The sequence below is a fragment of the Bubalus bubalis genome, chromosome 4 (assembly GCF_019923935.1).
Source record: "Bubalus bubalis isolate 160015118507 breed Murrah chromosome 4, NDDB_SH_1, whole genome shotgun sequence".
Taxonomy (NCBI): Eukaryota; Metazoa; Chordata; class Mammalia; order Artiodactyla; family Bovidae; genus Bubalus; species Bubalus bubalis.
In genome coordinates, this window is record NC_059160.1 from 65,804,312 (window position 1) to 65,876,400 (window position 72,089).

The following is a 72,089-nucleotide window of genomic DNA, read 5'->3' on the forward strand; positions in this document are numbered from 1 at the left end:
TTGCACTGGTCAGAATGGCTATCATCACAAAATCTACAAATAACAAATGCTGGAGCGGGTGTGGAGAAAAGGGAACCCTCTTGCACTGTTGGTGGGTATGTCTATTGGTACAGCTACTATGGAAAATAATATGGAGATTTCTTAAAAAACTAGGAATAAAACTACCATATGGCCCAGCACTGATTTTTAAGGAGTGGGTCAAGAGAGAAGATTCAGTGAAAGAGACCAAGAAAAACTGATCAGCAAAACACATGTAGAACTAGAAGAATGTAGTGATTCAGAAAGGAAGAAGCATACAACAATACATTGGTCTGGTCAATAAGGACTGTAAAGAAGATATCAAATTTGGAAGTTGGGGTATTGGTGATCTCGGCAAAGGCAAATTCAATTAAAGATAAGCAAATTCCTATCTCCCAAGTCAAACAGGAATTCTGATTTTGAGAAGTTTGAGGGAAAATAGGAGAGAGGACTACCTAGAGGTGAGGTTAAGAAAGATGAATATTGTTTTATAATAGGACTCATGTAACTATAGGTTGAGAATGAACAGATCAAGTTGGTAGCCCTTTTCAGCTACCTCTCATTAGGCCCCCACATAAATCACATTCTCTTTAACATGAGGCCTCGCACTGGTCCCTGAATAACCTTATACCTTCACCTCTTTTTGATATTGGTTAGTTTCCAGAGCCTTGAATTTCCTTCCCTCTTTTGCCAGTTCTAACCTACTCCATTTATTCTTGCCTGGAAAATTCCATGGTCAGAGGAGCAGAGTGGGCTCAAGTCCACAGGATCGCAAACATCTGGACATGACTGAACACATACACACACCTACCCCTCTAGACTCAGCTCAAATATGCCCTCCTCTGGTAAACTTCTGACCTCTCATAAGGGAAAAAAAAAAATCCTCCTTCTATTGTATCCATTAAGTTGGTAAAAAGGGTCCATTTTTCTATAGCAATGTAAGATATTGTTTATAGATGGGATAGGAAACATCCTATCTATTATGTTTATGTGTCATTTCTAGATATGCTTCAAACCATGGATTTCCCACCTTATAATGAGTCATATTTTCCTGCTTCTTTGTATGCCTGGTAAGATTTTATTGTATATCAAATAGCATGAATTTGACCATGTTCAGTGCTGGATATATTTCTGAATTCCTGTAAATATTCTTGAGCTTTGTTTTAAAATACACAAAAGTTCCTTGGAAATAGGTTGATCCTTTCAAGGCTTGCTCTTGAAGCATTTTTAGGTTGAACAAGAGCAGTCTTCAGCCTAGGGTTAATTGGGTCCCACTCCTGATGCAATGTCCTTAGTACTCAACTTGCTGCCCATTGAACCATGAGATTTTCCACTCTGGTCAGTGGGAACAACTACTGCCCCTGTGGGAGCTTCAATTGTTTCTTTTAATCCTTTCAGATGGTTCTTCTTTCCCTGGTAATAGGTGGTTGCCTCACATACAGATTCTGATTGGAATTCAACCAAATACTCAAGGGAGACCCTCCACAGACCTCTGGGATTGCCTATCTGTGCAGTTCTCTCTTTTGTCGTGCCGTAGTGGCCCTGGTCTTCTCAGACTCCAGCTCTGCCTCCTTGACTCAAGATAGTTTTTTCCTCTTCCCTGTGCTACACCCTGGTACATGGGGTTCACCTGGTATCAAGGGCTCATCTCATTTGTTTCCCTTTTCTTGGGTATCACTGCCCTGTGATGCCTGATGTATAAAATCTGAAAACAATTGTTTCAGCTGTTTTAATAATTACATTTTAATGAGGAATATCAGTGGAGGTCTAGGAGTTGTTTTCAGATAATAAAAAATGTCAATTATAAAGTAAAGTTATAAATATATAAAGTTTAAATATTATGGAGAAAATTCTAACTTTCGATCACAAGGAGATTTTGCAGATTAATGGTTTTTCTTTTCCTATACTGCTGTTACTACAATCAGAGTCGAGTTTCTTAGATATTAGTATCCATGAAATACATGTGAATTATAAGGCTACTTAAAGGAACTATGCTGTGTGGGCAACAGCACTTTTAATTTTTACTGTTTTTGGGTATTGATCAGTTGTGTCATAAGAAAGGCAAATCACAATCACTAATTGTTGTTTAGTTGCTAAGTGGTGTCAGACTCTGCAACATCCACTAATAAACTGATTATATCAGTATCTTTATTATATTCATATCTGGCTCTAATACTTTGGCCACCTGATGTGAAGGCCTGACTCACTGGAAAAGACCCTAATGTTGGGAAAGCTTGGCAAAAGGAGAAGAGGGTGACAGAGGATGAGATGGTTGGATGGTATCACTGACTCAATGGACATGAATTTGAACAAACTCCAGGAGATAGTGAAGGACAGAGGGAAGCCTGATATGCTGCAGTCCATGGGATCGCAAAAAGTAGCACATGACTTAGTGACTGAACAACAACATCATCTTTTATTGTGAAAATACAGCTGTTCAGTAGACCTTTAGTAGATTGAATGTAAGTTGATTTTCCTGCTGAGTGATAGACCAAAATACCTGGTGATTTTTTTTGAAAAATATCCACTGATCTTTCCTTTCTTCCTAGAAAATGTCCTATTGACAGACAAGTTAGCTGTTCTTAGTATTTCCCATACAATGACATCACAGTTGACTCTGTAATTAACAGCTTCCCTGTGGTTTTATCAGGATGGTTCATAGAAAGTCCTAAGGGAGTAAGTTGCTATGCTTGGGATGAAAGGAAATGCTTGGTTTGGGAAAGGAGCTGGATTCTGCCAGATAAGAGAGAAAACATTTCAAGGTGGTAATTTTGCTATCTGTCTAGGAGCTTCTTGGGAGAAGAGTTTGTTTTAATGGTGTTACATACAGCTCAAGCATCTAAGACAGAGCCTCGTGTAGTAGCCACTTAAAATTGCTGAACCAAAGATAAAATATGCACAAGGACAACTGATAATTGTCTAAATTGTATTGTTACTAAATTCCAAATCTGAGCTGTACAGATGTCAAAATAAAGCCACAGAGGGGCATGGGGGCTAGTCACAGGTATGTACTGTACAAAAATTGGGAGTGGGGAGGAGTCACGGTTTGACAGGTGGGCTGGGATCAATGTGTAAAAGGTCTTATACATTGTGACTAGGATTGAAAGTTTAGCCATCAGAGGTTTATGAACAGGAAAGTGACGCTTTCAGATCTATTTTAGAAAAATACTTCTGATAACAGTGAAACAATGAATTGGCTAAGAGAGAGACAAGGGACAAGAGGACACTGCTGCAAGAGACAGATAAGGGTCTGAACTTGGCTGTGGCAATGGCATAAGAGGGAAGATATACACAGCCTTGAGAAAATTCAGGTGTGAGACAACAGGAATGATGACTGAAGATTAAACAAGAAAGAGTATGGGATCTGCAGCTGTTCTGGGACGCAGGTGGAAAAACCCAGTAATCAGCTTGTTCTGTGGCGCTGAGACTGCATGTAACGTGTTGCAGTAGCTCAGTTAGAATTAAACAGTCAGTGCCCGTGCCAGGTGTCCTGCTAACCCACAGCATTCAACAGCATTCAACACACTGAATTGTAAGGATGTATTTATGAATCTGCTTCCTGTCCCACAGGTAATTAGGACGAGGATCATTTTTATCATTTTATATCACCTGTGCAAAATATACAGCTAAATATGTTAAAAAAAAGTTTGACAGTTAATACTGCATTGTTACCAAATTTCAACTCTTTGAGTTGTAGATAGGTCCAAATAAAGCTATATGCAGGGGTGGAGGAGGAATAAATTAGGAATTTGGGATTAACATATACACACTACTATAGATAACCAACAAGGAACTATGATATAGCACAGGAAACTATACTCAATATTTTATAATAATGGGAAAAGAATATATGTGAATATAATATGAAATAAACATATGTATGAGTAAATCACTTGCTATACACTTGAAACTAACACAACACTGTAAGTTAACTATGCTGCTGCTAAATCGCTTCAGTCGTGTCCGACTCTGTGCGATCCCATAGACGGCCGCCCACCAGGCTCCCCCATCCCTGGGATTCTCCAGGCAGGAACACTATAGTGGGTTGCCATTTCCTTCTCCAATAAAAAATTAACTATACTTCAATTAAAAACATTTTTTAAGAAGATGGAGTTATAAATGATACATTAGAAAATATGGATACATAAATCTATTATATGTTGTTTTACTCTGTACTATTATTTATATAAAAATACAGATAGAAGATATAATGAGTGGAGGGAAAGCCATATGCAGAGATACTATAAAACCACCACCAAATCAATGACAATACTCTCATGAAAGCAGTAGGTGTTATATTCAAACATGCTTTAAGAGAAAAGGTAAACTTATTTTTTAAAAGCCAGAATCAACCATGAAGCCCAATAAAGACAGAAGAGAAAAATCATTGGAGAAGAAATCCAATAATGAAATTGTATACATTATGCTTTAAAATGTACTCAAAATTCTTTAATTAAAAAATAATCCTAATAAAAAGCTACATATGAATATTAGTTATAATTTCTGTGTTCACAGGTATCATACATCATTGCATGGAAAGATATGAAATTCAGGATATAGAATTCAGATCCTTGATACTAAATAGAACAGAAATGGGAAACAGAATTTGCAATTTTTGCAATAGTAAGAATGTATTTGATAAGATATATACAAAAAATTTAAAACATTAAAAAAACTAAGATCATGGCATCTGGTTCCATTACTTCACGGCAAGGGGAAGGGGAAAAAGTGGAAGCAGTGACAGGTTTTATTTTCTTGGGCTCCCAAAATCACCGCTGACAGTGACTGCAGCCATGAAACTAAGACGTTTGCTCCTTGGAAGGAAAGCTATGACAAACTTGGTGGTGGTTTAGTTGCTAAGTCAAGTCCAACTCTTGTGACCCCATGGACTGTAGCCTGCCAGGCTCCTCTTTCCATAGCATTTTCCAGGCAAGAATACTAGAGTGGGTTGTCATTTTCTTCTCAAGGGGATCTTCCTGATCCAGGGATTGAAACCAGGTCTCCTGCATTGCAGGCAAATTCTTTACAGACTGAGCTACCAGGGAAACCCTAGTGACAAACCTAGAGAGTGTTATTAAAAAGCAGAGACATCACTTTGCTGTTGTGGTTTTTCCAGTAGTCATGTATGGATGTGAGAGTTGGACCATAAAGAAGGCTGAGCGCCGAAAAATTGATGCTTAATTGTGATACTGAGGAAGACTCTTCTGAGTCCCTTGCACTGCAAGATCAAACCAGTCTAACCTAAAGGAAATCAACCCTGAATATCCATTGGAAGGACTGATGCTGAAGCTGAAGCTCCAATACCTTGACCACCTTATGTGAAAAGATGACTCATTGGAAAAGACCCTGATGCTGGAAAAATTGAAGGCAAAGGAGAAGGGGGCGGCAGAGAATGATGGTTAGATAGCATCACCAACTCAATGGACATGAATTTGAGCAAACTGTGGTAGATACTGTAGGACAGGGAAGCCTGGGGTCCTTCATCCACTGCATACTCCAAGAGCAGGAGACAGAGCAGGCATTTTGCAATGACATTTGGTTCTCATTCTCTTTGAAAAATACCAGGATAATTCATCTATTGTTGTAATGTTGGTTATAAAGTACTTCCTATCACATTAAATCAAAAGGACTAGAACCCCCCCAAGTGTGTACAAATACCAAATCACTCTTTTTTCTATCAAGTTTTTCAAAGGGTACCTACCATTGGCTTTATTCTGAGAAGTAACTTTTGGTTTCTTTCTGTAGGAACACTGTGACAATAGATGGTGATGCTCCACAGGAATTTAGTATTTATAAATGTTCCTACCACAATTAAGGAATATTTGTCCCTCAGTATCTTAAAAAAAAAAAAAGGTAAGATTATACCCAGTAACTGTCCTTTCATTTTGTGTCAAAGGTGGAACTGAGGTAAAATATACTAAAGTTGTGAGAGTATCTATAAAGATGTGTTATAAAAGAAATTAGTTTTGTATCAGAAAGCACGGAAAGATTAAACTGAAAATTTTAAGCATTCTCTCTCATAAATAAGGCAAGTGATTTGATATTTATATACATCCTCTAATGAAGTCTGTGTTTTCTTAGGATATCTTAATACCTACTAGATTCACTTTGTTAACTCAATCTGGAGTCTCAAAATTATATATATATATATATATATATTGTTTTTTTTTTTGCAAATGTCAAAGAGAAACTAAGCTTCTGCTGTTTCTCCAGACCACTAAGATTATATGTAATCCCTAAGTTAGCAGCATGCAAGAAGAGTAAGGAAAAAAAAAACAAATAATGTGAATGGAGAGTGAATCTAATTGTTGGATTTCAAGTGTGAATGATTTAACCTTTGCATTTAAGTCCAGAAAAAAGAAGTTCATAATCCTTGAGACCCCTTATTGCTGCTTGGATCACATCTCGTAATTATGAAGACAAATTAACAAGATTTTGAAAATTTGGCCATATGATAAAGCCAAAGCATACGAAATCACTTTTCTGCTCTTAGTCACTGGTTGTCCCAGGAAGGATCAACTTCCTGTCTTGGACTCTGGTGTCTAAATTAAAGGAGGGAAGATATTATTGCAGTCTGGGTTCCAGGCTTCTGGCTCACAAAAAACAAAACGCAAAACTCACTAAAGAGGGAAACTTCACCCCCAACATATCCTGTGAGATGAATCTGCTTTTCTAATATGTGTTTTTAAATTTAGTTCAAAGAACTGACAATGACAAAGTCATACCTTCAACAGGTTAGTAGACTTTAAAGTTTAATGTACTATATTAACTTCTTCAATGCCAATCTTAAGATTTGCTAAGGGGAAAAACAGTTTGATCATCTACATTATTAAACTTAATGCTTGTTTCAATTCCTTCAAACTACATTATTTAATTTTGGAAATGTGTAATTTTCTGTATGTGTGTGTATATATGACAGTTACATAACATTTTCACCTAAACACTGCTTAAAACAAGTATTTAAAATAATTGTATATGTTTAAGTAACAGATTCTATACTGAGTTTTTAACAAGTAGAGCCATGATGACCAAATTAGAAAAGTATTTTAATTCTTAAACAGTGTTGCTGGATAGCTGAAGAGTGCCTTTTCTGTAAGAACTGCTTGTCCAGCAGAAAATCAGTAAGAACAGGAAAGAATTCCACCAGCATCCCATTACAACCTGGAACAGACGATGAAACCCCACATCTGCTACAGACATTTTAACTCTAGAAATGGGCAATAAACCACTGTCTTGTTATAATTAAAGGGATGGGGTATGTGAAACTATCTGGAAACGCACAAAGCATTAGACCGCATAAAGTATTATGATAATTAAGGAAACATGGCTTGAGCAGTGATTTAAGCAATGGTGGTTGTACTATATAACACTGGACTGCAACAACATATCTTTTTGTTTGTAGAGTTAAGAAATAAATGCATATACCTCAAACCTTCGTAGCTCCCTCTCATTTTACAATGGGCTTTCACATACACTAATTTGATTTGAGTCTCTAATACAACAACCCCAGGAGGTATGCAGAATGATCATTTGCTCATATTTTAATGTGCTGAATGTAATTTCCACCAATGTGAGACATGATAATATGAACTAATTATGCCTAAAATGTGCTGAAAACAATGAAGATTGTTATTGGATAGATGGGGTTTGGGATCAAAATGAGACATTTTATTAAGAACATGCAAAATAAAATGGAGTGACCGCTATTCAAAAAACGTACAAGACAGTTATTGTTTAAAATGCTTTAGTACTCATTTTCGATAAAAAGGAATCTGGCATTATAAAAATACATAAAATAGTCATGGATTTATACCATTAATTTACATTAAGATATTTTCTGCATAAAGCAAAGTTATAAAATAGTAAAGGTATTCCTATATGAAAGATACTCCCAGTATAAAATTTTTATGCCTTTTTGTAATTTTTGTCTATCTGTATAAATAAGACATTTTATCCTTTTAAAATTCATAGTTCCATTTAAAAACATAGGCTTCTCTCTCTCTTTAAATAAAAGTCCACTTGAGGTAGTATGTTAGAACTTGTCCTTGGTCTCATTAGTTTATGTGTCCAAGTCAAAAGACTGAAAATTTGAAGTCCTGTGGCTTTCTAAGGTCTGTTTATGGGTATATGTGTGATTTTCTTGCTGAAAATCTGTCCTTTCTTTCCCATCTTCCTCTGATTCATAGTCCAAGTTCGGGGAAGAACGAGCTTTCAAGTGAAAGGCTCTTGGCTGACAATCCGATGACTGCCCAGAGCTTGAAAAGGCATCCAGGTGAGGTCTCCTCAGAGGCTTTCCAAATGTTCCTGAAAAAAAGAAACCCCTTGAGCACAGGGCCCTTTTGGAGCAATCAACAGAATGCATTTCAAATGAAGGGGCATCTTTCCCTGTAAATATGGGCAGAACTTTCAAGTCCATGTTATGGGATTCAGGTAGATGGCTATATTCTTGTGCTATGGAGAGAGACCTTATAAAGTGGGGCTGAAGGCATGTGCACCCCTCTGACACATACATCCACTGAATACAAGCAGCCCTTCTTTTCCACTTTCAGGACCTATAGTAATATTATCAGCAGCAAGTTCCCCGATAGAAGTTCCAAATCCTGTATTCACTAAAAGCCCACCATTCTCCACCATGTACAAGTAAACTGTGCCTCAGTATAGAAAGCTTCTCTCAAAATAACCCGTATGTCTTGCCCTTTCTTCCTCAGTAGCAAATAATAATTCTATTGACTCAAATTCTCTCCTAGGCCCTATAAAAATTATTATTCATTTTTTAAAAAAGGAATATAAATAATTATACCATGAGAAAACATGACATTTCTTAAAGTTGGGTAAAATCCTTAAAAATTCTATTTTTTTTTTTTTTTAGAAGTTGTGGTTCATTTTTCCATATTTCCATGCAGCAAAAAGATGATCTCAGTTCTTCCACTCAATCGTCCTCATGCACTAGACTAAAAACTTCAGAAATGAATCTCGGTGTCAGCCAGTGTCCACGGCCACCCCTGTGGGCTTTAGGATTCCAACAGCCTCCTCTGTAGGAGGCAGCCCAGCCTGGCTGACGAGCGGCTGTTGCCAGGTAGGACGCCGTCTGCACTCTGACTGTGGGTTTAGTTATAAGCCAGCAGACATCCCAAACCGCAGTCATGCCGTGCACACAACTCCACCCCAGAGGCTGCTGTAGCCTAAAACCACGTTTTCCACATGACTGACAAACTGCGATCCTCAGTCACTTCCAAAACTCTTGTCTTCAAGGCGATGCCACACACAGAGTTGCCCAGAAAGTTCCTAAGGCTTAGTGTTGGATTAAATACCTAATCAAGTAAAATCCCCATGTCTGCCTCTGCTTTTAGAAACAAGGATACTAATTAATAGGATGTCACAACAGCACCATTAAAAAAGATACATATACACACCAGAAACTATTCTTCACGTCTGGCATTCAAAACTCTCATGGCTCTCCCCTGTGCAACTTGCAATGTGGGTCTGAAGTCAAGGTATCTAATAATTTAATAAACTTACCCATGAAAGAATTACTCAAAGTAACTGATGGTGGCTCTGGACTTGGACTAAAATCTGCAGAAGACTTGTTCAGACATAAGTTGTTCATTCCAGGTCCTTCATGTTGAGAATAAGAAGAGCTGAGTAACTTCTTCGCATGAGAAGGCCATCCTGTATCACTGACGCTCTGCTCACAGGATTCCTCTGAAGGATGAGGACATGGGTAGCATTCCTTCTTCTTTATGTAACTGGGCTCATAGTGGTCCATTAAAGCTGATCTCAGGTCAGGACCACAACCTTTTAAAAATGGGGACAATATCGGGAGACAGAGTTAATGCTTCTAGAGGTCTCTCCAGGAAACAGAACTCAAGAAATGAAAACCACATACCCGTATGATAGGCTTCAAAAGGATCTGAGCCATACATGCTCCCCTTCAAATACATAGGGCCTGAGGGTCCCAAAAAGGGACAAAGGAACGGGTCTGTGGCAGCTTCCACATCGGCTTCACTGCTGTTGTCAACGTGGCATGTTCCTTTAAAACACATGTCTTAATCACTGAACCGGTTCAATTACCATTCAGCCGTCTCTTCACTTTTGACAGTTTCCATATTTATAGATGAAAAGTTCAGACAGAATATTATACAAAGGAAATACTGCAGAAATTTACAGAAGGGTTTTTTCAAAATTTAATGATGCCTATAGATTAGTGATTAAGTAAGTTTATGATATCTTACTAAAAGAGAACTTGATGAACCATTGAACTGGATGTGTTAACCTCATTGGTGACCCCACCCCCTGGTTTCCAAGAGAAACCGATCTATGCATGGACACTGCGGCTGAAGCAGCGATGGTTTGAGCCACATGATGCTACCAGCACTGCCTGCTTCCTCCACAAAGTCACTGATGACCAGGATGAGGTACTGGCACTTAAGCAATGACCTCTTAATGCCCGGCTCACAGATGAAGTCAGCCAAAAAGAAAAAAACAAACAGAAACCTATCATGAGTTATCTGTGCTAAGCAACCCAGAAATGATATTCTGGTTAGCAGGGGACCCAGCAGCTGAAGGACAAGAGACATCATGAGGGTGAGAGATGCCACAATGGACCATGTACCCGGGCAGCAGGAACTGGGCAGTCCTTGTCGGGTGTGGTCTCAGCGAGAAGCAAATGTGTAGAACGTGATTCAATACCACTGGCCATCTCTAGGGCTATTCTGAGAGAGGCCTGACCTCCAGCCCCAGCACCCAGCAGACATGGCACTATCATGCTCCAGTTCTGTCCCTTTACTTTTTAAAATCCCTTTTCAGTAAACCTGGCTCTATTCAAGTGAGCTTGGGCTTCTGCTCTTTGCAAGCAAATGAGTCTAATCAGAACAACTGCTTTTATGCTTCAATCTTCTCTTCTATCTCTATGCTCTCTATCACTGCCTTGTCAAGCTCTTTGCAATTATTTGTTGAATTTTTTGTCTCACTGCTGACTAAACTGTAAAACTGGAAACATTCTTCCCTCCAAACTATGGAGTCCACCACAGAGCATGTACTCAATCAACACTTGTGAGAAAAGATGCTAAAATGTCAATAGCTTCTACTAAGCACTTAATATGTACCAAGCACCATATACTATCATTTTATCTAGTGTTCACAACAACCTAATAGGGAAGAATTATAATTGCCCAAGGATACACAGGGAGTAAGTGTCAGAAGTGGGTCTTGAACCAAGCTGATGCTCTTATATTATGCAGCCTCCATTATAATTGTTTATACAGTTCTTAAAGTGCGAGTCAGAATTATAAGTCTCTAACAGAATGATTTTAAATCATTTGACTTTTGAGACCATGCAAGACACCAGTTAGTGTCACTGAAGTAAGAAGAACACTCAGGGCCAAAGAACATTTATGACATAAAGGAAATACTACATTGCACGGAGAAATTAAATTTTACCTAAGCTACTTGTCTTCTTTTATTGCTAGAAAAAAAGATTTTTCTAGTATTTAAGAGAAGGGCTTAGAACTATTTAATATCAGCTTTGCTAGTGATTTTGGGCCAGGTCCTAAATATATGAGTGTATCAATTCCCTGTGGAAATTAACATTGCATTTGAACTTTTCAAAGGGTTATTTCAAAATGCCAATAGCCCATGTTCCATTTTAAACACGTACCATTACTATCGTGCTGTGGTAAGAAAAATCCGCCTCCAGAAGAAGTGACGAACTGGAGGTGGCTTCCGTTTTCCGAGGAGACGTACCCGTCCTGTCTGTCTGCTAATGTTCCCTGAGATGACAAGTAACTCGGGATATCAGCTGGCAAGTTGGTCTCATCTGTAATCAACAACAGTGTTCTATGAACCAAGAATGGTCACAACTGCCACACAGGCTTCCCTGATGAATGGTATATACCCTTTTGTTTTGTTTTCTGTTTAAATCAAATCAATCTACCCTTGCAAAACCGTCTTGATGGACAGCACACCAGGGCTCTGCTGCTCTGGGGCACCTCAGCTGATTTTCTGCTTTGTGGCCTGTGGGATCCTCCTCTCAAATTTACTTCTATTTTTATTTTTTAAAATTTTTGTCTGCACTGGGTTTTCGTTGCGGTGCACAGGCTCTTCGGCGCGTTGCCCAAGCTTCCCTAGTTGTGGCACACGGGCTTAGTGGCCCTGCGCCATGTGGGGATCTCAGTTCCCCGACCAGGAATCGAACCTGAGCCCCCTGCATTGGAAGGTGGATTCTTAACCTCTGGACCACCAGGGAAGTCCCACTCCTCCCAACTTTCAAAGACAACAAATGCTTACAAAGATAAAAGATAATTTTCATGAGACAGTATTTTAGATACTATCTAAGCTTGATTTCTGCCATATTCCTGACTTTGTATTATTCAGTGATACAGGAGTTTGCCTACACAATCAAAGTCCCTCCTAGATGCCTGCATACACACACATGGACACGTGCTCGCAAGGGCCAAGACAATGGCCGAGTGTAAGCCTCATGACTGAAGGCTGTTTCTGGCCCTCCACCACCATCTGAGGGTGTGCGCTACCCGAAGCTCTGCATGGTCTTTCACAGCCAACATGTTGTTCTGATGAGGTTCTGACAAAAAGCACTCATCTTTAACCATCAGCTTTATTCTGGGCTGGGGTGTTATTTTTAGCTAACCATAGTTGCCCAGCTTGAAACAAATGAGTCACCCTTGTGACGTGGCCTCAGATTGCGACAGACACACTCAGAAGCAAATCTCGGCGGGACCACAAACACACACACGACTCCTGCGCCCCGTGCCAGGCTTCTGTGGACACACCTGTGTTGGTGATGCTGCAGTCTTCGTTCCTCCGCCGTGTGTGGTAGATGATGACCACCCACACGAGTGACGTGCCCACCACGCAGCAAACCACCGCGATGATCACGATGCCCACGGTGGCCCAGCCGTCGTCGTCCAGGGACGAGGCCGTCATCTGAGGGGAGTCGCAGGTTGGGGTGGGGATCACGCTGAGGCGCACGTGGCCTCTCTCGGTGCCCAGGGTGTTAGACATTTCACACGTGTACTTCCCGGCATCGCTGATGTCAGAGTCCACAATGATTAGTAGCTGGTTGCCTGCTGCAAAAAAGTGTCTTTCGGTGACCACCAAGGGGCTGTCATCCTTGGTCCAGTTCAGTCTGGGGGGAGGGCTCCCCCCTGCAATGCACTGCAGGACGGCCGTTTCCCCCTTGGTTACAGTTCGATCTAACAGGGGCCGTAAGAATGACGGTGTCTCTGAAATGACAAGTTATGCTTTTAATCTCTGACATGAAGTTAGGGTTTACACAGCATAAGACCTCATGCTTCGATTTATTCAAAAGGGAGCTGAAACTGGATTCTCCCACAGCTTCACGCCCATGCCTCTTTAAAACCTTGAACATGGATATGACATCTGGGTTTTCATTTCATCACTTGGCTGTCATCTCCTTATAACACCAGTTAAGGATAATATTTACTGTTTCTCTCACCTAGTCTCCCTCATTCTTGGCAAGGTTGGGGAATGATGGAAGTCAGGCAAAGCAAAACATTTTAGACATATTTTAGAAATAGAAAATGCATAAAAATAATATTAAGCACAAGGGTGTGTTGATGGATGAAAAACATCAGAATGTTTAAATTTTTAAAGGGAAACTTCCTAGTGCTAAGATGTCCCCACCTGTATTAAAATTCTGAAAATAATTTACTTTTATTATTTGGTGTTCATAAGGTTACCCTGATTTACTCTTTCAAAGATATACATATATGATTAACATGCTCACATTTTTAGAAGGCACCTGTTTAGGTAAATGATCCTGATGCTGGGAAAGACTGAGAGCATGAAGAGATGGGGAAGACAGAAGATGAGATGGTTGGATGGCATCATCAACTCAATGGACATGAGTCTGAACAAACTCCAGGAGGTGGGGAAGGACAGGGAAGACTGACGTGCTGCAGCCCATGGGGTTGCAAAGAGCTGGACACAACTGAGTGACTGAATAACAACAAAGTAAATGATGAAGGATGAACTAATTTCCAGACTGGTATGGGAGGCTGAGAAAGAGAGGCCCCTCTGAATTTATTCAGATACTTATTTTTTTTTTATATTCTTTATACTGTTAAGACTTTAAGTACAGATTGTATAATGGAAAGAGTAGAGAAAGGTAATTCCAGAAAAAAGGGAGAGCATCAAAGCATTACTCTTCCCCCTCCTCAGAAGGGAGGGGGCAGATTCATCTCACTGCCCACAGGTCTGAAGGTGTGATGTATTCCCCGACCTGAAAGCTTCTGAGAAGCCAGTGTCACCCCCAGGAAAGGGCACTGTCCTACAGATTAGTCCTCACCTTCCCGAGTTCTGGCACTTCTTAGGGCCTTTGGGTGAGCTGGTATCCTAAGGACTAACATGCATCACAGAATCTGAAAGCACCCACTCACCGAGGACAGTCAGAGTTGCATTTGCGGAAATGCTGCCGGCACTGTTTTGGGCGGTGCAGCTGTACACCCCGATGTCCTCTATCTTCACATCCACAATGAAGAACACATCATCCTCAGGCATCACGTGCATGCGTCTCTCCCTCGCGGCCGGGAAGTCTGTGCCCCCGTCTTTCTGCCAGGCTATCTGAGGGGCTGGGTGTCCCAGCGCAGCGCACTCCAAGCGCGCCATGGCCCCGGCACGGATGGTGAGGTCCATGGGGGTTTTGGTGAATGAAGGAAGCACTGAAATAAGAAATACAACATGGGGGCATTAGCGTTCTGGAGTTAGGAGGTCCATTTTCATCCCCCCCTCCACCCCCGCTTTTTGGGGATACTTGCAAATGTCCCTGACATAGTAAGGCAGGGGTTGTTTCCAACTGCAAGAGATGGAGTGATCAAGAAGCTCCTCAAGGTTACACAGGTACAGAAATGACCGAGTCAGGATGAAACAGGTCACCTGAGCTTCACACTGATGGTCTTTCTGCTATTTTCCAGTCACTTTTTAGTTTCCTTAATAATTATCTATAAGACCTTAGGCAAATCAGTTCATCTGTCTATACCCTAGCCACTCTTTTTTTTTTTTTAAAGTTCCTCCTGGCTCTAACAGTCTATGACTTTAGACATGCGTTTTGCCCTACAATTTTCTGTTCTATGTGTCAGGCCTCAGCAGTTATTTGTGGAATGAACACATTAATGAGCCATATCTTCTACCATGGACAATAAAGACAATGAACTGATAAACTGCAAAACTGTCTACTTGCCACACAAGCACAGGCTGAGACACCTCATCAGCAGCAGCTAATTGCTTACTGCATCTACTGAGCACTTACTCTATTCCAGGAATTCTGCTGAGTCCTTTACACAAATTAGTTTATTTCACAAGTATACCTCTGTAAGGTAGGTATTATTATTCCTATTTGAAAGATGTAGAAATGGAGATACAGAGGGGTTAAGCAACTTGCAGAGAGTCCCACAGCTGACAGCAGGAGAGGCAGGACTCAAACGGAGATCTCTAAGCTAAAGGTGGTGTGTTCTGTTGATGGGAATGTAAACCGGTACAGCCACTACAGAACACAGTATGGAGGTTTCTTAAAAAACTAAAAACACAGTGACCTTATGATGACCCAGAAATTCCACTCCTTGGGCACATGCCTAGAAAAGACAAAAATTCGAATTCTGGGGAGGGAGGAGGGAGGAGGGTTCAGGATGGGGAACACATGTATACCTGTGGCGGATTCATTTTGATATTTGGCAAAACTAATACAATTATGTAAAGTTTAAAAATAAAATAAAAAAATTTTTGAAAAAGTTAAAAAAAAATAAAATTGGGCAAAGCAAAAATAATAAAAAATAAAAAATAAAAGATACATGTACTCCAATGTTCACAGCACTGCTATTTACAATAACAAAGACATAGAAACAAGCCAAGGGCCCTTCAGCAGATGATTTAAGAAGATGTGGTATATACATACAACGGAATAGGAGTCATAAAAAAGAAAGAAATGTCATTTGCAGCAACATGGGTGGGACCTAGAAATTCTCATACTGGTGAAGTAAGTCAGACAGAGACTATATCACCTACATTTGGAACCTAAACAAATAATACAAATTAATCCATGTATACAAAACAGACAGACTCACAAACACAGAAAACAAACTTATGGTTACCAAAGGGGAAAGGGGCTGAGAGATAAACTAGGAGAATGGGATTAACAGATACCAACAGCATAAAACAGATAAGCATCTAGGATTTCCCATAAAACACAGGGAACTATATTCAAAATCGTGTAATAACCTATAATGGAAAATAATCTGAAAAAATATACATATAACTGAATCACTTTACTGCATACCTGAAACTAACACAATACTATAAATCAACTATATCTGAACTTAAAAAAAAGGTGATATCCTTTAACTGTTCTTCATGGTCTTCCTCATCAGACCAAGCACACCATGAACTCTCAAAGAACAAAAAGTGTCTGGTTTATCTGGGTTACCCACTATGCTAAGCATGGGGTCTTCAATACAAGAACAGCTAGCTCAGGCACACATACCAAGAATATTAATAATGTGGAGTGAGAGGTAGGGAAAGGCAGGGTTTAGGTGGAGGACTCTGAGAGCAGAGGACAGGGTTGGCAATAAGAGAAAGAGAAGAGACCAGGTACTTTCTGTTTCATAAAAACATATCTTTAAATGCAAGAGGAAAAGTCAGATCACATACTATTTACTGTGAGCTTGGCTTTGACAGAGTAGGATGAACCGAAGTGATTGGAGATGACACACTGGTATTTCCCTTCACTGGTAAATCCCACGTTACGGAGTCGAAGAATGGTGGTGTACTCCATCACCTCGCCGCCTTGGGCCCGGAGGTGTGCATAATTTTCCATTTCAGCATCATGCAGTAGTTCATTGTCTTTTTTCCAAGCGAAAGTCATTGGGGAATCACTGCTGCTGGCAGCCGAGCAGATAAAACTCAAATTGGAACCTTTTATCGCCGACTGCGTTTCTGGCTGAACCGTGATCTGGGGTTTAGGAAAATCATCTGTTCAAAATGGAGAGGAAGAAACAAAACAGCTTTAAAGCTTGAGAGTCCAAATGCTACTCAGATTGGAACACCAAGAAACTCAAAACAAACAGTGGCTTAGGTTTTACACTTCGTGTTTGTTTCACAGATGGACTAGCAGTCCCAGTGTTGAAACAACAGGCTGGGAGAGAGTGTATAAAGTCAGTCATTCATTCCAAATAGAGACTGAGACCTATTTACACATCACTAACTGAGAGGAGACTGGTATTTTGGAATACAGTTTACTCCAGATCTCCTGTCTTTTTTTTTTTTTTTTCTTGAAGAAATACAAGAAGAAATTGGTTAAGACACGTTCAGGCTCATGGATCACCTTTAAATGCTACTATCAGGAACTGCATTTTCCCCCATGTTCTTCACAAATAAGAAGCAAAAAAATAAGAAATCTAATGTCAGTAATGATAATCTGTATCACTAAAGACAGCAATAAACATTCCATTTACCAAAACTAGAACTCTTATTAAGTGTTAGTCACTCAGTCGTGTCCAACTCTTTGAGACTCCATGGACTGCAGCCCGCCAGGCTCCTCTGTTCATGGAATTCACCAGGAAAGAATACTGAAGTGGGCAGCCAGTCCTTTCTCCAGGGGATCTTCCTGACCCAGGGATAGAGTCTGGGTCTCCTGCATTGCTGGCAAATTCTTTACCATCTGAGCCACCAGGAAACCCAAAGAGCAGTCATTTTTAGGTAGAGCAGGAGAAAACAAACCTGCAGTGAAAGACAAAGCATCCCTCAAGCTCTCTGTGGGCCCCTGGTTCCAGCCTGGAGTTTAGGGTGGACAGTCCATCAGGCCACTGCACTGCACTGTCAGAGCTATATTAGAATTACAGATAAGCAGCTCTGTCATTACAAACAGTTATATTTAGTTCTGTTCCTTTTTGGAAAAGTTACCTTTCTGAACTTCAGTTTCTCAGAGATGGTCTACACACAGAAGGAAGCATCTTAAATCAACCAAATATATTATTTGGGTGCACTGAAAAAATGATGCACACACGTGTGTGTGTGTGTGTGTGTGTGTGTGTGTGTGTGTGTATGAACAGGGTATGGAGAACCCTTTGACAACTCCAATGCAGCTAATTTCCAATGCCACACCTGCATGTGGTAACCAGGATGGTTTCTTTTTCTGTAGGACTGTTCTAGAATTCTCATCTGGTAAATCAAGGTTCAGATTCACAATGGAGGGAGTGAAAAATCCAGGGATGTGACACACACACAAACACACACCTATACCTATGTATTTCTCAAAGTAATAGAGAGTTGTATCTTGAGACTAGAGAACTCAGAAATAAAGACCACGGAAAAGGAATAGCTTAGGCCCTTACAAACGAATGCCAAATGATTATTTAGATCCAAAAGCTACATCAGATATTTTATTTGCAGAAACTGTTGGCACCACTTAATGAAGCAATGTAAAAAAAATGTTTTTCTTGTACTTAACTAAACAATTGTAGGCAAAGCAGTTTTAAATAAAATTTAAAGGCAAATGAGTTGACTCATTGGAAAAGACTCTGATGCTGGGAGGGATTGGAGGCAGGAGGAGAAGGGGACGACAGAGGATGAGATGGCTGGATGGCATCACTGACTCGATGGACCTGGGTCTGAGTGAACTCCAGGAGTTGGTGATGGACAGGGAGGCCTGGGGTGCTGCGATTCATGGGGTCGCAAAGAGTCGGACACGACTGAGCGACTGAACTGAACTGAACTGAACTGAATGCAGTAAACAGGAGACTGCACCAGAGAGACGGAAACCTGGGTATCTGAGCCAGATCTGCTAACTAGCTCTCTGAAGTTGGGTAAGCAGACATCTATGCTAAGAGGCTTAGATGTGTAATAAAACAATGGACCTTAAATTTATTTATAATAAACTCAAACTTTCTGTTACTTGTAATGTTTTACTCACCAACAGTAAAATTTTAGATAGCAACAGTGACTCAATGGACATGAATCTGAGCAATCTCTGGGAGACAGGTGAGGACAGAGAAGCCTGATATACTGCAGTCCATGGGGTTGCAAAGAGTTGGACTCAACTTAGCGGCTGAACAATGAAAATAAAATTTTTAGTTGTCTATAAATCACTAGCTAATAATTGTCTCTTTCTATTCCCTGTAAACAGCATCTGCACAAGATTCAAGTCAGTCTCTTCACTGAACTCAAGAGAACCTCTCAACAACCCCTGGATCTGGGGAGGGCAGACAGCAATATTCCCATTTCACAGATTAGAAGACTGAGATTTAGGGCCTTGCAATTACATAGCAGGACTGCTGCTATCCTCCAATTCTCTCAAGATAACGTCACTCTCTTTCCACCAGACCACCCTGATGCCAACACAAAGAGGAAGAAATTACAGAAAAAAAATATTTTCATCAGTAAAAACTGCAATCATCAGCAAACTACAGATCCACTCTCATCTGCCTCAGCAGAAATAAGAGCTCATTTAGGGTATATAAATTTATGCAAATCCATTCTTTGGACAAATGGGAGGAAAAAAAAAGAAAAATGAATAAAAGGCAAAGACCACAGTTCCACTCACCACACACAAAGCCATCTGGACTAACAGCAAAAATACTTCTTCCCTTCAACAGCTGAGGATGGGCACAACTGGCATTTACGAAGCTCTGAAAGTTGTTTTCCGCCACCCACTGTGGGAGCCATTTCAGTTGGCAATCGCACAAAAGGCTTGATGTATTTAAGTGCCTGAGGAGAGTAATTACATTCAATCTGTTTTGTATGAAATGCAGATTTCTACAAGTAAACTAAATTCAAGTAAATATTAACAAAGCATTGAATGGAGAAACCAAATACACACATCCCATGGAATAAATATTCTATAGTGCATCTTAAAATGCAAGACAGGGAACTAGCACCATTTTGTTGTTGTTGGTGGTGGTGTTCTTATTGATGGGAGAGACAGAAGTATAGCAACGCTGAAAATATCTCAGTACTGAAAACTGGTTACAATGATGAGGCATTGCGCTATACTGGGTCTCACAAATTTAAATCGTGTATCTAAGAAAAAGAAACTCCTCTTTGCAACAAATGGAACAAAAACCCCACTCCTCCTGCTTTCTGGTAATAAAAGTTAAGTAATGTGATGAACGTGCCACATGCTTTCTACAGATACATAATCCAGGATGCCCCATCCCTTGACAGTCGGCCCCTCAATGCTTTATGTGAAACTCTTGGAAAGAAAAGAAATGCTTACAGTTGTTGAAGCTTCTTCATTTGTGAAAAAGCATTGCCTTGTAATGACATGATTGCGTTGTCACTCAGGTCTCTGAAAAAGCCACCAAATCAAATACATTAGAGGAAATTACAGTTGCTGTGTGCCTGCAGGCACAGGTTGGGCCCATGTTGCCTACCCCCAACCCACCCCCAAAATACTCTATGTGCTGAAATGCACAGATAGGGTGATCTGAGGACTCATCAGGAGGCTTGTGCTCAAGAACAAGGATATCTGATTCAGAGGCAGATTCCGTTACGGTGAGAGAGATTTTATATCACCATATACAGATTTTTTGACTCTTAAGGGCCTAACCTGTTCTGCCGTGTTATTTTCTTGTATTTCTCATTATTCAAATTAGTAAACTTTAGAAACTTAAATACACATTTAAAATTCCTCATAATTATGCTTTTAAAAAACCATCATGTATAGAATATCTTCTATGACATGCAACCATGTTAAGTGATTTTTGTTTACACATTATTACATTTTATTCCTCACAGCAACACAAAAAAGAAGATGGTATAAACCACCTTGGCTCGGCATGAAAGGGGCAGATAAGATTTGAACTCAATTATTTTCAATTTCAAAACGGATGCTCTTAGTCACTAGCCTCTCCTGATACATAACAACTTACTAATGGGGAGACAGGTAGGTGTTCAGACAAGAGGTACTTACTAAAACAAACAAACCAACAACCAACCACTTCAGGCAGGACATTCATAAAATGAGAGAATATTCTGGGCTGATTTTTTTCCCACTGGTGCTAACAAGCAGTCTGAATTAAAGTCCTCCCCGCCTGTACTACTCTGTTTTCCTTTACAGGATTCAGAGTGGACAAAGGGGATTCTGAATGAGATGAGGGGCAAGAGAAGACAGAATCAAGGTCCCAAACGTGGGCAAAGAAAGACGCTGGGAGAGTTATGAAGATTTAGGAAACTGAAGGAGAAGTTAATGCTCCACAGATCCACTAATTTCACTTTCCCAAAAGTGCAAGGCTCAGATGACAAACCCTTTTGGCTAGTTTCCCTTTGAAAATAACTTGTTTCAGGAAGCCCAGCAATACTGGCCCGCCCTTCCAAATTTTGCTCTGCACAGTCACGCCACTGTAACCCGGACTGCGGCACTGCTGCCATGGCTGGCCGTCCAGAGCTTTCTGCAACCCAGGGCTCAGGGGGAAGATGACAAGAAAGCGGTGCAGATAATAACTATGCACACAGCACCAGTGACAGTACAAACCAATTGTGTATTTTAAATGATAACGTCTACTGTCCAGGTTAATAGATAATAAAACCTTCGGCTATAAACATTAAAAGTTGGGCTGGACACACTGTATACTGCTCCAGACTCCCACTGTACATATCAATATATACATTCACCCATGGTTATCAGAAGCTGGCTGGCTCTGTGCTCCTGCAGGTGCTGACTCCCACTGAGGCTGGCTGGCTTCCGCTCTTCGTACCTGAAAACACCTGAGTCCCTAACTGTCATTTCAGAAATGTGTGCCTCCAGCTCCCGGGCAGGCAGAGGTTGTGAAGGAGACAGCTGCTGTGATGGGAGAGGCTGCCCTGGTTTCAGCCCTGCTCCTGCCAGCTGCGAACTTAGAGGTCAGTAGCAAAAGAGAATGAGAAAGAATAAAAGGAGGAAAAACAGGCTGCATGCTTTTTATAATTAAACAACAGCAACAACAAACAAAAGTTCTCCAAGTAGTGTTACAACTCTCCAGTCACTCGCAGGAACTGGGGTTGGGGGGGTGGGAATCATCTTTATTGATCTTGCAAGTCACCCTCTTAACTCTTCAATTTAAGCAAGGAACTCTTAGAACCTCCATGTCTTAACTTAAAAATTGAAATAACAATAGCTATTAAATAGTTTTCTCGTGAGGATTGAGAAATATAAATAAATACCTGACATAATGCTTGAAGTGCAGTGGGTACATAAGAAATAGTAGTTTTTTAAAAAAAATTAAATACGCCACTGCTTGAGAAACATAACTAAAGAAAACTCCAAAATGATGGAAAGAAACACCCTAAAATGCAAAAGAAACATGTATCTGTGCACTTACACTTTCATGCAGGTATAGACAGACAAGTAGGTAGGTAGATAGACAAAGGATGGATAGATGCGTACATTTTATGAGAGGATACCAACAAAATTACATTCTAGTTTGTGTTATCTTCCATGACAAATAAGGGGATAACCATTGCAGACTATCTTTTAAGGTAACTAAACTCCTGCTACTCACAGATGTTCTAATGCATCCAAACCAGTGAAGGCTTTTTTGGTAATAGATCGAATCCGGTTTCCCTGGAGTATTCTTTTAAAAAAAAAAAAAAAAGTTATAATAGAACAGTTAATAAAAAGCCATTTTGGAGTGCAATTCTCATGAAAAGAACTGCTTTTTAAACCATTTGTGAATATTCTATTTTCTTCAATTAAACAATACATCCTTAAAAAACATATCCATGACACTGATTTCAGTTCAGCATGGTTGCAAAGCATTTGACAGAGAACCCAGCAAAAACAGGTATTCAAAAATTACTCTGACGGGTAAACCAGTGATTTTTTTCAAAGAGGCAGAAACCTATTCCAAGTAAAATGTCTCGGAACACTCATAAATAAAGCAGGTAACAGTGCAGACTGTCTCCTTACCCACCCACTCCATGGATACCTTCATCACTCACAGAAGTTTAGAACTAAATGGATGTCAACTTGAAAGTTACTCATTTAAAACACAGAATTTGCCCATCTGCAAGGCCATTTTGTGGCCAAATAGAAACATGTTTTTATCCTGTACTGCTTGGAATCCACTGATGACCCACCAATGATCACTGGTCACTGGATCACCTCGTTTAAACATTCCTGTGACATTTCAAATTCTGAAGTTAGTAAGTGCACTAACCTTTACACAACAGTAATCCCAAGAGTCTAAGCTCTCAAGACAATTGAAAATTCTTATCTGGATATTAAAATCAGCGGCAATGACCCAGTTTCAGAGTAAAAGCACTATAATCAAGGAAGAAAACCTAATTGATACACTTCCTGTGTAACAGTAGTCATTTGGGGAAATGATAAAAGGTAGCAACCAGATTAAGCACCTTTTTTCACAACTCTTTAAAGATGTCAACTTGTATGTGGAACTGAGTTTGATTAAGATAAAATGTTTAGGGAACACCCTGGTGGTCCAGTGGTTGGACTCAGGGCTTCAAATGCTGTGACCCCGGGCTCAATTCCTGGTTGGAGAACTAAGATCCCTCAAGCCATGTAGCATGGCCAAAACCAAAAAACAAAATGTTTGGGTCAAAGAGTGACACAAATTATGAAGCAAATCATACTCACAGGCGCTTCAGTTTGTCAAGCCCAGAGAAAGCACCATTCATGTCCTCAATGGTCCAGGAAATTTCATTATTCTTCAGATCTCTAGTTAAAAAGGAACGATACTGAAACTGGTACCAGATATGTAACAAAAGATACAGGCCTCTTTTTTTTTTTTTTAATCAAAGTGGCCCAGATGAGACTGGGTTTTTTATTTATGTAATTAATTAATTAATTTACAGTTGCACTGGGTAGGTCTTCACTGCTGTGTCTGGGCTTTCTCTAGGGTGTGTGGGCTTCAGCAGTTGTAGTCCTTGGGCTCTGGAGTATGGGCCCAGTTGTTGTGGCTCATGGGCTTAGTTGCTCTGTGGCATGTGAAATCTGCCCGGATAAGGGATCAAACCAGTGTCTCCTGCATTGCCAGGCAGATTCTAAACCACTGTGCCACCAAGGAAGCATTCCCTATTAGAGATACGTTTAGAAAGCTAAGATCATGTAATTTCTAATAAATCCCTCATAACTCCCCATATCATCTCTGCCTCTTTCAAAACAATAGAAAACTCTTTTTCTCCTCAACATACTTCTTACCTCCTCCCTCAACAACATTTTACACTTTTGCCTGAAATTAGGATAGTTGACTCTGGTCCTATGAACTCCTCTATCAAGATGACTAAATTCTGAAAGACTTGAATAGCCTGAAAAATACGGTGAACTTTAAAACCACCGTTCCAACCACACAAGGAGCAGGTTGCCAAAGCATACAACATACTTTTCAATTATGTAATGCTTCAAATAGTGTACAGAGCAAAAGTTTCTGACAGTGCAAAAACCCAGAGCCCATTGCACAACATTCAAATGAATATTTGAGAGCTTTTTCAAAGGTCAATTAATCCCACTCTCTCTTCTTTCTCTTGGGACAGAGATCAAGTCTGGATAGAACTGGTCTCACAAACAGGCATCTTCCTTTGCTGCCCTTTATATATCTTTCGTGCTCTGGGTAATTTTTAATCTGCATTTTTATGAAGAAAAAATTAGTGGATTTAAAATTGTTTGCCTCTTGAGCAGTTACCAACTTCCTGGAGATCCTGAGAAGGCTAACTGTAATCACCTCACCAATCTGATCACTGTTCCTTCTAATCCCTCTAAGAAGCACATATGGATGAAATGGACTGATTTTAATCAAACTGATCTGGGAAAGATTAAAACACTTCTTCTGAGGTTGTACACATTTCCTTCACAACAAAGGAAATCTGCTTGGAGAAAAGTAGGTATGCTTAGGAACCAATTAGCTTCATGCACAGAGAGCAAAATGTGTAACTTGCAAAATGTGTAACTTACAAAGTCTTCAAGCTGGAAAGCCCCCGGAAGGCACAATCAGCAATGTAGTTGACTCTGTTATTCCCAATGTGCAATGTATTTAGCAAGCTTAGGCCCAGGAAGCTTGAATCATCCAACCTCGATAAGTGATTGTACGTTAGGTCCCTATAAAGAGAAAATGAACAACCACAAAAAATCAACAATAGCTTTTATTTTCTAATTCAAAGCAGTGATTTGTAGAAAAAAACAAAACAGGTAATATATATTACCACAATAATCCTTATTTTAAAACTCCTCCTTCTTAATAATGCTCAGATAAACATTATTTCTAATCCTAGTAATTAAAATTTTTTTATTTGAAAATCACCACCATTGCTTTAGCCCCTGTGCCACAGAACTGAAACAGCAGTTGCTGAAGTTGAAGCTAGCTTCAACTTCTCACAAGAAAACTATGCCTAGGTTGCATGTGAACAAAAAAGAAAAAAGCTGTCACCTTGGAAACTCTGTTATGAAAATTTCACAGATCAGTGGTAAGAAGCTCATGCTCTGGCATGATTCCTGCTCTCAAACCTGAGGAGAATAGCAGGCTACTCACAGCTCACTGAGTTTCTGGCAGAACTCCCAGGCATCAGGGCTGATCCTGCTGATGGCATTCTGACTGAGATGAAGTTCCTGCAGCATCAGCAAGCCGTAAAGCCAGCCTTTGGTAATCTCTGTTAGGTTGTTATGGTCCAGCTGCCTACATTGACAACGAGAGTCAAAAGCAAGATCCTAAGTTGATTATCGAGACTCTTCAAAGGGGACATGATTACAACCTATTACATATGCCTACTGGGGTGTGTAGCTTTTGTTATACAGAGATATCACCACAAAATACTATGCTTCTACATTCCCAGTCACAACATCTGAAACAAAACTAAAAATTATATTATAAAATTATCAATGATGAGGCTGTAACACAGGATTTCAAAGAAAATCTGCTGAAAGCTTACTGAGCATTTCAGGATCACACTGCCTGAGCAGGAACTGACCACCCACACTTACAAGATTTCCATGTTGCTCAGCCCCCAGAAAGCTCCATCCATAAGTCTTGTCACTCCGTTTCTTTGCATTTTCAGAGACTTCAGAGCACCAAGCCCTTGGAAAGTGAGCCCATCTACGTTTTTAATCTTGTTTCGGTTGAGTTCACTGCATTGGATGTTAAACAGTTAGCTTATATGACAAGTTCTGGAGGCAGTAATAAAATGTGACATACGACAATACAGTTAAACTAGCCTGCATTAAATTACAGAAGATACTTTAAATTTCTAAACATTTTTATTGAGAAGAATTTTGATTTATTAGGAGTGAACAAATTTCTTTCCGACACATGGGATGCATTTTCAGAATGATAAAACATGGACACCAGACCGCAGTTGAGTTTCTAAACTGTTGTCCATTCAGTGTAGAACTAAACATATTAATATCGGTTTTTAAAGTTATCCAGAATGGGAGTACTGAATATCATGTTAAAACACGAGGTCTCTTCAGGAGCAGGATCGTCAAGCTTATCCTGTTCAACTGCTTACAAAAGTTGATTCCCCTCTGTCACGATTTGCCCTGTGTTTAATGCTTTCTCTTTGAGGCAGTTATTCTTAATCTTGTTGGCACCCTGGAAATACCTGGGGAGTTTTAAAAAATTATTGAAGCCTGGATCCTACTCCCAGAGGTTCTAGTGTAATTGCTGTAGGGTGTGGCCTGGGCACTGGGATTTTTAAAAGCTCCCCAAGTGTCTGTAATGTGCAACCAAGGCTGAAACCACTATATTGTAGGAGCCTGTTCGGAGGGCTTCACCGTTACTAATGAGACAGTTCTTTGTAGCTCCTTCAGCTACCAGGGTCCCTGCAGTCAGTTGCTGGTATTATCCTTGCCATCTGCAGCTCCGTGGAGAGTCACATCTTCACTGCCAACATGATGTCTTTGTATGGAGGTTGTTCAATGACTACACTCTCCACTCTTAGGAACACCCAGCGTGCCTTCTCAGGCAGAAGAATGCATTGGGTGACTTCTAAGACTCTTTCTGATTCAGATTCTACACCTCCAGCTCTCAGAGAAAAGGTAGCTAGCTACATCCTTGCTTCTGAACTCCTTCTACCACGTGGTGGATTTTAGGGGGGAGATGCCAAGGGTTTAGAGGAGGTGAGGACACCATATCTAAGAGAACATTTTACTTACAGGTGTTGCAGTTGGGGCAGTTTAAACATCTTGGGTGGAAGAGCTGAGATTCGGTTCCTGTTCAGCTTCAACACCAGGAGTGTGCTAGCCAAATTGTCAAAATACCCGGGTTCCATGGATGTGACTCGGTTGCTGTTGATATACCTGTTGAAAGTCTGATGCTGAGTTTCTCTTTGGGAAGTTAAAGTACATGTGTACTCTGTACAGAAACACTTGTTCAGAGGGCTGAGCCATTATTTGTTACAATGGACATTAAAATAATTAACTCTCTAGGTCACTGAAGGCCAATATCAACTATGAGTCACATATTTCTAGGGAAAGAGTGAATAAAACATTTGAAGATTACAAACATCTGTTACAGACGCTTATCTAATTTTTGTGAAATTCATTTATTAATAAAACACACCAGTGGCTTACTTTCGATTAATTTTTTAAAGAAGCATTTGGTTCCTTTAAGTAGTCAAAAGAGATCTCGTTTTTTTGAAATCCAAAAGTGTAAAAAGTAAATGAAGACAGTGGTTAAAAAAAAAAGTCTGTATCTGGTCTCTATCATAAAAGTTGTTTCTTTTTTAATGTAGCACAATATTTTCATCACAGGTGAAAATTTTGTTAAAAACAACTTGACTTACAGATACTTGAGTTGTAGGGGTGGAAGTGCAGTTTTAAGTTCTGAAATATTGTTGCCACTCAGGTCCAAAGTTTCAAGGGACTGAAATTGTCTCAGATGTTCAGGTAATATTTCCACAATTTTGTTTCCAGCTCTGGATTTAAAGAATGGCACAGATAACAGGATGAATGGTACAACAATCTGAAAGGTGAAAGATACTATTTCTAACTTGTTCTTCACAAATACGGAAAACTGATTGCTCTAAAGAGCACTTTTAAAACAGCAACTCTTTGGTCACTTCAATGTTTCACTAAATAATAGATCATAAAGTTAGAAATATGAAAAACATTCCTATATAAATCTGGGCGTGTTTAACAGCTGTGGGTATCTGAATGCAGTGCATTTAAACTTGATTTTTTTCTTTCTGTTATTTTGTTAATGGTCTTTCTTCCTTATCATTTTATGAAATGAGATGTGAAATGACTAGCACGAAGTTGGCATTCTGGACACCGGTTTGTTAGTTCCCTATTAATCCATCTCTACTTCTTTTCTTGAAAAGTATACATACTATAGGGGCAAATGAACTTAAAATACTCATTAGATTGGGCTTTTTAAAAGCCATCATGGACAAATCTCTTAAAGAAACAACAAGTTTCAAAGCATTGCTGTATTCTTCAAAACCAGTGGATATACTCCAAGGTTTTGAATATTAGAAAAGTATTAGTTAAGAGCATGCCAATCTAAACAATCCCTGGGAACAAGGAGATTTTAAAAAAGCTTGACACTGTCTTAAACACCAGATCATGGTGTCCAGTATGGAAGCCACACAGCTACTATAACTCTTTACATTAAAATTAAAATTAAATGTTCAAGTTCAGTTCCATAGTCACAGTAGCCACGTCAGGTCCTGAATAGCCACTTTTGCCTGCTATCGGTCAAATGGATCACTACGCATACAGAACATCCCCACTATTGTGGAAAGTTCTACTGAAGATCACTACACACTAGACCACAAATGAAAAAACAAACATAAACAAGACAAAGGCCAAGTCAAAGCTATTAAACGGTCATCAATACAACAGTTTTCAAGGGGGAGATTCAACATTAAATGACAATCTTGCTAGAAAACAGGAACCAAACTGATTGTGCAATACCATCTTAACTGTCATATCAGACCAGGCAGCTTGGGCTTCTTAGATTATCTACTAGGCAAGAAAAAATAAAATGTCAAGGGAGAGAGGCTTGGATGACGGCAGAGTGTAACTAAACAGAAGGGTCTTTTCTTCACAGCCCAAGGACAACGAAACAATCTGAAGGCTCTAAGTGGAACTTTGTATGTCATATAAGTCACGTGCTGCCATTTCTAGGCATTCAGTTCAGTTCAGTCGCACAGTCACGTCTGACTCTTTGCGACCCCATGGACTGCAGCACGCCAGGCCTCCCTGTCCATCACCAATTCCTGGAGTTTACTCAAATTCACGTCCATTGAGTCGGTGATGCCATCCAACCATCTCATCCTCTGTCGTCCCCTTCTCCTGCCTTCAATCTTTCCCAGCATCAGGGTCTTTTCAAATGAGTCAGTTCTTTGCATCAGGTGGCCAAAGTATTGGAGTTTCAGCTTCAGCATCAGTCCTTCCAATGAATATTCAGGACTAATTTCCTTTAGGATTGACTGGTTGGATCTCCTTGTAGTCCAAGGGACTCTCAAGAGTCTTCTCCAACACCCCAGTTCAAAAACATCAATTCTTTGGTGCTCAAGCTTTCTTTACAGTCCAACTCTCACATCCATACATGACTACTGGAAAAACCACAGATTTGACTAGATGGACCTTTGTTGGCAAAGTAATGTCTCTGGTTTTTAACATGCTGTCTAGATTGGTCACAGCTTTTTTTCCAAGGAGCAAGCATCTTTTAATTTCAGGCTGTAGTCTAAAATTAAATCACCATCTGCAGTGATTTTGGAGCCCCCAAAAATAAAGTTTCTCACTATTTCTATTGTTTTCCATGTATTTGCCATGAAGTGATGGGACTGGATGCCATGATCTTAGTTTTCTGAATGTTGAGTTTTAAGCCAGCTTTTTCGCTCTCCTCTTTCACCTTCATCAAGAAGCTCTTTAGTTCCTCTTTGCTTTCTGCCGTAAGGGTGGTGTCATCTGTGTATCTCTAAACATAGTCTTAGGTAAACCTCATTTAAGAGGAAAATTTAGACATGAGATTGTATGTGTATCTTTGTTACCAATAGCCACATTCGTAGAGTGTTTTGAGTTCATTAATATATTTCTGACCAGAGGATTCTTGCAAATACTAATGCCTGAGGCCAGAGATTTGTTAATACTGAAACACTCCATTCAATAATGTTCAGGTAACAAAAGATGCATTACAATGTTTCTGGGTCTGTAAGTTGTTAGGTTCTTTTGCATTACTATGATTCATGTGCCTCTCACCACAGGAGCACCTCTCGTGTATTTCCACAAAATCCTCTGCTGCATCTGACACAGCACTTTTTATGCTGTTGGTCTCTTCTGCCATACTGTGAGCTCCTTTGAAACTGTGTCTCTACCCCTCAGTTTTGGAATGTGCATGTGTGCGTGCTAAGTCACTTCAGTCCTGTCTGACTCTTTGAGACCCTATGGACTGCAGCCCACCAGGATCCTCTGTCCATGGGATTGTCCACGCAAGAATACTGCAGTGGGTTGCCATGCCCTCCCCTTCAGGGGATCTTCCCAACCCAGGGATCAAATCTGTGTCTCTTACATCTTCTGTGTTCGCAGGCAGGATGGGAAGCCCATTTTAGAATATATAAGGAATCTAGTAACACTGAGGACATATTAAAAGCCAAGACCTATGCTAGACATTTTTCATATATTATGCCATTTAATCATAACATCTCTCTGGTGTTTAAATTAGGAAACTATAGCTTTTAACCTATGAAGTCTAAGCTCTCCCACCTCACAGAGTAACTCCCTATTGGTCCCGTAGCACTCCCTGAAGGCTGTTTCATTGAATACAAACATAGTTTGGTATGAAAGTGCTTACATGAAGATGCACTTCCAGAAGGGCCTGCAACTTCTCACACTTGCAAAACGCTGAACTACTGATTCCAAACTCCTCTGGGGGTGCACATCAGCTCACTGAGCCATCATCATGCCAACACTGTGTGCCCAGTCACTCAGTTGTGTCTGACTCTTTGTGACCCCACGGACTGTAGCCTGCCAGCCTCCTCTGTCCATGGGATTCTCCAGGCAAGAATACTGGAGTGGGCTGCCATTTCCTTCTCCAATGCCAACACTAAGGAGGCCCTTTAAAATGGGGTCTCACCCCAGGTGGATTAAGAGGAACCCAGGAGTTTGCATGTGTTTGGCACCCAACAGAGTAGAAGGCCTGCTTCCCAAATACCTGCAAATGCCAGGTGCTGCTTTTCCCAGTAAGGGGAGAAAACAAGCCATACATTCTAAACCTATTCCAATAACAAAGAACGAACAAAACTCTCAAAACAGGTTGAAAAACCTCCATGTGTTACCTCTAAGGACTATCAGGGAATTGTCTTTTTTAACCCAAGTCATCTGAAAATCTAATGCCATTTTAAAAATAATCCTACATAAGGCAACAGGCATGGGTGATTTATATCCTAATAGCTGAACTCTGTGAAAATAGTAACGTTAAGCAAAAGGCGGGGGGATTAGCAGTCCCATGTATAAGTTACAATTATCAAGCTCCTGAGATTCCCATAAAGTCTTAACAGACTTTGTTTAGAGTTAAGTCAGCCACGACCTCTGATTCTGACCATTTCCCGCATCTGGATTCATCATCATGTAAACCCCTTGATCTAGCTGTGAGGTACAGGGTAAGGCAAGTGAGACAATTAGTCAGTTTCTACATCCCGGAGATGGATTCAGTCCAACAGACAAGCCACAGGGCCACAGGGTCAGGGTGTGTGGGTTTTAAAAAAAAACCACATTTCGGGGGACAAAAACGTTCTCTTAAATGCATTTAGCCCAAATGTTTGCATTACCAGGATGTTCCCTCCACCAAACAGCATAGTAACCCTGAAGCACCCCCTCTCATCTCCTTCCCTCCGTCTGGTCTGTAGGCACTGCCTCCCATCAAACTCTGCATCTGGTTTTGGTCCCCAGGTTGTTTGGGGCTAGCTAGCAGAGCTATGCTTCTATTTAACAACAAGAAGAAATAGCCATAGGTTCGCAATAAATGGAGCAAACTAGTAATTGGTGGGAGGGAGAGGGAGACCCACAGGTGTCTATCACGTTGCTCAAAGAAGGCTACAAGTTAGATAACAGGCCACACAATCTTTGGTTTGTGTATTCGTTTGTTTATAAGGTAATTATGAACAAGGTATTAAAACTGCCAATTACTTGAGTGACGAATAAAATTTTCCTTGCAGTTAAAGTGTGCTCCGGCCAAAGCCGGCAATTTCCTGAGCTGCACACCTCCTAAATTGCAGTGTGAAAGTGCTCAGTTATAAATGGAGCCTGTACAGTGCGTCTTTGTCAGCGCTATGTCCCAGTACAAAAATCCCTCACAACTGCCAGGATAATGGGCCCTGTATCACAAAATTTTAACTCTGTTCTAATGGAACTGAATTAAATCCAAATACCAGTTTCATATTAGCTCTCAGATTAACTGGCAAATAACCACCTGATATGTACCAGTTTAAAAAAACAAACAAACTTGTTCTCTACCAAACAAGAAGGGTTTTTAAAAAAGACAACTACACTAAAAAAATGAGCTTAAAAAATCTTTTTAATCACTTAAAATCCTCAAAATAAATGTATTTAATAACAGAGTGGGGTCACAAATAACCACTTCTAGGAGACAAAGATTCAATTCAACTCTAAGTTTCAATTTTTCTCCAAATATGGATAAATGCCAAAATTAATGAACAGATTAAAAGCACTGCAGCTAAATAATATTTTTGGCAGAAGATGTACAATCTTTTAACAAATAACAAAACTGTGTATTTTTTTCCATTACTGAAGTTAATGTGGAAATGCCATCCTTCCACTGAACAAAAACCTGTACTCTTAGCAATGGAAGGCATCTCAGCCTTGTGCAAATCCATCTTAAGGACTACGAATATTTTGGTTATTTATGCTTGTTGATAGTACAAGGCGTTCCTTGGTCACATCACTGCTGAGGTCAAGTATAATCAGTCCCTTGTGGACAAATACAGACTTGGGGGCTGGGTCAGTTGGAATGCAGATGGTGGCCTTAGGCTGCTCAGAGGCCCCGGAAAAACTGGAGGCCCAGGTATTTCAGCCTTGGCTTCTCAGGTCCAACAATAATGGTTTCACTCTGTCGCTAACTTCATTTTTCAGCCTACTTTGCCAAATACCTTTAAGCAGAACCAAACCCAACTTACCACTTTTATATGGTGGTATTTGCTCTGAGTGTGCTGATGGCCTGGCAGAGAACAAGAGGGATGTCATCCCTGACCTCACAGCACTGCAATTCTAGTTGGGGGAAGAGGCAGGCCAGAGGAAGCAGCCACCACAGGGACACATGAAGACGAAAGGACAGACTCCTAAAAAGCGGTGGAAGGAGTGTGGGCACCAGCAAACTTCCCCTGGCAAAGGGGAGGCCAGTACTCTTGCCTGGAAAATCCCATGGATGGAGGAGCCTGGTAGGCTGCAGTCCATGGGGTCCCTAAAGTCAGGCACAACTAAGCGACTTCACTTTCACTTTTCACTTTCATGCACTGGAGAAGGAAATGGCAACCCACTGCAGTATTCTTGCCTGGAGAATCTCAGGGACAGAGGAGCCTAGTGGGCTGCCGTCTATGGGGTCGCACAGAGTCGGACACAACTGAAGCGACTTAGCAGCAGCAGCAGTGCTCTGAGCAGAAGCAAGGGACCTAGAGACTGTCAACAGAGTGAAATAAGTCAGAAGGAGAAAAATAAATATCGTATATTAATGCATGTGGGCGGAATCTAGCAAAATGGTATAGATGATTTTATTTGCAAAACAGAAACAGAGTCACAGAACCAGAGAACAAACATGGATACCAAAGGGGAAGGGGAGGTGGAACAAATTGGGAGACTGGGTTGACATATTTACAGTACTATGTATAAAACAGATGACTAATGATAATCTACTGTAAAGCACAGGGAACCCTACTCAATGCTCTGTGGTGACCTAAATGGGAAGGAAATCCAAAGGGGAGGGACTATATGTATACGTACAGCTGATTCGCTTTGCTGTACAGTAGAAACCAACTCAACACTGCATACTCCAATAAAAATTAATTTAAAATAAAATATAAACAAAAGGGAATATTAAAAAAAAGGAAGTGAGAGCAAGGCAAAGCGTTTTCCCCTTCAAGAAATGGAACAAAGCCTTGATGGTGGGAGGTCCTGAGTGGAGACAGGAGAAACAGGAAGCACAAGAGTGAGGAGCTGGGAGGAAACGAGGGTAGGTCAAGTGGGACCCTGTAAAACCACATTAGTCATTTGGCCTTTATCTCAAGATCACTCATGCAGAGAGGGGAGGACAGAGGACTTCACATGGTGGCTGACAACAGCTGACGGACATGTTGGAGAGGCTACTCTGGCAGCAGTGGGGAGAAAGACGGGCTTGGGGACAGGCAGGAGGAGGTGCAGAGGAGGGATGTTGGGGAACAGAGATGGTCTGCCTGGACACCCATTTTGTGGGGGATAGCCCCATTCTTCCTCTGGTTTGCAGGGCTCAGGCTGTGCTTTCTCCTCCACTGACATACGGGCTCAGGTTTCAAGTTCTGCAGCCTCTGGACACTGGGACCCAGTTCCCCTCCACGTGACTCGCTGCCCCTGTGTGTTGTCTTGTGTATACGAGAGTCCTCTGGGGGTCCCCTTCAAAAGCAAACTTGGGCCCCCTCTTGCTCAGATGTAAGATGCCACTGACCAGAATAGCCCAGTTCTGGCATTTCCATGTCTGCAATCCCTAGGAACATGGCAAAATGTGTAATTCTCATGTGTGAGAAATGTGTTTGTTTGTTCTCATACTCTGAACCCCGCAAAGAATGTAAAGGTGTGAAAACTGTTAGTCACTCAGTTGTGTCTGATTCTTTTCAGACTCCATGGATTGTAGCCCACCAGGCTCCTCTGTCCATGGGATTTTCCAGGCAAGAATACTGGAGGGGGTTACCATTTCCTTCTCCGGGGGATCTTCCCAACCCAGGGATTGAACCTGTGTCTCCCATGTTGGCAGGCAGATTCTTTAGCACTGAGCCACCTGGGAAGCCCTCATGCAGTCTTAAGTGGATATAAACTGTGTTAGTTTATTTCCAAAGTTGGAGAGCAGAGTCCCAGAGTGGAAGACTCTTCGTGAGGAACCAGAATATCAAGTTTTATCACACTGGAATGCCTGAAACCAATTAATCCTGAAACCAATTAAACTGTAGCTTCTTGGTGAATAAGAGATATCTGTCAATGGTCTCAACTGTCTCCTGCCTGTTAGACAACATAAAGGCAGCTGAAGGTTCTGCAGTTTGTTGTGTAAAGTCATGCAAGCTTGGCTGTTTAGAGAAGGTATGCACATGTGGCATTTTCCTTTTAGAGAGGATGTGTGCAGTGAAATTTAATCTGAAACCATTTTTTTTTTTTTAACATGCTGCAATGCCCTCTTTTCTTAGAATACATTACTTTGACCACATCCATGAAGTCCAGTTCAGTTATTGCAGCCAACAAATTCCTGAGTCCATGGTCATTCCATACCACCAGGGAGCAAGCACATTAACTGTACGAACTGGGACAATCGGCCAGGCCCCAAGGAAATGCTGATTGCTATATATAACTTGTAAGTCACCAGTTTAACACCATTTATAAAGGTATTACAAGTTGTAAAAGAAAACATTACATTTGCAAATACATTAAAGGTCATTTGTATTTCCAAAAATAACCTCTCTTTTCTCCCCATTCCCACCAAAAAAAAAAAAAGCTTCCTTGAAAACTACCTTGGCTGGAGTAACTAACCCTGTAATATTAGGCTTCTTTTAGCAAAGAGACTTGGCAAGCAAAGAACCTCTCCCGTGCAGATAAAAATAAACTGTCTCTGCTCATCTTTTTTCTAAAAAGATAATTAAGAAGTTTCATTAAAAGAACACATGTTTAGACCGGTCCACTGGGTCCTGTAGCATCAAAGGATAAAGCCAATTGAGGAAGCTTCTGCAAGGAAACAGATTCCTGATGAAGCATTAGTGATGTGTAAGGAGCACAGAATCCATTCTTTCAGCTAAAAGCCAGTTCAACAGAAAAATATAATTATCTTTGGGATCAAGAACACGATAAAGATGCCCATAAAGTTTTAATACAGAGATCCTCCAATAATGAGGGCCCGGGTGGCTCCAACAGTAAAGAATCTGCCTGCAATGCAGGAGATCTGGGTTCAGTCCCTGGGTTAGGAAGATCCCCTGGAAGAGGAAATGGCAACCCACTCCAGTATTCTTGCCTGGAGAATTCCATGGACAGAGGAGCCTGGCAGGCTGTAGTTCATGGGGTCACAAGAGTTGGACAAGACTAAGCAACTAACACTTTCACTTTCACAAGCAAGAAAAAAGAATATAGGTAGAAAATGCCCTTGTGCCACACACAAAACAATCCTTTTTTGATCCCCCAAATATACATTCTATTCAGTCCTTTCATGTAAACAAAATTTAAGGACAGGTCCTAGAAGACACCAGGATCCTAAACAATATACTTACTGAACAATTGTTTGAATTTGAAATAATTGAATTATATACGATAAAAATTAACTCTAGTAAATTAAAATTTTTTTCCCTACCTCTCTTTTGAGGCAGGGTCTTCCACAGTCATTTTCACAGGTCAGACCACTGCTGTGACTAATCTGTGAGTTTATGTCTTCCCACAAGCTTGTGGTTTACTTGTGATAGAAGAAAATCTCTGATTCATCTTTGGTTCTCAAAACTCAAGAATTAAATAAATGGGTTCAAGACCATGAAGTGACCAAATAAATCTTGATCAGTCTTAAAACCCTAGATCAAGCTTTAGATTGGCCAGTAAGGATGTACCTAAACTGTGGTTCAAGATGCATATGGACATCAGAAAGCAGTATCACCACTACAGCTTCCAGCCAGAAAAAGTAAACATACACTGGGATTCCACACGTCAGTCGACCTGCCAAAAGTAGGGTCTCTTTGAAGCAGCAGATCATAGCACAGTTACCCAGCAAGGAGATTCTGATTCTGTTCCCACTTGTGTGTCTTGATCTACCATACAGTGTGAACTGATCTTCTCACTGTCAGTGGGAGGAAATGGAAGGAAAAGTCCTCTTCCAGCTCTAAGGAGTTGTGGATTGGGATGACAAATTCTGCAAATGACCAGATTCGCTGCAGAGGCTTCACACAACCATCCTATAAAACCGTAGCCTCTTATAGAACCTGGTCTCACTTTGGCAGGGGACTTCTTTCCTGTGGGAGTCCCACTGCCTGGTTGCCCAGTCTTTCTTGGTTTATTCTCATTTTCCTGAAGTATATCCTTCACTAGCTTTCTAAAAAATCAAGTGCAGAGACATGTTCTTTTTTCATACTTGGTAATGTCTTTATTGACAGCTGGCTGTGGACAGAGCTGAGACGAGAAATCCTGTTCCTTAGGATTCTGAAGACTGTTTTACTCTGTCACAACATTCAAGGATGTTAAGTCTGGGGAGCAGAAGAAACACAGCTTCTCAACAGCAGTGTTCTTAAACTGCAGCAGGCATCAGAACTGGGGCAGAGGCCTGCTGAGGTGCTGATTGTTGAGCCCCACACTCAGTGTTTCTGTGTTAGTAGGTCTGAGGGGGACCTGAGAATCTGCATTTCTACCAAGTTCCCAGGTGACACTGATGCTGGGAGGCTCACACTGGGAGGACCACTGCTGATCCTTACAGGTGACCTGCTTTGCATTTTAATTTTCCTCCTCACAGAGCTTCTCCTTAATCGTGATATTCTAAAATTGCACAGTAAGATTCCCTCAGTATATGTCATTTTAAAAATTTCATTTGCAGGCACTCAGTATGGTCTCTCAAGTTAGAAATGTATGTTCTTTGGCTCTGGGAAATTTTTTTTGTCTCTTTGATAATTTCCTCTTTTCTATTTCCATAGATGTCTCTTTGTGAATTCTACAGATTTCCTAGTTCATCCTCTAAGTTTCTTATTTTTTCCTCTCCTGTTTTCCATCTTTCTGTCTTTTGGTTCTTCTTTTAGAGTTTTTTTCAACCTTCTTCCAACATTTCTATTATCTTTTTAAAGTGTCTGTTATACTTACTTTTTAAAAAATAATTTCCATTTCCTCCTCAGTTTCAGTCTGCTATTACATTTAAGAGTCCCGTTCTTCTTTTCTGAAATATTTATTATTATTTACCATACTTTTCTTGTTTAGTGGATATAACATGCTCTCTCTTCTTTCTAGAGATACAGGTTGTTTCGAAGTTCCCAACTCCCTCCATTGTCCCTGGTTCCCTTTTCCCATGTATTTCAGACTCTGCCTCTACTTGTAAGAATTCTATCAATGATTACCACGTATAAAGTAGATAACTAAGGAGAACCTACTGCATACCTCAGGGAACTCTACTCAATGTTCTGTGATGACCTAAACGGGAAGGAAATCCAAAAGGCAGGGGATATATATACATATAGCTGATTCATTGTGCTGCGCAGTGGAAACTAACACCACATTGTAAAGCAACTATACTCCAATAAAAATTAATATTAAAAAAAAGCCAGTGGTCACTGGCTATCTGCTCATATTTAGTGAAAAGCAGCCCCCAAAAGCTGGCTGAGCAGGGTCGGTTTCACAATGGATCCATACACATCTGTCTGATGGCTCAAGCCCTCCAGCCTCAAGGCTGGTGTAATAAGCCTGAAGGCTAGTCTCTAGGAAGGTGAACAGAAATGTATGCTAAGAGGAGGACTGTCACCCTCATATTCAGACTGGACTTAACTTCCCTGATTGCAGAAGATGCTATCCTCAAGCCTCACCCTTAGCCCCAGCTGGGCCTGTGCCGCATATCCCCAAGAAGTTTTTTCAACTCTCTAGAAAGTAAACTTCCAGTTTTCTGCCTCCATTAAAGGAAGGGCAGTCACTTGGCTTTAAGTTCTGGAGGGGGAATCTGGAGGTCCATTTCACCAAACCCCCATTTTCAGTCCTATCCTGCACCCCTTTCTTGACCAGCTTTGAATTCCTGAAGCATTCGCAGAAGCATTTTTGCAGCAAGAAAAGTGTTTATTTTGGGATCCACTCTCACTAAGCCATTTACAATTGGTGCTCTTGCTTGAAAAATTGTTGTGGCATCTTTTGTTTGGACTCTCTCTCCTCCTGTTTGTCTTTATTCCTGTCTGTGTGCACTTTAGTCCTTTATTTTCATTTTAAGGGGATTCTTGATTACAGTAGAGTGAAGCAGAAGTGCTCAGTCCACCAGGCCTTATAGGATGTCTTCAATAGTCATCTGATCATTGAATAAAACCAGCTTTTCTCTTAGATATTCAACTTAGATATTCTAACAAAAATATTAGCCTATGTAAATTTTACCTTAAGATGATACTATGAACCAGAAAACATAGCATCATTATTCTGAACGTCAAATTAGTAAAGAGCTATCATACAGAGGATTCATCCTGTATGAACACATCAGACGAAATGAAAGTCATTTTATTTTTTCTGATACAGTCCACAGACCAATGGACTAGGAAGGAACATCACAGAATGTTTTGGTTTAATAAAGTATTTAACTTGTCCTTGTGAACAAGAGAAAGTACACGTGGTGGTGATGATCCTACAGGCAAGCGAGTTCGCACGCTGAGTCTTCAGTCACAGACTGGCACAGACCTTTGAGGAAGATGCTAAGTGGCTGCTGCTAAGTCTGCTGTCCATGTTTGTATGAATGCAGATAGAGATGTGAACAATCAAGTGCACACACAAGAGGATTGCAAGTGTCATGATCCCAAGCCCTTCAACAGACTAAAATGATAGTCTAGAAGCAACTAGCGAAATTAAACTGGGGAAAGGCAGTGTTTCAAATTTTTAATCAAGCATTTATAAAGGCCTACTTGGAGGCAGTTCTTAGGAGAATGACAACAGATTTGGGGATCTTGGCTGACCACAACTCAATATGCGCCAACAATACATCACAGTCCTTAGAAAGCTAATTTAATCGTACACTTCATTAACATCCCATATTCTGGTCAAGAGACACGGTCCACCATATTCTGCATTAGACCACACCTCAGGTACTTTGCTCTGAGCACTGGGTTTTAGCATCATACGAGAGGATGAGTGTGAGGGGAAGACTTTCAGAGTCTAGATCTGCACTAGCCAGCGTAATAGCCACAGGCCACGTGTGGCTCTTCACATAAAATTTAAAATTCCATTCCTCAGTCACACCAGTCACATTTCACACGTGCAGTCTCCATGTGTGCAGCAGGGACACATGGAGGCCACACCATGGTGGACCACACATGTTTCCATTATCACAGAAAGTGCTCCTGGACCGCACTGGTCTAGACCCCATGTCATCTAGAAAATGGGAATTGGAACTTGTGCTAGAAGAGAAAGCTTTAAGCTGCCCTGATAAGTTAAGACTTCTAAGTGCTTGAATGCAGAAAATAGACTGGAGTTGTTCTCCCCAGTGCACAGAACTAGGAGAAGAGGCAGAAGCTGTTGAGAGAAAGAGCCCAGCTTAACAAATAAAGATTCCCAACAATTAAAACTATTCCAAATAGAATGGCTCCTCACGCAGGAGTGGGCTTTTGTCCCTGAAAGTGCTGAAGAGGAGGCTGGATAATCTCTCTTCCAGAGATGTCTCCACAGGGAGAAATGTCTCTTCTAATTCAAAGTTACAAGGACTGCATGCAAACACTCAAGACTAACAAGACACGGGTTCTGACGGATTATATAATCTAGCAAAGCATTTCCCTCACCTTTTTACTGATGTTTACATATGGACAGTGATGAAGTGAAAGCAAGACAGATAGGAGGAGAATAAAAGAAAAGAGGGATTTATATGGTGAACTGACGAGTGTCGTGATTCTGTAAACATGCACTTGTCTTTAAAGAGTACTGCCCTCGCTCCCAGGTCCTTGTGCAGGACATCACGGCCATCAGTGATGAAATACAAAAGCATCTTACTTTTTCTAAAAAAGTTATGCTCATTTTTATTCTAACTCTATATGTTCATTTTGTTATAAAACCATTTAAAATTGCTTACCCACAGTAAACCTAACAGTCCAAGAATGTATACCAGGTTTATCCTGTGCTAGATGGTACTTGCCGTGAATATTACCTTCCTATTTTACGATGCCTTCCATCTCACTCTAGAGACTACTCTATCAGCTAAAGGTTTCTGGAGAGGGAAGGAGAAGCAAGGCAGTTTCTTGGAAGTGCTAGAAAGGAGGTGCTAATATTTATAACTGCCCTTTTTTCATGTCTTAAATTTAGTACTTAAGCAACTTACAGACAGAGAGAGAAAGGGAGGTGCTGGTTAGAGCCCTGTGTCATTGTTCTGGTCTCTTTAACCAACAATGAGAGCCTGAACCTCTTGACTATGGAAGACAGCACAGATTGTGAAAGAAGGAAGAGAAGGAGGAAAAGTAATGAGGCCAAGATACAGACACATGTTCAGTCTTGCCTCCCCAAACATGCAAAGCAACTGGTTGTAATTTTTTGTTTTGTCTGTCTTGGCAGCACAAGCCTCATTCAGCAGAGAGAGATCTCTGGCAGGAGTTGCATTTGATACTTCAAAGCAGCCAACAAAAGGCTAATGTAAAATTGAGGAAAAGGATGAGAAAATGGTATAGGTTCAGGATAAACACTGGTAATACAGGAGCTCTTGCAGCAAGCTATACTGGAAAATCAAGTTTGAGGGCTAGCGGGTCAATTTTATGGGCTCCTAAACTACCATTGAAGAAAGGTGCCCAATGGGCCACCAAGTCAAGTCTAAGAATGCTGTCACTTTGGAAATAAATTCTGTTAATAAAAACAATTTTAAGTGTGTGCAGAGACGTAAGAACAAAAAGGTTTACTGACTAGTTTCTTTTGCAATTAACTATATGTTAATTTGGACTGGGAAACTGATTCAGTCATTCATTCAACAAACATGGACTGTTTACCATATGCCAGGCACTGAGCTCCATAGCAGGGTAACAATAGGGATGAAGAAAGACAAGATCTCAGCTTTTATAAGGTTTCACTCTGATGGGGGAAATGGATATGAAAGAATCACAAATATACAACAGGAAAAAAAAGAGACTGAATATATAACAAGGTAGATACTATAAACAGAGCAGATATAACAATGTGGAAGGTGAACTTAGCAAAAGCTGGGGGAGGGTGAATATTCCAGGTAAAGGGATTCCTAGAAGTGAGGAATGATTCTAGAGAAGGCTCAGTGGGAAAAGAAGACTCAGGTCACGCAAAGCATTGCTTATCTTGAGAATTTTTGCTCATGACCTAAGAGCAATGGGAAATTCCTAAAGGGTTTAAAGAGCCACAACATGATCACATATTTATGTTTCAAACACAGCCATTGTAAATCAAAATTCAAAAACCTAGCAAACGTGTATTCTGGGGATCAGTTTATGACTAAAAGTGAGGATACACTTAAGATTATTACACATATGACTCTGTGTACAGTAAGCTCTCTTGTGTGCAAAATAACATATAAACATTTTCAAATCTAATAAAAGATTACAACTTCTCATATTAAGATGCTTATGTGTTTGTTTTGTAGGACTTGGGCTTAGGGAGCTCATTGCCACAAAACACAATAATGTCTGGTTTGTTTGGACTGGTGAAGGTGGTGGTCCTCGAATGCAATGTCCTTCACGTATGAAGACACTAGTCCTTTTTATTCTCATATGGAGAGCATACGTTTGGGGATAAATTTTCCAGTTAAGGTGCAAATTCCTTAGGCTTATCTACACCCACATGTGGGTAAAGATGGGATACAGTTTGTGTCTACTTTATTAGAAGCCTGATTCCCCAGAAATTTAAGTCCTAATTTTGGCTGAAGTTTCTCCAAAATTTCCCTTAATTTATATGATGACCTCGTTTCAAATACTAACTTATACAGACTTTGATTAAACAAACCAATAAAAACCTGTTTTTACCTTTGAGCTTTCACCTCATGGTTATAAAATTACTTAGTTACACCATCACTTGAAACCATATAAAAATGCTTGTCTTTCCCACATGCAGCTTTGTTTCTGAGCTGTGGGCTATTAAAATATCAATATACTTTAAGAGTTATAAACTGAATGTGAGGAATCATTTAAATAAACTCTGTGCCAAGAAACCAGGCAATAGTCTCTTAAGTCTCCCAAACTGATTTTTCATTAATCTGATTTTGGGAATATAATAAGAAATGCATGCTCATGGACAGAATTCCCACTTGATACAGTTCTGGATTCAATACACAGATAACGTCATACTGCATTATTTGACTTCTAGTCATTAGTTCAACTCTACTCCTTTTAGCATACAGAAGTCAAGGCTCACATGATTCCCACTCCATGTCAATTTCCTTTCGTGGAAAACTAGAAGTGTGGCCCTAGCACACAGCAGGGCTCAGGGGACAGACAGCCCTAAAGGTGGATGGATAACAGGCATTTGGCAAATCATAACTGTTAATTATCAAAGCTTTGTTATTGAGTTGACGATGGCCCTTGACTCTGAATATGAACACTGCTTAATGACTACTTGAAAAACAGTAGAGAAGCAGAATCTGTGCTAAATTGAACTGTAGTGATTTCATTCCCCTGCTTCAAAAAAAAGTCAACTACTCCCCAAACCTGTAAAACACTTGAGCCGATCCCTGTCAAAGTACCCAATCTCCTTTCAGGTCCAGACCTCACTCACCCTTTCACTCTACACACTGAAAGGACAGCCTTCCTCTGCTTCTATCATCCAGGGTATCTCCTCCTTGGAGATGTCTTTATTCTTTACTGTGTCTGCCCATTATATTTATTTAAAGCCCCTGGACAGCAGAGGCCAAGTTTTCCTTTGTTCTCCAGCATTAAGAACATAGAGCTTCCTCAGAAGCTCAGAGGTAAAGAATTCACCTGCTAATGCAGGAGACACAGGTTTTATCCCTGGGTCAGGAAGATCCCCTACAGAAGGAAATGGCAACCCACTCCAGTATTCTTGCCTAGAAAATCCCATGGACAGAGGATCCTGGTAGGCTACAGTCCATGGGGTCACAAAGAGTCAGACACGACTAACCCGCTAAACAACAACGTGGCACATCGGAGTGCTCTGAACCCATCTTACAGTTATATAAACCTTCAGGCTGGGAATGTTGTTCAATTATTAATTGTAGTTGAGTGGTGGCCTTGGATTAGTCATTAAGTCATGTCCAACTCTTGTGACCCCATGAACTATAGCCTGCCAGGCTTCTCTGTCCATGGGATTTCCCAGGCAAGAATACTAGAGTAGTTGCCATTTCCTCCTCCAGAGGATCTTCCCAACCCAGGGATCAGACCTGAATCTACTGCATTGCAGGAAAATTCTTTACCAACTAAGCCACCAGGGAGGCCCTTATTTGAGTGGTCACTGATTGTTTTTAACCATTTGAAGAGAGCAAAAGTTTTCCTTGACCACTCATCCCAAATGCCAAGCTCTCTTCCTCCCTCATCTATTGCCTCCAGGATAATGTTTCTAAATTCTTCCTTCCTCCTGTGACCCTCCTGTTTTAGACTCCACGGCGCATGGGCCCCCTCCCTGCTCCCCAGTGCACTCTGACTGTATCAGCAGCAGCTGCGGCCACTCACACTGTTCTGAGTCCTTTCATGTACAACCTGACACTTGATCCTTCACCGGAACCACACGAGGTGGACTGGCAGACATCTACACTGCTCCTCCTGATAAACAAAGCAGAGTTCATTAGTTCTGTTTCAGGGCAGGTGGGTCATTAGCGTGAGTCAAAGGAAACCTGGGGGCCCCATTCCTTGCTCAGATCTCTACTTCCGCACAAGGGCCCGAAATCTCTCGTCCACTGAGATGTTTAATCAGAACCTCCTATGTGGCAGAGAATGGACTGGGCTGCTGAGGGAACAGACATGAGTCCTACCCTGGAGTGAGACGGGTGACAAATGCCAAGGGAGAACCACACAGACTGCGTTGGTGGGAGTTTCATATCTGAAGAAAGAAAGGTCATCACCCTTCTCCAAAGTCTACAAGAACTAACTGTTCATGCCACATGAATTGCTAAGACTCCCTATTAGCCCAGATTATTGTCTGTAGCATATAAATCTGACCAGACCTCTGAGGGAAGGCAGGACTCTCATACCTTCTTGCATCCCAAAGCATCTCCCATGCAGGAGGACAGGCAGCATCAGGTTCTGAAGCCTGGGGCGGGGGGGAATCATCTATCACTGATATACTCGTGAAGCCTTATCCAAGTAATCCAACCCAATTGAAAAACACCATATGCTTGTGCATGCGTGTGCCAAGTCCCTTTGGTCACATCAACTCTTTGTGACCTTATGGACTGTAGCCTGTCAGGCTCCCCTATCCATTTTATTTATTCAAGAATACTGGATTCTCCAGGCAAGAATACTGGAGTAGGTTGCCATGGCCTTCTCCAGGGGATCTTCCTGACCCAGATATTGAACCTGTCTCTTACATCTTCTGCATTGGCAGGCAGGTTCTAGCATCACCACCATGTGCTCAGTTGTATTCAACTCTTTGTGACCCCAAGGACTGTAGCCTGCAAGGCTCCTCTGTCCATGGAATTTTCCAGGCAAGAATATTGGAATGGGTTGCCATTTCCTACTTCAGGGGATCATCCCAACTCAGGGATCAAACTCTCTTCTCCTGTGTCTCCTACATTGCAGGTGGATTCTTTACCACTGAGCCACTGGGGAAGCCCTTGAACCCTTGAAACGCCAGCAAACGTATTTTTATGCAGACATGTATCCTGTCTCTCTCACTAATTCCTGTAGGGCCAGTTTTCCCTGTGGTGTTTGGACAGATCAATTATGTGTTTTATGGTTTTGTATTCGAATTTTTAGATCAGGACCTGATGAAATAGTTCATTCACATGCATTTCAGGCCCAATGGGCTAGAAAACACCTCTATTTCTGAAGACCAAGTCAGCCTCCGTGGGCTGAGACAAACTTTGAAAGACAAACACAAAGGGAGCTTTTATCTACTGCACACTTTCATTTCACACATACTCCAGGACATGTGATCACCATGTAAGATTGGTGAGTTGAATCCTTTGGCTACTTAAATTACTTCTCTTGTGTTTTTCTTTCCTTTAATCATTATTGTTATGGTTGTTATCATTTATTTTATTCATTGCCAAGCATGCATAACTGAACACCAGTAAGATACAGGTATGCTTTTTCTCCACTGTAAATTTTTAGCCTTTGCTATGGACTAAGTCTCTAGGAGATTTGTTTGAATAATACTAAGTATAGGGGCTGTTCCAAAAATACTCAATTCAATTCATATATTAATTAAACACTGATTGTATGCCATAGGGGATTCCCAGGTGGCACTAGTGGTAAAGAACCTGCCTGCCTACTCAGAAAACATGAGAGGCAGATTCGATCCCTAGGTTCGGAAGATCCTCTGGAGGAGGGCATGGCAACCCACTCCAGTGTTCTTGCCTGGAGAATTCCCATGGACAGGAGCCTGGCAGGCTGCAGTCCATAGGGTCACAAAGAGTTGGACACGACTGAAGCGACTGAGCACGCAGGCATGCATGTATGTATATATGTACGCCATGAAGTGAAGTCACTCAGTCGTGTCCAACTCTTTGCGACCCTGTGGACTGTAGCCTACCAGGCTTCTCGGTCCATGGGATTCTCCAGGCAAGAATACTGGAGTGGGTTACCATTTCCTTCTCCAGGGGATCTTCCCGTCCCAGGGATCGAACCCAGGTCTCCCGCATTAGAGGCAGACGCTTTAACCTCTGAGCCATAAAACCTGCATTAAATGCTAGGGAAAATGAGTCAAACCCAGAGGCGTCATGATAGAGGAGGAAAATAAGACAAAATCATTTTATGGCCACGTCACAGGTGAATATACAAGGCAAGAAAGGACTGGAACAGGACAGGGGAGGCTTAAGGACAGGACCCCTTCCTCCCCCCACAAACCACTCAGGACACTTCTCATGACTCCCTCCCTCACCTGCAGGCTCTGAATCAAGTGTTACCTTCCCAGTGAGCCGCTCCCTTCAAGCCCATTTAAAACTGTAAACCCCCCTCCTCGTCTACCACACACACTCCTTTACATCCCCTCTCCCTGGCACTTAGCATCTTCTGACCACGTCTTCCACTTATTTTATTTCCTTTCTCTTTCCCTGAGAAGGTCAGCCCCAAGATGGCACAACTTCTGATGTGTTCAGTGTTGAACCTCCGTCTTCGAACAGCACCGAGCACAGAGCAGGTCTTGGAAATCTTCAAAAATCAGCCTTCCCGACCACCCTAAAGGGCAGCTGACCTAGCTCTCTATCCCTCTGCCCTTTCTTTTTCTTCACAGCCATTATCGAAGAACTGAAGTTATCTTTTAGAGTTTACTCATTTTCTCTCATCCCGCCACTTGGATGACAGCTTCATGATAAGAGGAATTTTTTCTACTTTGCTCATTGTTGTGTCCCAGGCACACTAAACAGAAGCTGGCACCATTTGTTTCTTCCATAAATTCTGGCTGAATTAATGGTGGCTCATTTCCACCGAGCACTCAGTCTATGGCAGGCGGGTTTCACTGTATTCTCTCCCTCAGTCTTCACAACAATCCAATGAAGTGGGCACTATTATTTTCCTCATTTTACAGAGTAGGAAGTACAGACTATACCCTGCCCAAGGTTGCAAACTGGCAGAGAGAAGAGCTGGCAATTAACTGCAAGCCATTCAACTCGAGTCTGGCTTCTAGCACTGTTCTGCTGAGTTGATGGCTGCTGCACTGCAGGAGAACGGCGCCACCATCGCTCCGGGGCGGCTGTGGTGCTTCACCATCTGGCTCCTTGAAGCCCCTCTCCCGGCCATTGCCATTCTCCACACTCGAGTCTGAGTGATAGTTTCCAATGGCAAAACTGATCATCTCACTCTTCTTTAAATCTCTTCAATGGCAGTCCATCATCCATAGATCACACATGTTGAGGTCCCACTGGCAAAGTGATCAATATTTATGATAACTTCCCTAGAAGGATGATACTACCTTCTCTGGAAAAATGACAGGTTATGAAGAAAAGGATGGACTTCAGAGAAATGATCCACTTTTGGGGTGATAATGAGAAAAGGCTTGTTTGGTCATGATAAGCTGACTCTATCAGTAATTTAGATATATCTATGTAATAGCAGAGTCTCAGCAAGGTAGATGTCTTAAAATGAATCTACTTGGGCCCCACCAAAAAGCATTAATCTAGGTACATCTTTGACATTCCTTGATTTAAATCTTTTCAGGTCTTAAGATACCAGGCAAAGCATCTGCATTTTGGACAGTATCATATAAACCATCAGTCAAGATAAGACCCAACTAGCTCTACTGAATGACCAATAAGGCCTCTTTGGTTCAACAGTAATGCTACATAACTTACAGATTCCCATCTGCCCTAACTCAAGCCACAGGTTTCAAAAATGTCCAATGTGTGGCTTCCCTGGCAGCCCGGGGGTCAAGACTGCCACAACGTCCAGCGCAAGGGGCATGGGTTTGATCTCTGATAGGCGAACTAATAAGATCTCACATGTCTGCTCCCCCCAAAAAGAGAAAAACAAAAATGTCCAATGCTTGGGCAGCTTATGCCACATGACAAAAAGCCAGAAGAACGATTACATCTGATAAAATCACCTTGCTTATGCCAGGTCAACAGTTTTAGTACAGAATATGCTCATTCCAAAAATTATTCCATTTCTTCCCTTAAAATATACCATCCTGCCATGTATGGCTAGGAAATGAGGAAAAGTAAACACAAAACACAAACCACATTTTGCTCCTAGCATGTCAGACTTTTGAACTAGTGCTTTGTGGGATTCAGAGGAAAGCAAACCTATTCAGGTCTCTCACATCCTGAAAGTTCCCTAATATGGTCAGAGATGAGCTTTGCTAGTGGGGAAGCTCAATGCTCATCCACCCATCATCCCAAGATGCTGGCATTTTACCAGGCTTCCTTGACATTACCAGAACTGGTCCCTGATTGAAATCATCTCTGGCCAAGGGGTGACAGTTGACCCAATATTAGCTGTTGGCTCTTGCGGCTGAGAGGAGAGGAGGGTCTTACCAGGCACAGTCTTCCCTGCATCCAACCTCTCCAGCCAGGAGTCCCCACCACATAGAGCAGCAAGTGTATGGGCACTGACATTAAACCTCAGGCTCAGGCTTCCCTGGTGGTCCAGCGGTTAAGTATCTGCCTGCCAATGCAGGAGACATGGGTTCAATTCCTGGTCAGTGAAGATCCCACGTGCCATAGGGCAACTAAGGCCACGTGCCACAACTACTGAAGTCTGAACACTCTAGAGCTCGAAGCCACCACAAGGAGAAGCCCGAGCACCACAACTCGAGGGTCGTCCCTGCTCACTGCAATTAGGCAAAGCCCATGTGCAGCAACGAGACCCAGTGAAGCCAAAAAATTAATAAATGAAAATTTTAAAAAATCTTATGCTCAAGACTACAAATGAGTTTTTTTTTAACACATCTTCAAATTATTTAACTTGCACAAATTACCCAGAAAAATGTTTTCCCTCACAAAATGTTTTTTAAAAATCTCAATAGAAGTCAGTCTGGGGACCTACCGAAAAGATATGGGATTTAATGGTGGTGCCAAAGCAAATTTCTAATCTGAGCCACGTTATGTAGTTTAACAATTTTCTTTTTTTTTTTTTGAAATTTCAGAAACCTATTTAAGTACTGCCTTTCAGCTCTGGTTATTTTTCAAGTGCATCTATATAAACTAAAACAGTCTACCCTACACCAGACAGAAATTAACAGTGCTTTAGAAACAATGACCGTGTATTACAAAATCCAAAAAAAAAAGCCTAAAGAAAACAAAACATTTATAGAGAACAGCCAGGAAGGTAAATTTTTCAAGACACTTCGTAGGTATAAAAACAATTTTTACTATGCACATTGAATTAGCAGGCCCATGAGGTAAATTACTGTTTACAGAGTCTATGTAATCTAGGTAATAAACAGGATCTACCATTTTATTAGAGGAACAAAGCAATCCCTGGTTAGATGCACTACAACAAATTAAGGGAAAAGAAAGTGAGATTATTCAAATTCAGGAAAGATTACTCAGCATTCACTAAAGTGAAAGGCAAACAAAAACATGAAGAGCGCAAATATTGAAGGTTTCTAATTTTCCAGATGTCATTTCAGTTTTCTAATTACAAAATTATAGCTTTAAAATGTAAAACCACCAGGTTACTTACTTCTGATAGAACTTTATAATTTCCTTACAAGTTCTTTCGCTTTCAACTCTATACCATGTGCAAAAGAATACTGTTTTCTCCTCAACCCACCCAGATTCTAAAACCCCACTGCAGACCCTCTCAACCATGAAGCGTGCAACGACCCTCAAGACCCTTTCAACATGCTGACAGGATCTGCCAATACACAGGGCAAGGACAGTGGGGCGAGGAAGTGTCATTCCCTGGGATTTAAATAGGCCCCCTTGGTCAAATGAGAACAGCGAGATATTAAAGATATCAAAAGCAGTGCTCCATTCAGACGCCAACATTTTAAGCAATTGGGAAAGACAAAACAGGTATGAACACTAGCATAAAAATCTTTCTTTAAATTTGGTGTTTATTTGTCAAATACCAACTTTTTCTTTTATTCCTTTCTGTTTCTGATCTTTGGAAAAACCACATCAGTATCAAATGTCACTCAGTTCTTATTCAAACAGAGGAAAGCAGACACAGCGGCTGCACCCGTGACTTAGCTGACCTGGGCTCTCAGTAAAAACAAACCTCTATAAATCACCAGATGTAAGCAATTGAGTAGTGATCACTTTAATTAATTGAACAGCTTTCCTGAAATTTACTGTATAATTTCAACCCTCCCAACACCTTTCCCAGATGCAACTAACAATGGTGGTTTTTTTCCCTTAAGTTGTTTAAAGGAGGAAAACATTTTTAACTTCGGGGGCTTAAATGTATTTTTAAATTAATCAAGATGGATGTGGTAAACTACTTCATTTTAGAAATCAAACCATGCTCCTTCAAAATGACTTTCAAGGCTGAAAGTCAAAATTATTCTAAAACATCTCCATGTGTAAATATAAACACATCATCTGACCTAATAATACAGAAAAATGTAACACAATTTTAATCTTATTTGAAAACAGATATGCAAAAGGACATGCAATGATATTTCTAACTTCAATCATCTATTGAATTTTAACTGTATTAAGTGAATAGTTTGATGTTTCTCAACTAGATTTCCACTGCAGGTGCCACACTTAAAAGAGGATACCCCAATGCTTTCTTTTCAACTCCATTTCTCCTCCCCAATAGCTTATTCTCCATGGAACTATATAACACTGGATTCATAGTTCCCATGCCAACCATTGAGTGATACCAGAATTTAAGTCCTAGTCTACCATAATCAAATCTTCTCTGTCGTGTGAAGGTGGCTTCTCTGAATCTTGGAGGTCACAGCAGCAAAGAATGGCAATGTATAAAGCATCCTTGCTGCAATGATACTCAAAATTTAGGAGCGAAAAAGAGAGAGAGGCTAGGAAGCAAGTTAACCAGTTTAAAGGAAGCATATTGTGCTTGTAAGATCTGTAGTCTAGCCCATATGAAACTGCTCCCCATGGTCCATGCAAACACACATGTGAAATCTTTCTAACATCCACTTACAAGGACAGAAGTGTAATATTTGCTGTAACTGGTCCTAAATTTGGAATGGTCTCCAATTCATTGTTGTTCAGTTTCCTATAAATGCCAAAGAGAGAGAGAGAAAAGCTGATTATACAATCTGTATTCCGTAAAGGCGAAAACGTTATAAATTCATTTAAAGATCCCTCTCCCAAGTTAAAGGTTTTAAATATCAGGTTGGCCAAAAAGTTCACTCCAGTTTTTCCGTAAGATGGTATGGAAAAACCTGAATGAACTTTTTGGTCAACCCAATAATTATTGTAACCCAAATGCTCTTTACAATCAAATTCTGTGATGGGTAATATATTTGATTCAAATCTCAAACAGGAAAGAGCTGAACTCACACTTCTCGAAGGCAGTGAAGGTGGCTCAAGGAACTTGCCTTGATGAAAGACAATCTGTTGTGACTTAAGTCCCTGTGGAAAAAAAAAAACAACAAAAATAAAATTGTAAGTAGTTTCCAAAAATCACTAACAGTGCTTAATGATGTGCAAGACAGAGTGGATTTACGAACTCTTTCTCAACACCAGCTACAACATGAGAAATAATTGGTCTATCCTGTCCATAAACTAGAGGGCAAAATCCAAAATACAAACTCTTGAGGACAAAATTAGTTTAGGAGGCTGGCAGATTCAAATGCTCCAAGCCCACAAATGTTTTAGGAGATGGTTTTTGGCCCAGGGTGAACAGATCTTTGTGAACTGGTTGTTTTGCCTCACCCTCCCCACCCCCTGCCATCTCCTCACTTCCAACTTGATATGATGAAGTCATAGCTTATGAAAAGTGGCTAATTAGGCAGGTTGCTGAAACTCAAATGTCTAAAGAAACCTTTTTATTATTGTAAAACGAAGTATCAAAGTCCTTATTACTGTCAAAGAAAGTAGAAATTGCTTTTCATACATATTTGTTTCCCTGGATTAAGGCACCAAATTATTTAAAGTACTGGGGTGTGTGTGTGTGTGTGTTGAGAGGGCAGGAAACAACCCAACTTCTGTGTGTGCACGTGCATGTGTGTGTGTGTACTGCAAGGGTAGGAAACAACCCAACCTTTGCTTTCCTGATTTCCCCAAATCTCAATATCTCAATATAATGTGTAATTTAAAGCACATCAACCACCTAACACAGTTAAGCCGACTGTTCAGAACCCGTGATCAGGTTTCTTTTCAATCATTAAAATAAAACTGCTTCTAACTCAGAGATTCCTTATAACTTAGTAACATTTCTACAGGACATCAGTATTTAAAAGAAAGCAAAACCAAACTCCTACATGTTCAGTGTTCTAGGACAGGCTATCAGCTCAGCACTCAAGAGTCAAAATGTGAAACAAAATCTGGCAAAATACTTGGTTATACTGACTATGTGCCTTCAAACTGGTCTAAAGAAAATGACATGGCTCAACATCTACTGAAGACCAGCCTGACAAACAGGATGGGCGAAAGCTCTCCCACTGAAAAATGTGTACCCAATCCTACCAGATTAATTTCTTCAGTGTTTAAAAGTGAAGATTTTAAAATAACCCAAGTTAGAGATAACCAAGCTTGACTGGAGAAGAGCAGGAACTATGTGCTATATGCCACTCCCCCTGCCTGCCCCCTGCCAAAAAAAAAAAAAAAAATGCAGAGAAATCACATTCAGAGAAGCCCAGTGTTACTCTGTGTACATCCATTAAGTAGCAATTAGAAATCAGAGATCCTTTTTCAGTCTTTGCATTTTTTGTTTTGAGAATAAACCTGGATCTATTTCACCTAAAAGGAAAAAAAAGTAATTTTTTTTTTATAAAGGTTTTATTTGAAACATGTTTGCCCAAAGACCTACCAGACAGTAACAGACATGAGTAGATTTGTTCTGGTAGAGTTATAACATGAAGGGGAAAAAAAAAAAAAAAAACCTGGCACAGTCTTTAAACTATAAAAGTCCAGCAATTACAACCACTGCCGTGCATGCTCCCCACGCTGGAGCCAGACACTTTCCCTCACGGCCCAGCTCGAGTCCATCTGGAGTTCATCAAGGAAACCGTGAGTCCAACGACTCACGTTCGGATTCAGACAAAAACCTGTGTGCTTTTAGCACCACAGACAGTCACCGATTTCCCACGGGCTTTAAAAAAACAACCAAGGAAAAGAGGCCTTCACCTGGGAGGTAGCCTGAATCAACAGAAAGGCTCATTTGGACTCACTTAACTAAAGAACCACTCAGCCTATTGGGCTGCATCCCTATTGTTCAGAGGAAAGGGGGCACCCATCTGGCATTTCCAGCTCACACAGGTGATTTCCTTTCTAATGAGAAAAAAACAAAAATTCCACTCTTTCATTTTTCTCAGGGCCACGCTGTGAGAAAAATAAAAGTTAAAAAAGATGGAGCGCTTCAACTTTTTTCCTCTTCCCTACCAGCAGTGGAATGAAATCTCCAACAAAAGACCTTTAAAAAGAGAAACTGCCTTCAGAGAACAGGGCACATGCTGGGGACCCTTCATTTCTTTTTTTTTTTTTTTTTTTTGACCCTTCCTTTCTGATCCATAAGCAGGAGTAGGCAGCCTGAAATAGTTCAGTTACTGCAACACACTTCCATTCCTGAGTTTTGCGTACTATTAAAACCACAGTATATGTGGGAGAGAAAAAGAAACACCCCTGAAGTGACTCTTATTGCTAAATACTTGAAGCCTTGAAACTTTTAATGCACTTAAATTTAGGTTTCATACAGTTTATGTTTCAGAAATGATCCAAGGATGTCACATTTTGTAAATCTTCCCTTGCATTGTTTTTTATGGCTAGATCACTAAAAATACCACTAAAAACAGATTCAACTTATACAATGTCAATGTTTTCTGAAATCCCATTACAGTCAGTAAGGCAGGCAGATTCTTTGTTTTTAGAGTTCCAGTAATGAACATCCTCCCCAGGAAACCTTTTCTAAAAAAACTTTTTGTAATGAGGTTAATAAATGGGAAAGGTGGTGAGGCAGAGAGGTGTTAACTATTTACCCAAAACTCAGCTGGCCAAACACCTGAAATCCAAACTCTACACAGGAGAGAGAAGTCTCTCTTCTTGCATATTAGCAAGCGGGTAAATATATATGAAAATAATTCATTTACAACATTTGGTCCCAGCTCTCATTTTCTTCCTTTTAGCATTTGGAAATCTGACTTCCAAGTCAAATTTTAAAATGCAAATCCCCGGCACAGCTTCTTAATCAATCCCACTGGGGCCTGTAGAGCTGCTAATTCAGCAGAAATCTGCAAAGCTGAAAAACAAAAAGCCAGGCTGTAGCTGTTTTAAGACACTGATCCAAAGTGACTCATAAATCAGCCTGCTATGTTCAAGTTTTCGTCTGGAAAATACAGAAAAACAGCTGTGAAAACCAGAAGGACTATTACCCCCCAACCCCAGCCCCAGTTCTGGTACGGACCAGAGGATTTATAACAGGCAGACACTAAAGAAGTCACACCAGCAGAAAGTACCTTCCAGACTTTTTTTTTTTTTTGGCCTGAGCTCAGCTAAGCCAAACCTTTCTATTGTGATAAGACAAATAATTCTGAAATTCCAGTGAGGTTTTAAAACTACTTGAAGCTCTTATTGACAACTGGGCAACGTTCCCCCCCCTTTGGCTAAGTAAACATATTCTAACTAGCCTTCCTCTTTGGGTTCAGAACTCCTTGCAAGCACACAGTCTAGATGTAAACTCAAGTCTGCCTTTAAAGACAGTTGTGAGGATCGCTTCAAATAGTGACCATTTTAAGAGCCATTTTCATTAAAGTTTTAGAAGTTCCTTTAAAAAAAAAAAAAGACAACTGTGATATTATTATTTTACAGCTCAAACAATTCTAAATCACAACTGAATCAAGTGGAAAAAATACATACACACGTGTATTGAAGAGATTAAATTTTTAACTTGCCAATTCAACAAATGAAACAAAAGCTATGCGCCAAACTTTTTCTGAAGAATGCTCTCATGAACTATTCCTAAGGCAAACTTTTACTTTCTTAATTACCTGAGGAAAAGGAAGTTAAGATATGGGGAAGAACAACATGCATTTTGCTACGTATGTCTAAACTCGGGGCCAGTCTACCGAAAAGCTTTTCTAATTAAGTAAAATTTAAGCAGCAGCTATCTTATCTCCTGTTCCAAACACCAAATAACAGAGAAGTTAAAGCTCAATTCTATGCATTTTGCTGCTCATTTCAAAGGTGGAGAGAGGAGACCTCTAGAGCTTTAGGCACAAACAAAAGAAACATTTACAATAAAGAGACCTGGACCACGTGGTTTGGCGACAACTACAAAGTTGGGTAAAAGTCACACATGTACAAGAACCAGAGCTGTCCAGTGAGTGACCACGGTGAGGCTTCTGACAACACACCTAGCGCTTATTTGCACAAGTGGAACTTATTTTCACATACATTTAAGGAATGTGGACTTGCATTGAGACAATTTACTGCTGGCGGAAATGTAATTAAAGATTGTGCTAACCAAATAAACTGTAATTTGTTTTTAGTGTGCCACCAAATTATCTGGAAAACAAAATCCTAATTAGGTCAACTCCTTTTAAGACAACGTTTAAACAGGTATCAAACCCCTTTTGGTTTAACTCAACTTCTAATCAAGAGCACTACAGTTTTGTTTTTTTTTTTTAAGACGTCCAATTTTTTAAAGACATTCACACAAAAATATATTGCACACTGGCATGATCCAACAGGCCACTTAACTCGGAGAGACTCCTGAAAGTTAGAGCACGTGAACGATCTGAGCCATTCTAAACACACCCCAGGAAGCACTATGTTCATTCTTTCTCAACCCTCTATTATTTATAAGTGTTCACCTCCAGTCATTCAAATGTTCAGTTCCACATGTTGTCAAAAGAGCCATTCACATCTCATGAATAAGGCAGCATGACCTCCACAAGAGGCAATTGAACAGAATTAGCCACAACTAATTGAAAGTCTCCCTGTTTTAGGTTAAAGTCCTTATCTCCTTCTTCAATTGTAATAAAAACTACTAAACAAGACATCCCATGATAAGAGATTACATATCAATCTAAAACTCTTAACTTTTTAAAAAATTAAGGCACATCAACACAAAGCATACGCTTTCCCACAGTTGACAATTCTATATTCCACAAAAAACGAGTTTGGTGAGCATAGAGATTTAAAAACACAGTTTTTTAAACAACCTGTCCAAACTTTCTACCACTACTATTTGAAATGTTAGGATAGTTGACTGTAAGTTTCAAGAGTTTCAAACCTCCACTACTACTCTGTTAGGCCCAAATCTGAGTATTAACGATGGACTGCACTTTTGCTTTTTTTCAACAGGATAGCTACTTAAAAGGAATAAAGAAATACAAGTTTTGACTGTTAACATTTTGCACCAGCCCTCCAATTTTAACAAAACGAGGGCTCGGAGAGAACAAGACATTTGGAAAAAATTAGCCTTTCCAACTAAACGACATTTTCTTCCTTGTTCTTTCACGCAGTTGGCAGTGATTTCAGGTTTTTCAGACTTCATACCTAGCATCCAAAAACTTGCATAACAGCACCCAGCGCTCTCTCCTAAACCGCCTGGTCGCGCTGAGAAGCCACAGAAATCACACCTTCGGTTCTGAAAAAACTCTAGTTCCTTCCCTTCCATATCTACTGCTCAGTCTTGCCAACTTCTTACCGGAATGGGGATGTGCTACAGTTTGGTCGAAGAGGGGAATTTATGGAATTTACTAACGCGAAATTAAGCGAGGGTAAAGTACAACAAAATGATGTCTACCATTGCTTGGTTAAGGGACCTAATTGTTGAAAGGGCTTCCCAAACGAAAGGGTGCGCTCGATTACTATAGTGTTGTGAACGCAAAAGGTGACTTGAACCTGTTAGAAACTATAGTTGCGCCGCGGGATCATACTGGTAAAGTGAGAACAGAGAATTCAGGGCGGCCGAAGGGTGTCAGCTCTCCCGCCCCGGACTGGCAAGGCGCGCATCTGAGCCCCCTAGGCGAGCTCCGCACAGGACGCGGATTCTGTCCCCGGGAGTTGTCAGTGGCTCCATCCCGTCACCTAAGTGCGGCCGGGTGGGGCAGGCCAGGGCCCACCTGCGCGGTCCACCAAGCGCCGGGGGATGGAGAGGGACTGAGGCCCGGTCAGCTCCTTTTCCATCCCCGCGGGGCGCCGCTCGAGGCCTGGGCCAAGAGGAGGTGCCCCGGAAAAAGCTGCTGCGCGCCTAGCATCCTGGCCCCTAGCCTGCAGTCCCGAAACTCAAGCGGTTCCCCCTCCGCCCGTTGGAAGAATACTTACAGCCGAGCGATCCAGGACGGAAGCGGCTCGGGAAGGTGCGCCAGCCGCTGGCGACTGCAGTCCAGGAGGTCCCCGAGGCAGCGGCACGGAGCCGGACACTGGTGCTCAGCGCCGACCCCAGAAGGCGGCCCCAGCGCCTCGAGGCCGCCGCCCTCGGCCGGGCCCGCGTGCCCCAGCACCTCGCACAGCAGCAGCCCCAGCGCCGCCGCGAGCGCGCGGACCCTTGGCGCGCCCATCGTGGTCCCGCAGCTTCTCGCTCGGCCCGGGTCTCCGCAGGCGGCAGACACTCGGGGCCCGGCACCAACTTCCAGCCGGTAGTGGACGCCGGCGCTCGGGACCGCGGGCGCGCGTCCACCTCTCGCGCTCGCAGGTAAGCCCCTTTTTTCTCAGTCCAGGCAGCAGAGCTCTTTCGTGCCCCGGGGCAGCCACAGGGAAACCGAAAACAACGGCCAGCTGTGGCAGAGTTGCAGTGGGAGCAGCGTCCGCGCACCGAGGCCCTTCTTGCCGGCAAAAGAAACTTTTTCGCTTCCTCCTTGCCGCGGAGCGCCAAGTCCCCGTGCCCCGGAGCCGAGGGGCGGTGCTGCCCAGACCCGCGCGCGCCCATTGGCCAGCCGGGCCTGTAGCCCTCGCGGCCACGTGACAATAACAAGGTTCCCGCCCCCGGCCGGAGCGCGGGAGAAAGTGGAGCTGAGATTGTAGGAAATTCGGAGTTATATTTTCCAGCTTCTCGGGCCACAAGTCTCCACTACGTCCTGGGAAACATATATCAAATGGAGTTGAAGAGAAAAAAGGAGTGAGCAAACAAGTGAGCACATTTTAGGCCAGCTTTCGGAGTAGGAGGTATTTCGGGGCACTTCAGGGGAGCAAAGTTAAGTTCTATTATTAGGAGACTTTGCATTCCAAATTTTAAAAAGAAGTATAAATTATCTTACCATTCACACAGGAAACAATGGTTTAAATAAAAATACAGTTTTTTTTTTTTATCTTAAACACTGGTTGGGTTTCCCCCCATATGTCAGCTCCAATAGTAAAACGAATTATAAAATGTAAAAGTCATGGTATTAGAAACGGTATCCTGAGTTACATACAAATAGCCAGCCTTAGTGCATTGGCTAAAGCTGGGCGGAAAGTGTGGGAAATGACCTCGTATACTGCAGTGGGAATCATAGATTGCATGCAATAAGTAAAAAAATAAATAAAAGTAGTCACCATAATGTTTTAAAGCTAAATGAAATCAAGGGACCTTGGAGGAATAATTAATATATGCACCATGGTTCACCTGTGCCTTGAGTGATGACAAATTATGATTGAGAATGCTCCCAGGCTAGAAGTAGTACTTGCCTGTTCCCTCTGCTGGGGGATGATTCAGGCCTACAGGACTTACCATTGAAGTCTGTACTTTGACTTACCCTTGCAGGTGACTGCGGCCACAGGAAATGATGGAGACCTCAGAGACCAAATGGGAATGCCCTCCTCCTCTGGGTGAGGAGATACAGCCATGGAAAGTAACTAACTTCTTTGTAGCAAAAACTGAAAACTTACTTTAAACTTTCAGGAATTCCCTGGCAGTCCAGTGGTTACCACACCTTGGGCTTCCACTGCAGGGGGCACAGGTTTGATCCCAAGTCAGGGAACTAAGATCCTGCAAGCTGTGTGGCCATGGTCAAAAAATAATAAAGTACCACCAAATCAGCAGAGTTCACCATGTGGACTTCCCTGGCAATGCAGTGGTTGACTCCACATTTTCAATGCAGGGAGGCGGGCATCAGACTGATCCCTCGTCAGGGAAATAATATCCTACCTGCTGTTTGATACAATCAAAAGCTAAAGAATTAAAAAAAAAACCCAAAAACTGTTCACCTCCACACACTGTTTCTTGAGTGTCATCTGCCAAAGCATCCCTTGGGGCTGCTTAAACTGCTCGTTACTGAGGAGTGGAAGCTGCTGGGAGAGGTGAGTTTAACTGCAACTCACATTCATTGATTTCCACTGTAGCCAGTTACCAGAATGAACACTCATATTCATGAGGGTGGGGAAAGATTCATCTCAGAAGTTGAAAGCCACCAGTTTAGATGTGACATCCCATTCTCTTCTTTCCAGCTACCATTGACATCCAGCCCACCACTTTTTTTTTTTTTGATGAGTTCAATTAGAAAATATTTATAATGAAGGCACTTCAGTCTTGAGTGATTATTTTGCCTACTTGGGTGTGGTCAAGGCATATCCCAGTTATGGTATAGATTTTCCAGCTCAGTCACTCTCGTCTATATTATATATGGGAAATCAGGCTTAGTGAATTGAACTGAAATTTTAAAAAGAAGAAAGATGCCATTATACACATGCCATTAGGTGTAGGCATGGTGCCACCAGTATGGTGGCTTGCTCATTGATGTGTCACGCTTGTGATAGATAGCTATCTCTTGAGGGTGGGTTGGCTCGTTTTCCTTCTGCATTCTCTACTCCTTATATTATTTCATCTTCTTTTGTGGAATTCCATTTACATCCACATGCTGATGTTTACCACATCCATATTTGTAGCCCAAATCTTTCTCCTAAACTCCAGACCCATATAGTCAACCACTCATAAGGTGTCTCAAATTGGATATTCAAATATAACAACATTTCTACAATTGAATTTCACCACCCTTGAAGCTTATTCCTTTTCCTCCTGAATTGACTATCTCAAGGAAGGATACCTACCTCCATTCAGATGACTACTGCCCTTTAGATTTCCTCATTCTCACCACCACCCCTGCAATCAATCAATTAGCAAGTCCTAATGAAACTAGCAGCTAAATACATCTCCTATCTCCATAGACATTATGCAAACTGAGCCCCTCATCAGCTCTTGCTTGGTTGACTGCCACACTCTTTCCCATCTGGCACTCCAGTCCTTTCTCCACAGTGCAGTCAAGTGATATCACAAAAGCTCAAATCTGCTCCTGTAATTCCACTTCCTGGTTCCTTTCTCAGGCTCCCATTGTCCTCAAAGTAAAGTTTAAATTCCCTAGAGTGACTTATCAGAGAAGGCAATGGCACCCCACTCCAGTACTCTTGCCTGGAAAATCCCATGGACGGAGGAGCCTGGTGGGCTGCAGTCCATGGAGTCTCTAAGAGTCGGACACGACTGAGCGACTTCACTTTCACTTTTCACTTTCATGCATTAGAGAAGGAAATGGCAACCCACTCCAGTATTCTTGCCTGGAGAATCCCAGGGACGGAGGAGCCTGGTGGGCTGCCGTCTATGGGGTTGCACAGAGTCGGACACGACTAAAGTGACTTAGCAGCAGCAGAGTGACTTATGGAGTATTCGAGTGTGCTTGGCCTCTGCTTGCCTCTTTAACTCATTTAATTTGCTCATCTCTCTTTTACTGCAGGACCTACTTGTAGTTCTCTTCCATGCTGTGCTCTTTGCCTTTGGCCTTCCTTCACATACTGGTCCCTCTGTCCAGATCACTCTCTGCCCCTGTTCTGTCTGATTGGTTGGCCCTTCAACTTAAGCATCCTTCTTTTGGAGATGGTTTCCATGAGTCCTGTTTTGGCTATCCCTCTAATGCATTTCCAGAACATCCAGTATTCACTGGAATGTAACTGGCCATTTCTACTCTAGTACTTCCTAACTAATGCTTAGAATTATTTCCACATAACCATGCTTTCTGTATATCCTTTAAGGGTTTACCAAGTATGTGCTGTTGATTAAGTTACTTAAATTTTCAGTACCTCAGTTTCTTCATCTGTAAGTTGGGAATACAATAAACACTCTCTTATTACCTGATTTCCATTCATCAGTTTACTGCATTAGCTGTCATTCTCTGCCTTCCTCTAAGATTTATGGACTAATGCCCAAGAAAAGCGGAAATCCAGTGGCTACCAGCCCCTCCCCAGTACTCTATTTGCATGTTTTCTCCTACTCATTGTAATTCCAGACTTGTTCATATCTATAATTACTCAATTAAATTAAATATTGCATCAACCACATACAAGTGCAACCAGAAAGTAACTTCATTTCTATGATAATGAATTTGAAGCTTGGGAAAGATTCTTTACAGATAATAACTAATACCCAGTGCTATCAGATTAGATTTGCATGAGACAATTGTAAAAACTGGGGAGAAATTGGAAATCTAGATTTCTTCACACAGATTGCTTTGCAAGCATCTTTAAGTTCTTGTTCCACTTTAAATTTTAAATGGGAATCAATTAGCAGGGGGTGTTTTATGGGTGTGATTTGTGCTTATTCAGAACCTCACGTGGTTTTTGAGAAAGTGGACTATGATGATATGGAATGGATGTGTTTCACATTAAATATGGTTATTCTCCATCTCAATGGGCTTCCCAGGTGGCTCAGGGGTAAAGAATCTGCCTGCAATGTAGGAGATTTGGATTTGATCATAGGGTCAGGAAGGTTCCCTAGAGAAGGAAATGGCAACCTGCTCCAGTATTCTCACCTGGAAAATCCCATGGACAGAGGAACCACAGAGGAATCCCACGAACAGAGTCCATGGGATCACAAAAGAGTCAGATACAACATAGCGACTGAGCAGGAACACCATCTCAGTATATCCTGAGCCATGCAGTCAATAGAAAGAGGAACTAGTCCTATGTGGGAACTTTATTTTATTTTATTTTTTTTTAGTGGAGTGCAGTTTATTACACCAGCGGGCCCAAGGCCAAGGACCCCGACCAGCATTTGTGAAAATCTTTTATACCCATGTGAACATGTCTGAAGCCACCACTCCTTTAAATCAATGTAATGTTTTCACCAACTTCCCAAACCCTTCACAAAGTACAAGGCAGAACCTCCATGGCTTGTCTCCCTGAGCATAGATTGTTTTTGAGGTCTCTCACAGCCCTGTGTAGTTTCCTTTAGTATTGATATCTGAACAATGGGGATGAAGGCACAGCGCCAAGAAAAATGGTCTGTACTGGAGGGAAAAAAGAAACATAAAATTTTGTATAATTTCCCAAAATTTATCAGTGAATAGCAATGATCCCCAAAACACCCTTTATGTGTCACTGAATTCTCTGACCCTCTCATGGTGGTGTTATTCTGTACACACACACACACACACACACAGAGTATTGTAGTATCAAATGGCAATTCTCAGCTCCTGTGTCTAATCTTTCATAAATAAGGATTTACTGTGAGGTGATCAGATTCATTTTGAATGTAGGTCTTTTAACATTTGGATTAAAACGCTCAAGTGTTGAATGTCTCTACTCCTTAGAGGTTTATACTGGTTAACTGGGCAGTTGAAAATTGACTCTCCATTGGAAATGACCTAAATCACACCAGACAGTTTCTCATTTATAACTTTGTCCTGGAGAATGGCAAGGCCCATCCATTTTCAAAACAGCCTCCTACCGTCCATTCTGTGGTTAGCACAACTCAGCCCCAGTGCTCTTTTCAGTTTTCCTGTTGTTTTTTTCTCTCCCTCTGGCAAGTGTGAGACTTTCTTATCTTGAGTGCTGGCAAGGGCAATGACTCACCGATAAAAAGTAATAGAGGTGCTAAGCTGTCAGTTTTAACATCCAAGGACAAGAATGAAAGCTAAACACTCAGTACTTGCTTTATCATTACAATGAATGACACAGTTTGTGTAAGTGTGAACTGTGAAAAGGGAAAAGAGATAAGGCAGAGGAGGAAGAAAAGCACAAAAATCCCCAGATAATGATGCCAAGAAGCAAATGTTGCTGTACTCTGTAACCTAAACCATATCTTTTCCCATTCATTAAGGCATTTTAGAAGAAATAGATAACCCTCTTTTCTCACCAAAAAATGCCATGCTTCGCTTAAAGAGCAGGAGAATAAAATCTTACTTTGCATAACCCCTCCGAAGAACATGTCTGGACTCTTTAGAAAATATTTAGAAAAATGAAGATAGCCACCCATCTGTTTCTCTCAGTTGGCCAACTGTATGATGTTGCTTGAATTGAAAACAAACAGTGTTATCTGCATGTTCACTCAACTATAAATTAAACATATGCTGGCTTTTATTTTACTTATTTCTCAAGTCACCCTCTAGAATAATATATGCTCTGAGGAAAACTCCTGTGGTGGATGAAGCTGGGGTTCCCTGGAAATCACCTCAGTGGATGCTAGATCTACGGGGAGCTGGGAGCCCTGGAATGGGGGTGGGGGATGGGTGAAGGCTCAGGGCAACTGTGACCCTCAGATTTTCTTCAATGGTGAGTGTCCTTCCCCAGCTCAGACCTTTCTGCTCTTTAAGTTTCTCCACTCATTTAAGGACCTCAGGATATTTTCTCTTCTTCTTCCAAACATGTTCCATGTTTTTCTCTAGCTGATAGCAATAAGACTTCCCGGAGAATCTCAACACATAGGTAATAACCCACCCTGTCAGAAGTGCAGAAATCCAAATGCTTGGGAATTTGTTACCGAGGATACAAGGTGGTCCGCAGTCTGACACTGAGGTCAGAAACCCTATAATCTTGGTTGACTGAACAACTCTATATTTCATTTTCTTTACCTGTAAAACAGGGTGAAGAATGACACGTGCTACACTATAAAGTCCATGGTAGATTCTAGTTCCTATTACTTAACTCTCAAATTGCTGTTTTCTTTTCATTATTCAGGGAGATAAAGTGAGTTAACCACAGAAACATTCTCCTGCTGGGATTATTGACGGATGGAATGTTGAAATTAAGTAAACCCTCAAGTATTTGTCCTAAAGTAACAGGAAAAGAATGAATGCTAAGATGGAAAAAAAAAAAAAAAGCATTTTATAACTTTTATATCAGACCTTTAATCTGTGCATTAAAACAGCATACTATACAGATCCTGAGATTTCTTAACAGGAATTTTATGCCATCTCAAAGTTAATAACTCAATTTGTTATGATTTATGCCATGAGGTCAAAAAGAATGATTAGGCATATTTACTAAAAATATTCCCTTCTCCCAGGAACTTTTCTGCAGAATATTTTTCTCCCACTTAGATGAACAGTTGGCCTACATACTCTTCTAAGAATTAATTTGCATTTCCAAACCAGGAAAGGGCTCATAAATGAGGTTCTTATTGCTTTTATTTATTGTTTCATTCTCTTACACGTTGGATATTTATGCAGACCTGATTATCAAATTGTTAAGGTCACTTTGTCGTGAATAATCTTACAATCAGGTCCCTTGCGTTGAAAATTTTGCTTCTGTTCCTAAATCTCAGGATCGCTATCAAATGACAGAATTCACAATATCATTCTGCCTAAGTATTTTCAGGTACAGAATGAGAAGGATTTTTGGCTATATGGGGTTTGTTTCAATGTGACATGTACTTCTGTTACACTGAAGGCAGAAAGAATACTTTCCTGCTAAAATCTCAAGTTTTTAGCCCAGAGCTTTACATGTTTCTATTATATTTAAACACACATACAAAAAAAATTTCCAGGGAAATACTGACACAGAGCGTGAAGAAGCTTTCAAGGGCACCTTGCTTATCTGCTTGCCCCGGGCACAACCATGTCTGCAGCAGGCAGCCTCCTCCACTCCCACAGCAGTGATTTCAGACTTGAACAACTTTTTCAGTCTGAGCATTCCTCTTTAGAGCCCAGTTAAATGAATTCCTCCTGCTCTTTTGCTGCCATTTGAGCTTTTCTACTTCTAGGAAAAACAGAAATGATTGCCAGAAATATTCCTTAGCTTTTTTTCTCTGCAGGTTAAATAATTGCAGTTTTTTAAATTTAATTTTTATACAATTGTATATTGGAATGTAGTTAATTGACAATGTTGTATTAGTTTCAGGTGTACAGCAAAGTGATTCAATTATACATATACTTGAATCTATTATTTTTCAAATTATTTTCCCATTTGGGTTATTATAGAATATTGAGCAGAATATTCCCTGTGTTATATAGTAGGTCCTTGTTATCTATTTTAAATATAGCAGTGTGTATACGTCAACCCAAAACCCAATCTTTCCCTACCCCCGCTTCTCTCCTGTTAACCATAAAATCATTCTCTAATTCTGTGAGTCTGTTTCTGTTTTGTAAATAAGTTCATTTGTATCACTTTTGGTAGATTCTGCATGTAAGTGATATCATATGATGTTTGTTTTTCTCTGTCTTAGTTCACTTAGTATGATAATGTCCAGGTCCATCCATGTTGTGCAAATGACATTATTTCATTCTTTTTAATGGCCGAGTAATGTTCCATTATATATACATACCACATCTTCTTTATCCATTCATCTGTTGATGGACATTTAAGTTGCTTCCATGTCTTGGATATTGTAATCAGCATTGCAGTTTTGTCTGGATATATGCTCAGAGGTAGGATTGCTGGATCATATGGTAGCTCTATTTTTTTTTTTAAAGGCCCCTCGATACTCTTCTCCATGGTGGCAGTACCAATTTACATTCCCACCAACAGTGCAGGAGGGTTCACTTTTCTCCACATGCTTTCCAGGGTTTCTGATGATAGCCATTCTGACCAGTGTGAGGTGATACCTCATTGTAGTTTTGATTTGTATTTCTCTAATAATTAGTGATGTTGAGCATCTTTTCATGTATATGTCTTGGCCATCTGTATGTCTTCTTTGGAGAAATGTCTAGTTAGGTCTTCTAGTTGCAGTTCTTCTTAATTCTTTCTCCCAAGTACTACTCATCCTCTAGAACCCTCATGAGGATCAGTAACATCCTCTTTCTGTTTATTTGCCGTGTATGGTGGAGTGGAGGTAAGAGGTGCTTGCAGTTCCACAGATGGGGATGTTCAGTATTTGTCAAGCTCTCACTATTCTTGCTGCCTGCCAAGTCGCTTCAGTCGTGTCTGACTCTCTGCGACCCCATGGACTGCAGCCTACCAGGCTTCTCTGTCCATGGGATTCTCCAGGCAAGAACACTGGAGTGGGTTGCCATTTCCTTCTCCAATGCATGAAAGTGGAAAGTGAAAGTGAAGTCACTCAGTCGTGTCTGACTCTTAGCGACCCCATGGACTGCAGCCCACCAGGCTCCTCCATCCATGGGATTTTCCAGGCAACAGTACTGGAGTGGGGTGCCATTGCCTTCTCCCCTCACCATTCTTACTATTGTCTAAATATTTCATATGTATTAACTCAGTTATTTCCTACAACTATCATGTAAGGCATCATCTCTATGTTACCAGATAAGGAAATTGAGGTATGGAGATGGAATTTGCCTGTGGTAGAGGGGGATTTGAACCCAGTCAATCCGACTTCACAGTGCACCCTTTTAACCACTGTGCACACTGTTTTTCAGGGCTTCCCTGGTGGCTCAGTGGTAAAGAATCTGCCTGTTAGTGCGGGAGATGTAGGTTCAGTCCCTGGGTTGGAAAGATCTCCTGGAGAAGGAAATGACAACCCACTCCAATATTCTCGCCTGGAGAATTCCATGGACAGAGGAGCCTGGCGGGCTACAATCCATGGGGTTGCAAAGAGTCGGGCACGACTGAGCACGCACACACACTGCTTTTCATTGGCATCAGAAGAAGCAAGGGTCTTCCTTAGTGCTCAAGACAAGCAGGGAAACCTGCCTAGCAATTCTTGAAGTTGATCAATTGCAGTCACTCCCTCTCCTTTCCTTCATTCCTTTTTCCTTCCTTTCTTCATTGATCCAAGTTTCGGATGTATAGATTAGTCTTTATACAGATGTGTGAATTAGTCACTTAAGGTTCTGATTTGTAAAGATTGATATCCCTGCCTGGTTGTCAGTGTGATGCTTGAGATCTCAATGTTAGAGATTAACTGTATGTACGCAGGCGTGGCTGTTTCCCTAAACTTCTCTTCTGTAATGTCGATACATCCCTACTTCCAGGTATATTGCATAAAGTGGCATTGGCATTTAGGGTCAGTGTTCTCTAAAACTATATATGGCTTGTGGGAGACTATGTGTGGTTAGTAGTCAGAAGAGGAGAAAAGATGTATAAAGGGAAACAGGCTTTCTTTACAATTTTGTCTGCTGCTGCTAAGTCGCTTCAGTCGTGTCCAACTCTGTGCGACCCCATAGATGGCAGCCCACCAGGCTCCCCGGTCCCTGGGATTCTCCAGGCAAGAACACTGGAGTGGGTTGCCATTGCTTTCTTCAATGCATGAAAGTGAAAAGTGAAAGTGAAGCTGCTCAGTTGTGTCTGACTCTTAGCGACCCCATGGACTGCAGCCCACCAGGCTCCTCCGTCCATGGGATTTTCCAGGCAAGAGTACTGGAGTGGGGTGCCATTGCCTTCTCCGACAATTTTGTCTAGTGCTGTACAAATTAGGGGAATCATGAATGCAATACATGTGATCCAAGAAAGCCAGAGAAATAAAATGTTGATACTAGAGATTACGGTTTAATTGTTGAGATACAATTGTTCTGCTACATGTGGTAGCAGAATTCTCCCTAGTTTTTGGTTTATTAGCTAATGCTAATTATTATGCTCTTCTAACAACTCTTGTACGGGATAAGGAGAACAATTTTTTTAATGTCTCAAATTGGCTAGTTTTGAATTCTAGTTTTCCAGACAGCCTTTTGAAAAAAGGCTACCCTTTAAAATCCATTGCTCCAGGATAACTCAGTCTTCCTTTCTTTAGGGGACTCTGCCCAAGCCCTTTCACTGCTGACTGAGTTAGCAAGTTTCTCACAGTCAAAGACCCAATTCAAGTTATAAGGTAGTAACTTTTTACTATCTTAATTTATACTTATTAAGCCATCTATCACCATGACAAATGATTTTATTATAAATAATATAGTAGCATGAAAATGAACTTACTGATGTTCTGATAAAAATCTAAATTTTCTAATATTGTAAGAGAAAATACTAGAGATACAAGATACCCAGTGTTAAAAGTTGTGAATTTTAATTTTTTTAATGATTTAAGGGGTCTCATGCATAATTTTATGAGATGGTACACAAAAATAATTTATTTGAAGTATGTTGAGTTTTTCAAATATTTCTTAAATATGTTATTAAAACTAAAGTTTATCTGAGTAGTTTGTCCTAGAACATTAAATTATTTAGTGTAGTGGTAAAAATTTTTAAAAGCCAAGATATATCTTACCAAGAGAATTTTGGACAAAACTTTTATTTCATCTAATAAAAGTACACATAGGAAGTTAATGGAAACATAGTAAATGAGATTAAGTACTAATGGGTCTGTTTCAAAAGGATTCTATAGCATTAGAAGTTGATGACCATTTTCAATGAAGTGTGTGATTATTCATTGAAAGTCCTATGCATGTGAAGAGAACAATAAAATGCAGTGTATCTTTTTCCTTGTTACTTTGGATCTTTTCCTATAGTGTTAGTGAGAGTACTGTGCTAAATGTCTCAAGGGGAAGGTAGAATTCTCCATCTTGTTAGTTATTATACTTGACTTATTGTGATCCAAAATGAAATGTTAAAAACACAATTATGCATAATATGAACATACTGATTGCAGTCACAAAAGCTCCTCCTTTAAGTTTCCCCTAGGCAAAAAAAAAAATTATTTAAAAAAATCAGTTTTTATAAAATCACTCAAATGTAGCATGCTTGACTCCGTTAAAAATGATGAAATATCCTAATATAATCTATGTTTGGGAACTCAGATGTGTTTTATATGTGTAGGTCTGAAGTTAAGGGCATTCAGCTTCTTGAAATTCTGGTATTTAAATGAATAAAAAGAGGTTTGGGTCATAGAATCTTTAAAATATCATCTTTTATTTTCATTAGCTCTAAAACTTTATATTGAATGTGATTCATCTGTCTACCATATAGAAGGCATAGGGTTCAATGTAACAATGAATAGATAATAGTGTTTTTTTCCAAGGATGATCAGTGTAACTCTAGCATCAGATAGAGGGGAGGCTTATTAACATAAGGACTGTTTGGACCTTTCCCAACTTATTGGGCTTCCCTGGTGGCTCAGACAGTAAAGAATCCAACCGCAGTGCAGGAAACCTGGGTTCAATCCCTGGGTTGGGAAGATCCCCTGGAGAAGGGAATAGCTACCCACTCTAGTATTCTTGCCTGGAGAACTCCATGGACAGAGGAGCCTGGTAGGCTACATCTAGTCCATGGGGTCACAGAGAGTCAAACAGGACTGAGCGACTTTCACTCTCACTTTCAACTTATTTAATCAGAAGTTCTACAGATGGGTTCTGTTCTCTCTTCCTACTCTCCTCTGTCAAATGTAGACGAATCTTTTTTTTTTTTAAATCGGAGGATAATTTCTTTACAATATTGCGTTGGTTTCTGCCATAGATCAATATGAATCAGCCATAAACATACATATGTTCCCTCCTTTTTTTAATATAAATTCATTTATTTTAATTGGAGGTTAATTACTTTACAATATTTTGTACTGTACATTGTTTTGCTGTACATCAACTCCTTCTTGAACCTCCCTCCCACCATATCCCACCCCTCCAGGTAGTCATGGAGCACCAGGTTTGAGCTCTCTGCATCATACAGCAAATTCCCACCAAGTATCTTAAGGAGTACAGACAATATGATTCTATTCTGAGTGATCAAATTTGCCTTGGACTAGTATGAAAATTTGGGAAAAAGAGGTATACTTTTCCATATGTTACATGGATAAGGAGAATACATTCTGTAGTGCCAAGCAATAGATATTTAGATGATAGAGAATAATAAAGAATACACTGCTATACAAATTTGTATGATTAGCCAGGACTGGAATACCAGATATCCCAACAGGCCACGCTATTCAGTTGTCCATGCTAATGACAAATCAAGAAGTGCTTAAATGAAAGTTACGGAAAATCCAGAGATCAGGAAATTTCTGAGTGTATTTCTACCGCAAAACTTGTCAGAGGATATGTGACTCTGTGTGTGTGTGTTGGCTTCTTCCCCATGATGGGAGCTCCTTGAGTCTTTGAGGCCCTAGACAGAGTGATGGTGATCCCGGAACACCCATCTTAGCTGGTAGCACAACCTGCCCCCCAGCCGCTGACTCCTCCTAGACTCTTTCTCTGACATCTACAGCCTACCTCCCGCATCAGGAAGTCCCGTCAGCTGTGTTTTCAGGATGTGTGTGCTTCTCCCTAGTCTCAGTGCCTCCACTCCCACTCGCCTATTCCAGCCATCATCCTCTCTCACCTGGATTCATGGAAGAGCTTCCTACTCATCTCTGATGCCACTCTTGCATTCCTATAATGAGTTCTCCACAAAGCAGCTCAAATCTTCATTTTAAAAACATAAACAAAATTCCTCTCCTCTCTTGCTCAAAATCCTCTCATGGTTTTTCTCACACTTGGAATGAAATCCAGAGTTTTCACTGTGGTCCATGAGGTGCCACAGAATCTGCTTTTTTCTCCAACCTCCTCTCCCACCACTCTGCTGACTTTGTACCACTCTCCCTCTGGCAACACCATTCTTGCTTCATTCCCTTCCTTTCATTTCTGGAACACACCAAGGTTATTCTCAACTGAGGATGGTTTCAGCTGCTGTTCACTGGACCTGGAACATGCTTTCCTGATTACCCACTGGCTTGTTCTCTCCTCATTAAGGTCTCCACTCCAATTTCCCCTCCCAGAGAAACTTTTCTTACCACAGCTTCAAAATAGCTTCCCTCCCCTCTCCGCCCTCAGGTAACTCTAGTCCTTACTGGACCTATTTTTATTCTTTGAAATGACATAGTGTATATGTGTATGTATATATACATATATACACACACATTATATATAAATACATACATATATACATATACACATTATATATATATACATGTATATATAGATATAGATATATATACTATTAGAAACTTTGTGTTTCTGGTTGCAAATATTTCCCTTGAGCAGAATGTGTTCCCTGCAGTTGAGCGCTCTTCCCGTCTGCCTCCTTGATCTTATCCTCCCATCGGAACACATTTCTTTTCTCCTGTTTAGATGAAAGACATCAAGGAGAAGGGTAGTTCCTATTAGCTAAAAAGCAATTTGGGACTTATTTTATCCTGTAAAATAATCTGAAAATTAATGTTGCCCAATGGAAGGATATAGAATGACATTTAGTTTATCATGAAACAAGTCAATATCAGAGATAAGATAACAAAGACTTAATAATGGGCATTTTTCATTTATTTCTCTTCTTATTCTATGTCATTGAGAACCCAAATACCCTATAAAAATCCACTTGGTGTTCTTCCTGGCACAATTTCAGATTTCTCATCAAGATTCTCAGAGGATACTGGTTTAGGTTTTAGAGTCTAATAGCCTCACTGTCACATTTCTAAACAGAAAGTCTTTATGGGACAAAAAAATCTTTAGAACAAGAGTAATTGAAAAGCAGAGGAATCTTGGGTGGTACAGTGATCTTATGAAAGGTGTCTTT

General features: G+C 40.9%; 1 protein-coding gene across 2 annotated transcripts; it reads right to left on the reverse strand.

Moving 5' to 3' along the window:
- Window positions 1-7,745: 7,745 nt before the first annotated feature.
- LRIG3 (leucine rich repeats and immunoglobulin like domains 3) lies at window positions 7,746-58,192 on the reverse strand. 2 transcript variants are annotated; one of them, XM_006077934.3, is made up of 19 exons: window positions 57,813-58,192; window positions 51,885-51,956; window positions 51,523-51,597; window positions 27,754-27,885; window positions 27,125-27,268; window positions 25,955-26,098; window positions 25,506-25,649; window positions 24,932-25,075; window positions 23,618-23,698; window positions 22,524-22,595; window positions 20,261-20,332; window positions 19,589-19,752; window positions 16,699-17,019; window positions 14,436-14,717; window positions 12,807-13,259; window positions 11,675-11,833; window positions 9,905-10,048; window positions 9,538-9,813; window positions 7,746-8,322 (listed from the first exon to the last, which is right to left on the reverse strand). In XM_006077934.3, the coding sequence occupies exons 1-19, from the start codon at window positions 58,046-58,048 to the stop codon at window positions 8,078-8,080; spliced, it is 3,360 nt and encodes a 1,119-aa protein (XP_006077996.2). In that variant the 5' UTR covers window positions 58,049-58,192; the 3' UTR covers window positions 7,746-8,077. The 2 variants fall into 2 exon arrangements, with proteins under 2 accessions (XP_006077996.2, XP_044797509.1); XM_044941574.1 differs by lacking the exon at window positions 57,813-58,192 and adding an exon at window positions 53,356-53,387.
- Window positions 58,193-72,089: the final 13,897 nt, after the last annotated feature.

What these genes read in the sequence shown, in the direction of transcription:
- LRIG3 (XM_006077934.3), bottom strand. Translation starts at nt 58,048, where the DNA reads ATGGGCGCGCCAAGGGTCCGCGCGCTCGCGGCGGCGCTGGGGCTGCTG. An exon ending in CTGCCCCAACTGCAACACCT is followed by an intron (nt 26,099 to 27,124) that starts GTAAGTAAAATG and finishes CATCCAATGCAG; the next exon opens with TGAACTCAACCGAAACAAGA. An exon ending in CTTTCCAGCTTGAAGACTTT is followed by an intron (nt 23,699 to 24,931) that starts GTAAGTTACACA and finishes CTTTTTAACTAG; the next exon opens with AGATCTGAAGAATAATGAAA.